Below are 72,089 nucleotides of genomic sequence, written 5' to 3'. Positions count from 1 at the left end.
GAGAGGATTCATCATTAAATCTGTTTGTTAATAAATACAAAACTAATGTTTTTCATCCTCACTTTTATAGAGTATTAATATAATTAATATAGAGTATTAATAAGATTAACAGAAAAGCACTGCTTTAATTTTCCAGAGTTAAACCTTTAATAACTTGATAAATGAAAAATATCAGCCTTCACTGAGAGATGTTGGCTCTTACAGCCATAACAGAAATACTTTACTTTTTTACTGCTAATAAGAGATAAGCAACAGTAACTGCTTTACATATAAAACAACAACAACAACAAAAATACACGGCAGCTTTTAGTTTCAAATATTTCCTGTGCAAAGAAACTGCTCACTGTCCCCAGAGTCACAGTTAGAGAGAAGTAGACTAGATATTATTTTGAGCTGATAATAAATCCACAGTATCCACTGGCTCTGTCCTTTCTGTGACCACTCAATGATAATACAAGGTCTCATCTTAGAGACCTTTTATTAATAGAATAACAATAATACCATGATTCCAATAATTTCTCTTCTTGGGTTAATAATTAACTCTGTCCATGTGACTGTTGAGTGCAACACCACAGGCACCAAGCACCAGAGAAATACAAAGACGAGAACGATTAATATTTAACAGACATATAAAACATTTTCAGTAAAGACTCAGAGTAAAGGTGGAGGTAAAAACTAATTTTATAATTAAAACAGGTCCCCAAATATTTCACTTTGAAACAAAGTGGGGGAATGACTGATTAACTTAACCTTGCATTTAGGGTGGAAATGCTGCAGTACTGTGATAGTAAATATGTTTTTAGTTCCAAAATGTCTTCTTTTAAAATGACTGTGTGAAAGGAAAAAAACGTGTCATGTTGATTTATTTGTCTTCTTTTACTCTATTGTGAAAAGCACAATCAAGAATAACCACCACAAAGTCAACATCTACCACAGCCACAGGTAGGACATAGAGTACATTTAAATATCAATCCAGATCACTTCTTTTTTTCGCACCACTTCTTAAAATGATCTTAAACTTGTTTTGTGGATTTATGCAGTAAAACCGCAGCAAAATACTTTCACCTCCACCACTGTGAACTCACCGTCTAAGTCAGGTAACTGATGTGTTTTGTGTGACAATTGTTGATAGCACATTTAAATAGCCTGTTAGCATCAGCCTTACAGTTAGTGCCACCTCTGTAGTCAAAACATGTGAAGATGTTTTGAAAGCAGAGGTCATGAGACAGGATCACAGGTAAGAATGTTATCTATGCATCAAAAATTCAAACATTATATACATCATAAACATTTGCTAAAATGTGCTTCACTGAAGCAACAGTTGAGCCATTAATGTTGCATTTTTTTTTCATAAGTTTGTAACTTCCAGCAAGTAAGAGCCTGTTTGTGCAAAAGCAGAGGAACTCAATAGAGTGACAACAGTTTTTTCTTTGTATGACATTAATTCTAATTCTTTTTATTTAAGTAATTCTGTCCTCAGAGTTAGCATCACTTTTCCAGTTAGACGCACAGTGAACACACAGTCAGACACTGAAGTTACATTAACTTGATTTCTATTATAATTACGACTGTCTTCTGTCTGGTCTCTACTGCTATTTTGTTTCTCTGAGGTACGGGGATTTCTAACACAGAAAAAATAAAGAAACCAACATTTTTTTTAATCAAAGTAAAGCCTACATGATTTCTCTTATCTGTATAACAAAAGTTGTAATCACTGTTTGCATTAAATTCTCTTAGCTTAATAATTGTTCATGTGACTGTCAACCAAGAAAACTAAAAGTACAGTTCTGAGTGTGACACTGAAAATAACCACCAGAGGGACACAAAGACAAGAACTATTCAGCATCTCCAGACATTTGCACTCATATTATGTCTGCACTAAATTTACAACAATACACAAAATATTACAATTTGGAACAAAGCGGTGGATCGACTGATTAATTAACTATACTGCTGGAAAAGAAATAGTTAGTTATTAATGTGATAATACTTTTGATTATTGGTTCAAAATGACTTGATAACTCAATCACAAGTCAAGTCTATTAAAAAAGTCTTTAACTTTTTTTATGTATTTTTGCAGCAGAATCAAGTCTCATGACACCCAGGGCTTCCATTTCTACCAGTACTACGGATGTATCATCAGGTAACTAAATTACTGCAGTTTTATGAATTGTAGCGTTATTTAATCAGAAACTATGGGGGTTCTTTATTAATGCAATCCTCCTCAAAGCAAAGACATGGAGTTTTGGTGTAATATACTGTTTAAAAAAAAACAACTTTTATTCTTAACATTCTAGAAGGAGTCTCAAGAAAGACAAACACAAAATTGTCATTTACCTTGACCACAGGTATGACAAACTTTTCATATTAACACTGATCATCACACATCACTTCTTAAATCTTAGATCTTAAATATTTCTGGTGCTTTTACAGCAGAATCGAGTCTCAGCAGTTTCAGTGCTTCCACTTCTACCACTTCTGTCATCTCGCCATCAGGTAATTAAATTACTGATTTATTATTTGTGACAATAGTTAATAATAAATCAGAGCAGACATTAATCTCCTTTTCAGTTAGAGATGAGATGTGTTTGTGGTTTCATAAACAGGAATGAGGACACTGACTGTTGTGCTGGTCGTTGTTGGTTCTGGTCTAACTGTGGGTGCCATCTTATTGGTACTGGCACTTTTCAGATCTAAAAGAAGAACTGGTGAGATCTCAATCAGTTAATATGTGAAAGTGTGCAGATGTATATGAGAGTTAGAGTGTAATATTAACATTTCACACTCAGTGGATTAATACCGACTACAGTGTCTTCTTCTTAAAAGCAGTTTTGTAGTCAGATTTGTTGTTAGAGGCTCTTCTGTTTCACAGACGTCTCACTGAATCAGAGCTTGTCAGTTTGTAATTAACGGCTGTAAAGCTGATCTGACCCCAGCAGACTAATTGTCACTTCTTTATTGCTGTTATTCCAGAAGGATATTCTCTAAAGAGGTAAGAAACCTGTTTTCAGCGAACCTGAGTAGTAAGTAAGCATTTTTTTTGTTATCACTTGTATAGGCAGAAGTTAAACTTACTGACTTTAGATTTTCTTATTCTGCAACTAAACAGAATTATTGGAAGAGTTGTGGATTAAATGCCTTGCTCAGGGGCAGTGGGGCACTTCAGGGCAGAAAGTCCATTCACTTTCCTGTATCAAAAAACAGTCTTTAAAGTACTAACCAAACAGAGTAATATGATGGATCTATGGAGAATATTCAGCATTTATATGACTTTTGTTTAATTTTTAAATTAATTTTCCTTTTTTATGTTTAGGACAAGAACCAGCATCCAAGGTATTGAATTCATTTAGTTGCAGCATCAATGTGTTGTTGAGTTGTACAATACCCAGGACAGCATTTATACACTTGTTAACTGAGCTTTATTATTTACCTCCTGCTGCAGATGACTTTGTGTGCATGACAAATATTGACCCTGGAAGAATGGTAAATAAACTAAAATGTTTGTCAAATTCTACACTAATATAACTAAAACATTTAAAAATTGAAATACAAGAGGTTTAAAGGTAGGTTAACTTTAATGTATTATTAATGGATTTTCTCATTTAATGTCCTGTTTCCTGCTGCATAAAGTTACCTGAAGGTGATGATGGAGCCTACAGTGTGATCACTTCAATACCTGATGCCAGCTGTGCTACCGGTGAGCTGTTTTTATTTATTTATTTATTTATTTATTCATTTATTTATATTTTCCTTTTTGTTTTACACCTACTTAAACACTGTAGTGCAGGGTGGAAGACAAATTTCAATACTGTAATTATATTATTGTATGACAGCTGTGGGAACATCTTTTATGTGGGGGCAGGGGGTTTTGAAGGGATGACGTGTGAAAACTGGGGGTACCTCAACAGCAATATGAAAACAGATATTTATATAAATGTTGTAAATTGTACATTGTTATGGATGTTTGATGAAACGTGTTTGAAAAGTAGTTCAATATGGCAGCACCTTATCTGCAAAGACCTTGTAACGTAACACATAACTACACAGTTTTTAATTATATTTGTGGACATCCACCATCCACCAGGGGGTGCTGCAGGAGCCTCAGTGTCCCTAATCCCTGCAGTCCCTACAGCTATATAGAGAATGTACAATAGATTCCTCAGTTTGTCTGCAGGTTTAGTTGTTTAGTTGCTGTGTTTCTTTCAAAGTATTACAAAGTGAATACTGTATCATATAAAGAGTTGCACCAATGAAAAAGCAAATCTTTCAGTAACATTGTTGCTTTTATCTGTTGCATGAAAAACACCAACAAAAGATCCCAATGTTTCAGGTCCTCTTAAAGAAAAAAAATAGTGAAATGACAGGAACATGTGGTGCATGCCCTTCGGTACATGGGGAAGTACACCAGGTCATATTTGTGCAGGAATAGAAGAAAACTGTATTACTTCAGTTTTTCTTGCACTTTGTATCTGTCTAAAAACAGCAGTTTTAGGTTGTGATTCTCTTAATTGCAGGTGCTGAGAAACTGAATAAACAAGAAAGGAGAGAGCAAGATGTAAGTGAGACAAAGTTTCAGTAATTAAGATGTTTGTTATTTGGCTTTGAAGATGTTATAGATGTAAATGACTCTTACAGTTGTGTTCTTTCTTTTCTAGTTTGATATTTATCATCCATACGCCACCATCTCTGAGAAACCAGCTGCACCAGTCTCACAGGACATGACCTACAGCATGCTGCAGGCACATTGATGATGCTTATTATTTTATTTTCAGTAATGGAACCAAATACTCACTGTCACTCTGTCAGTACTGGAAATGTTTTTTGTCCCTTGAACAAACTGTATTCTGCAGAAGCTGCAAGTTAAGATTGTTAAGATTGTAACCGTGTTTTTGTTCTAATCAATGTTAATTCTAATTGGATATTTTTCTGTATTGTAAGACAATAAACACACTGACATACTTATATCACAAACACGTGATACTGTATCACATGTGGATGGGATAAACACAACCCAGAGGGACTAAAAGAGAAGTAATGCACATTATGTCATCGCATATTCAATTGATGCTGAGCCTGAGGTCACTTAATCAAAATAGACTGGTAATGGCGCTGCAATGTTTACTTCAATTCAATCCAGTTTTATTTATATAGCACAAAAGCACAACCCCAGTTGCCTCAATGTTATCACTGTTACGTCAGAGCATGAGGGTCCTGGAATCCAAACCACCAGCCAGCTGGGCTTTTCTGTGTGGAGTTTGCAAGTTCTCACTGTGCTGGGTCGGTTCTCTTCAGGCTTCCTTCCATACTTCAAAGACATGCGTGGTGTTAGGTTAACTGGGGGATCAAAAATGGCCACAGTGCATAAAGAATTTCTTGTCTTTATGTGTTAGGACCCCATTACATCTGCCTTTCATATATATATATATAAGACACTGTAGTCACTATATTTCTGCCTGGTTAATGTCAAATCGCTATCTGTGTTTGGCTCAAAATTTTTGCACAGCATTTTTCCTGAAACTATTTTTTTTGCATATAGTGTATCCAAGTAATGACCCTTTTCTACTTTTGTATTTTATTCTTTTAAATATTTGTTAGACACTGGCAGGAGGCTGCTTTTGTATCTGGGTTAAGAACAGTAGAGGTTGTTTCTTTTGTTTTTGTTGCTTTTGCTTTGACCAGAGCTGAGGGCCTAAAGTGGCCGTGGCTGGGCAGTAACGGTGGAGGGTTTCTCTTCAGTGGTTTGTGGTTGTCAGTGCAGCCCTGGTTTGAACTGCACTGTATTAACAGTGTGTGTAAAACTGAGATGTACATTCGAGGTAGAGTAATTCCCTGGACCTCTGCTTACAGGAAAACCACAATACTGAACTGGGATTCAAACGTGTGTGAATATTTTTTAAATTATTATTAGTAAAATAACTTCTTATGGTCTTAATCAAGTATAACTGTGTGTTATTTGTACTGGTTTGAAATAAATATTCTCTCGGTTAAATTCCCATGATGGCGTCGCTGATATTAAAACTCTTGAGCTCTTTACTGCCACATGTTGCCACACAGACATCTGGGAAACTAAGCCCATGGCAACAGAAATGACACACATGTACTCATGCTTGGCTTTATTTCACTTCCTTTCTTGTTCTTTGGTCTAAATAAAACTCATAAGTAGTTTCAAAGGGCTGTTCATGTTCATTTGCTCCGCTTGTGTAAAAGTGTTCATTGTTGCTGTGGTTTTCCTGTGAAGTCCTTTAAACTGGAACTTCAACCTTTACGAAGTCAGACTTTCAAATGTGTTCTGCACAGTCACAGTAATCCGCTTCATCATGGCTGGACACCTTCTGTTTGTCATCCTCATGTGTAAGTTAAACCTCCTGTAGCTTTATGATTCAAGAGGTTCACACTGTTGGCTTTACATTTTTCATGGCTGGTGATTTTATGTTGTGCGTTCTTCTAACCACTTTTGTGTCTTTTGGTGCTTCCTTGTTTATATTTTTAACTGATAAACTAACGTGTGGAATCAAAAACTAAAACTTCCTCAGCAGGACGATTCCCTGTGATCTTGAAAAGACAGTTTGTTGTATTAATGAGTCATACATGCCTCCAGTACGTTGTTGACAGACTTTCTTTCCAACAGCTTTCGTTCATGAAATTCAAGCACAAGGTGAGTCCCTGATGTTCCACTTTTCACAAAGATTTTCTTTGACTGCATATTTGTTTTTTATTAAAACCAAAAATTACTTATTAGATAAAACATTTCTTTACCTCTGATTTTTCAGCTCTTCTTCCACCAACACTGACAGTGAACACAGCAGTGATCTCAGAGACAGACTCGGTCACATTACACTGTCAGGCACCAACATCTGTTTCAGTTCATCAGTGTTTTTTCTACACTGTGAGCAAAAATACTTCCAAAGCCTTCTCATGCCTGCAGAATTTCACTGAAACAGAACTGCTGTTAATGTCACATCAGAGTTCACCTGCTGAAGTTAAAGTGAGATGTTTTTACACTGGAGACCTTAATTCAACGTCTGCTGACAGTGAACCATCCTCCATCACCATACAAAGTGAGAGACTGCTCCTCCTGTGACTGGATAAGTTATCATACAGTGTGTTAGACATATTTATCTTTAAAAGCTTCATGTTTTCTTTGACAAAACTTTTTTAGGAGTGTTGTTCTTACATATTTTCTTACAACACCAAAGACAGCACACAGGAATCTCAACATGACCAGTTACAGTTAATTACAAAATCTGTTGCAGTTCAGCTTTTATGAACACCAGTATTGTTATTGTTGCGCTGGTAAAACATACAATATTCTTGTATATTAATGGGACTCCATTAATCTTCATGTAGGTCAAACACCACAGATGAGTGTGCAGCATTTTAATGGGGAACATGTTCGGTTTGTTTGCTCTCTGCCTGGATCTGTGAAAAATGGTACAAGATGTAATCTGTACTTTGGAGAAGCAAGTCGTTCAGTCCTCACAGTACCTGTCTGGAAGAATAGAAGGACAAAAAACAAGCCGAGGTTCTGCCAGTTTTATGTCTCAATTGATGATTTTTTGAGACATCTACATTTTGTTCAACAAAAAGATGCCAGCTGTGATTACACTTTGAAAAGGGAACCCAGGTCTTTGTCTCCTCGCAGTGATCGATACAACTTAACAGGTAAGTCGAAGATAAACAGACTTTATAGCACAGATGCTACTTTAATTAATTAAAATGATGAAAATGACTAAAATAAAAGTATACAAAGTATTTTTCTCTAAAAATGTTTTTTAGTTGTTACTCGCAAGATTTTCATTTCATTTCACTGGCCACGACCTTAGATGTGAAAAAGAATAGATCCAGATTAGTCTCTTGGAACGTAGGAAGAGTTGAGCTTTGATGATATTGTCAGTATATTAACATGCTTACAGTAGAAGTGGGTGGCACAGTGGGTAGTTTTTACACTGGATACTCTTCCTGACACATCCTCAAAGGGATTTGTACAGTAGCTTGCAAACTTTTCCACATTTTGTCACATTACAGCCACAAACATGAATCAATTTTATTGGAATTCCACGTGAAAGACCAATACAAAGTGGTGTACACGTGAGAAGTGGAACGAAAATCATACATGATTCCAAACATTTTTTACAAATAAATAACTGCAAAGTGGGGTGTGTGTAATTATTCAGCCCCCTTTGGTCTGAGTGCAGTCAGTTGCACATAGACATTGCCTGATGAGTGCTAATGACTAAATAGAGTGCACCTGTGTGTAATCTAGTGTCAGTACTAATACAGCTGCTCTGTGACAGCCTCAGAGGTTGTCTAAGAGAATATTGGGAGCAACAACACCATGAAGTCCAAAGAGCACACCAGACAGGTCAGGGGTAAAGTTATTGAGAAATTTAAAGCAGACTTAGGCTACAAAAAGATTTCCCAAGCCTTGAACATCCCACGGAGCACTGTTCAAGCGATCATTCAGAAATGGAAGGAGTATGGCACAACTGTAAACCTACCAAGACAAGGCCGTCCACCTAAACTCACAGGCCGAACAAGGAGAGCGCTGATCAGAAATGCAGCCAAGAGGCCCATGGTGACTCTGGACGAGCTGCAGGGATCTACAGCTCAGGTGGGGGAATCTGTCCATAGGACAACTATTAGTCGTGCACTGCACAAAGTTGGCCTTTATGGAAGAGTGGCAAGAAGAAAGCCATTGTTAACAGAAAACCATAAGAAGTCCCGTTTGCAGTTTGCCACAAGCCATGTGGGGGACACAGCAAACATGTGGAAGAAGGTGCTCTGGTCAGATGAGACCAAAATGGAACTTTTTGGCCAAAATGCAAAACGCTATGTGTAGCGGAAAACTAACACTGCACATCACTCTGAACACACCATCCCCACTGTCAAATATGGTGGTGGCAGCATCATGCTCTGGGGGTGCTTCTCTTCAGCAGGAACAGGGAAGCTGGTCAGAGTTGATGGGAAGATGGATGGAGCCAAATACAGGGCAATCTTGGAAGAAAACCTCTTGGAGTCTGCAAAAGACTTGAGACTGGGGCGGAGGTTCATCTTCCAGCAGGACAACGACCCTGAACATAAAGCCAGGGCAACAATGGAATGGTTTAAAACAAAACATATCCATGTGTTAGAATGGCCCAGTCAAAGTCCAGATCTAAATCCAATCGAGAATCTGTGGCAAGATCTGAAAACTGCTGTTCACAAACGCTGTCCATCTAATCTGACTGAGCTGGAGCTGTTTTGCAAAGAAGAATGGGCAAGAATTTCAGTCTGTAGATGTGCAAAGCTGGTAGAGACATACCCTAAAAGACTGGCAGCTGTAATTGCAGCAAAAGGTGGTTCTACAAAGTATTGACTTGGGGCTGAATAATTACACACACCCCACTTTGCAGTTATTTATTTGTAAAAAATGTTTGGAATCATGTATGATTTTCGTTCCACTTCTCACGTGTACACCACTTTGTATTGGTCTTTCACGTGGAATTCCAATAAAATTGATTCATGTTTGTGGCTGTAATGTGACAAAATGTGGAAAAGTTCAAGGGGGCCAAATACTTTTGCAAGCCACTGTATCTTCTCCTGGGAGAGGAGGGTATCTGGGCATCTATTCGTAGGTGAATGTGTAAACCACTACAATATGCAGCCAGCACTTTCCAGGTTGTTAACATGACATATTCAAATGTCTTTGTGTGTTAACATTCATTGCTGATTCATTCATTTATTGTTGTCATTATTGTTACATTTATTAAGTACTGAATTTAGGCAATTGGAATTTTTCTGTCTACCAAATTACAATACAATACACCTTATGGGGTTAAAAATAACATTTTTGGTGTGGGATGAATTTCTATAACTGGAAACACTTCCTGATGCAACTCTAGTATCTGAGTGTGGGAGTACACACGACCCTGCTCATGATGCTTAGTTTGTTAGGCAAACAAACCCATAAACTTTCAAAATACGCCAACCTTTCAAAGATTTGTTGAAAGGTTACTTTTTAAAAAACTATAATTGTGTTTAAAGAATAAATAAATAAAATAAGGACAGAACTGAAAGATAGCTAAAACATTTTTTTCCACATTTACAGTTGGTCAAATTTTTTTAAACCTAAAATAAATTTGATATTGTATTTAGGTGAACAAAAAAGTTTCATTAGCAGAAGAGTCTACAGTGTACAAGTATGGTTTCACAATTCATGGGGTTGTCCTTCATAAAATCAAGTGAAAGTTATCAGAACAGGACTTAAAGGGAGCAATTTAAACAGAACACATTTTGTTAGCATTTCACATTTCACTAAACATCTCAAGTAAAATTTTGCCTTAATGCCTAAACTTGTTTGCATTCATTATCTCAGGGCCATGAAAATCTACTAATTTAATAACACTACCAGATATTTCAGTATAGACCACAAAATTGTGGTTCACCTGACACTCCCATTGGAACAGATGTGACATTTAATAAAATAGTAAATGTGGTTTCAAAATGTTTGAATCACTTTCGAATTGATTGCATAAATAACAAAACCTTTATTTGTACACAAACCCATTTCCTTTTACTGTAGCTATTCTGGAAAGTGAATCACCAAAGATCGACAAATCATCATCTATCATGACCACAGGTAGGACATGCAGTACACTTAACTAACAACCCAGAGCATCATCACACATCACTTCTTTAAAATATCTTTAACATTTTATTGTCCATTTATGAAGCAGAATCAAGTCTCAGCAAACTCAGTGCTTCAACTTCCACTTCAGTGAACTCAATAACAGGTAAATAAATTACTGCTGTGGTGTTAGTAAAGTAGTAAATATTTTTTCTGTGATAATGTAAATCTGCTCAAATTAAAATGAGACATTTAATTTTTCTGTTATATATTATTTTTCAAACTAAATATTCTGAAGACTGAAACAATGTGTAACAATTCAAATACTTGACATTTCATTCCCTTTACTTGGGTTGAATAATGTAAAGAAAAAAAGAAGCAGGAATTTCTTTACAGAGAATAGTAGCATGTGTGACATTATAGTATTTATTTGATATTTTTCTATCTTAAAGGATTGGGTGCTCTTAATCTAAACCCTACAACTGGTGTGAACACTCCTGTCAAAACAACTCAGTATATAACCTCACGAGACAGTACTACAGGTGAGACCGAGTGCATCAATAATGTGAAGATAAATTGAAATGTCCTTGTTTTATTTATGTCTGATTAAATTCTAAGAATGTTTTTAAAAAAAATCTCAACGCTAACTCTAAAATTCTGATGTTTATCAGGAACAGTAAATATTCACCATGTTCAGCACCTTAAATAAATGGCAGTACTTTGTAACCAGGGCTATAGCTGATGTTGAAATGAAGTTACTAATTTTGCTGGCACTTGGTCACAAACCTTTGGTCTCCAACACTGATGCAAATGACCAGATATGTTTTATCTGTAGATATTTTGTGTGTTTAATATTCTTTATTATGAATATTCATGATCATAGTTCTTTTTTTAAACTGTAGTTATTTTGGGAAGAGAATCAAGAATGACCAGCGCAAAAATGGCATTTAGTCTGGCCACAGGTAGGAAATACAATACATCGAAATATAATCCAGAACATCATCACACACAACTTCTTTAAAGAAACTCATTTTTTGAAACAGATTCGAGTCCCAGTGCTCCTAGTGCTTCCAGTCCTACCACGTCTGTGAATTCTCCTGCAGGTAACTGCAGGGAAAGTAGAACTGTAAAATATTTTATGCAAATATATTTCTACATTAATGCAAATCTACTCAAAAAAAAAATAAGCTAACACATGAATCAACTATTGCAATATATGTTATTTCAAGCTAACTGTGCAAATACACTGAACCTAACAACCTTAGGCAGCTTTTTGAAATTTTGATCCAAATATATTTTTTCTAAACAGATTCATATAAGACTACAATGACTATTACTACAGTCAAAGGTAAGACAAAGTACAGTTAAACTGTACATATATAAAAAAAAAGAATATTATAAAAGTCATCTGTTTTATCTGTTATTTCAAAAGTAACATTTTTTCACCAGGTCCAACTTTTACTTGGTCTCATACTTCCACCCATGCCACTGCTACCTCAGGTATCTATATTTTTTTTTTAACAAAATGGTAACATACACTATATTATTAAAAGTGAAACTTACCTCATGGCCCATTGTTAGTCAGTGGTGCTGGTTTCAGTCATTATACAGATTTACTGTTTATGAGGTTTGGGAAACCTGCAGTCAGCTGAGAGGTCACATGAATGAGTGATGAAAAGTTTCTCCCACTGAAAACGTTACATCAACATTAACAGAATCAACCTTTTGCGATGATCAAAAGTGCGTTCACATGCATATGAACTGGAGTGCCATCCCATTCTTAATCATTTTAAACCCTGTGGAGTGATTTTTCACACCATAGGGTTTAAAATGAAGTTGGCCCACTGTTTGCAGCCATAACAGCTTTAACTCTTTTAGGAAAGCTTTCCGCAAGGTTTAGGGACGTATTTATAGGAACTTCCATTAGCACATTTTGAGATCAGACACTGCTGCTGGACAAGAAGGCCCGGCCTGGAATCTCCACTTTAATTCATCCCAAAGGTGTTCAGTCAGGTTTAGATCAAGACTCTATTCAGGCCAGTCAAGTCATTCCAAACCAAACTCACCCATCCAAGTCTTTATGGTCATGGTCCTGTTGGAACAGGAAGGGGACATCCACAAACTCACAAATTTAGAAGAATGAAAATTTTCAAAATGTGTCACAGTATGCAGTAGCAGACTGTATGTATTGTGTATAGTGGACCCAAATGCAAACACAAAGGAACGTGGAACAAAACTTGAATTAACAAAAAGTGAGCAGTTTAATATGGCTGATGGAAAAATACAAAGCAAGGCACAAGGCAAACAAAGACAGGAATAAACCATAACCTAAACTGGGAAAACTAAAAATAAACATGAAAAACCCCTAAACATGAAACTTAGCATGGATACAAAGATACCTGGAACATGAGACATGGCACAAAAGCCAACAGATGGCATGACCCTGAACAGAGGAAGACAAAGGACTTAAATATACGGAAGGATAACGAAAGGATGGGGAACAGGTGGGAACACAGCTGGGACAAACCAGACCTAACGAGACAAGGGGAAGCAAAACTAGACAAACTGCACACAGGACAGGAGGAGTATTTGCTGACCCAAATTTCTGATTTTATGTTACCTGCTACTTTGCTGTCATTCCCAGTTGTTTCCATTTTGTTATAATACCACTAATTTAGTAGCGAGGAGATTTCTTGTCTAGATTAGGGGCATCCTATGAATGTACTCTTGTTGCAATTTAACACCATATAAATAAAACTTTTGGTGATATAGTGTATTATAATATTTATCATATATTTATATCCTAAAGGATCAGTTATTGCTTATCCTAAACTGCTATTAGTGTGACCTCTGCTTTAAAAAGAACTGAAAGAAAAATGACATTTAAAAGATGTTATCACATGAGTTTCACAACTTCTCAATGTTTCTGTTTCATTTTAGTGGGTCAGGCACGCCAGCCTGACAGTAGAGTAAACTCCTCTTCAAAAATATTACAATCAGGTAGGTAAACGACAATGTCTTCAACTCTTTCACTTTGTACATGGCAGTTATTAATAGAATTAATAAAAAAAAATGTATTAATGTCTCACAGTTTTTTTAGACAGTTTGGCTGGACCCACTGTGTCTACTTTTAATTGTTTTGGTTTTGAGTTAGAAGTGAAACTCTTGTTTGGCTTTCAAAGCAGAAGCATCAATATGGAAGTTGGCAGTAGCTGTGACTGGATTGGGAGTAACCATGGGTGTCATCTTACTGGTGCTGGGGCTTCTCACATTCAAAAGAAGAAGTGGTGAGGGCACACATGAAAGCATACAACTTTTTATGTTTATGTTTTTTAGAGATAGAATCTGCCTCTCAACCAAAAATAAGATAATATTACCTTTGAAAGTTTAACCAAAATATGCATTTTAAAAAATTCTCTTTTGAATGATCAGAAAACAGATAAAACGCCCTTGGTACCAATGATTATTTCACTTAATCTATGCCATGAACAAGCAAATGAAAAATTTGCTCTGAAAAAAATCAATGTGGCTATCTCCTGTACTTATAGTACAAAATTATGAGGGCTCACAGGGATTCACCCCCACTTTGAGAACCTGGAACTCATGAAATTTTTGCAATATAGTGATACATTTTTCATAGCTGCATTAAATCTATAATAATAATTGTACATTAAAAAGATCATCTTATTCTGAAGAAGAAAAAAGTTCAAGAAGAAAAAGTTCATCATGCCTACTTTATACGCGTGTAAAAAATGATATCAGTTTCATAGTTGTAGATGAACCTGTGACTTTAAAGCTAATCAGATGCTGATCAGACATTTCTTTGCCACTACCTTTTCAGAAACATGTTCTCAAAGCAGGTAAGGAATATTTTCTCAGCAAACCTTAATAAGTTGTTTTCTTGTCATCATTCAGACAACCAGAAGTTGGACTTATTTACTTCAGACCTTTTCTTATTTAGCCAGTGAACAGAATCACTGGCGCAGTGGTGAATCAAATGGCTTGCTTGAGGGCAGGACGCCTAATAAATATGTCTCATAATATTTTTTTCTAATTCTCTACAACAGACACAGTTTTTTTCTTCTGTAATGTATTGTATACAGCTTTTTCAAAAATATTTAAACATTTTCTTTATTTATGTATAGGACAAAGGCAACATCACCAGGTATTGTATACATTTAGCTGTCAGGCAGCATTACAAAACTATCAATCCATGTATTATGGTTTTTATTTTGTTGAGTTTTTCTTTTGTTACAGGTGATTTTATATCAATGACTAAAATGAACCAGGGAAGAATGGTAAACAAAATGTTTCAGTCAAATAAAAATACACTTAATTAAAACAATCAATTTAAATACCCAGGATATAAAGATGATTTTTTCCTGTTGTGTTAAGTTACCTGCAGGTAATGATGGAGGCTCCAGTGTGATCACTTCAGTACCTGATGACAACTGTCTTACTAGTAAGCTGTGTTTTGTCTAGCATCTACTAATAAGATGGTGAAATTGTTGTACATGGTAGGGCTGTTCGATATAACGATATATATTGGATGACGATATAAAAACGTCTATCATTGCATATTACACTATCGTTTGTTTCGTGGTGTCGCAAAATAAACTGCTTACAGCAATATTTTTTCATTGTTTTGATGGTCACTGTAGAATTTCTCTCTTTCTCTTATAATTAATATAACCACACTACGGACGGTCAAGCGACTGTTTTTATGCGTTTACGTTAGCAACAACGACGGTAAAACCATTGCGTGGTTCTGTCGTCCGCTTGTTTATTTTCCACATAAAACTTTCACAATAAAACTCAAGATCCTGTAGAGATTTTTCAAAATAAACTGAATCAGGTGAAATAGTCTGCAGAGTGTTTACGAACGAGAAGCTAAAACGAGCCGTCAGGTGCTAAAAATATCAAGCTTAGAACAGGCTTTCCCCCGCAGCACGCAGTGTAATAAATACTCACAAAGAATTGCGGTCGTTTCAACTTATGTAACACTCGACTCCAGGTACCCCCAGCTGAAAACACTTCACGCAAGTCGAGTTGCCTGAGATTCACAGAATTTACAGAAAATGTAAAATTTTTGTGATTTATATCCTTTTTGGGACGATAAATATCTTATATCGCGATATGAGATTTTGGTCATATCGCACAGCCCTAGTACATGGAGTACAAATTATTTATGTGTAGCATTAGTTGTTTCTGAAAGTAACACAATAACGTGATGACTGTTTTAACAGTAATATTGTTAATATGCTCAAATCTTTATTTCATATCTATAGCATATTTACTGCTGACTAACTTTCAGTAACATAGTTGATTTTTTCCAGTGTATGACAAGAGAGCTTTGGATTTGATAACATTTTACTACCTTGTGATAAGGAAAGCTACTTGACCACTAAAGAGCCTTTAAAATGTCCAAATTTAGAAGAACACTATGACATATACAGTTACAAGACAAACTTTGTGAACCCACTGGACTATATGTTGTCTTGCACTTGTGTGTATGTGTGTGTGTTTGTATGTGTGTGTGTGTTTTAATCCTGACTGAAAGCAATAATTTTTCCATGTCGTTCTCTTTCAGGAGAGAAACTAAACTTGGGACAGACAAAAAATGAAGATGTAAGTTAGACCTGGTGTAGTAATAAATATGTCCGCTTCTCATCTTAATCAATGCTAATGACTAAAAAGGACATTACTCTTTCTCTTCTAGTCTGACATTTACCATGTGTACGCCACCATCTCTGAAGAAACAGATCTACCAGATTCACAGGACACGATATACAGCATGCTGAATGCACACTGAAAGACAATGAAACATGTTTGGTGACGTTGTTAGTAAAATGTCTAAAATGATCTAAATCATGTCAAAGTGAGGAAAGTGTGACAGGTAATAGATGCAATCTTGCAAAAAATCTTGAGCTTGAATTGTTGTAGTTTTTTTTTCTATTTAAAGATAACTGACATGATGATGATTTCAGTTTTGTAATTTTAATAAGTGCTCTTAGATATTTATTGTTTTGTTTTCAGTAATTGTAATTTGGAAGATGACAGTCAAAACACCTGAGTCATTTCCAAGCTTATAACAATGTATACTTTTGAGTATACATTGTTCTAAGCAGTTTCCACTTTACCATTGTGCACTCTTCCTTTTGTGCAATAAAAATAAAGTTAGTGTGCATATCTTCACCCGTGAAATGTTGTGGACTGCTCCCCTATGTTCTTGTAAAGGCTTTACTTTATAAGAACTGATTTTAGTTTAGTTCTGTTGCATTTCTCAGAAAACCTGTGCTTTGAATGCCTAAAATGTATCCAGACATCTTCCATTTTAACCATGTACAAGAGCCATGTAAGAAATGGAAAACCATATTCAGTGAAACAAGCAAATAAATAAATAAATTATAGAGTTGCTATTTTATTTTGTTTCTTAATGTTTAACATAACTTTCTGTAACTGGATACTGTATGTGACTTACACATTTACACATGTATCACAACACTTGCCACTGTATTATGTATGGGGGTTTACATATAACCAATGTTCCAAGGCAATCGGGTAATGCACATCTCTTTTCATGCTCATGTGAGCGGCCTGAAGTTCCTCTTTCAAAACATCTGTCACAGCCAGAAAGATTTTTAGAGAGGAATCTCTATCTTTACTGAGGGCTATGAAATACATCTCCCCTTAATCTTATCTGTACCCTGTCTGTTATTGTACAACTTAATAAAGCTGTTTAGTACTGAGAGTACTGAGAATTTATCCATATAATACAACTCCAGTATATAAATTTGTGTAGATGATGCTCTACTACTCTGAGTTGTGACAATAACATTAGCAGTTAGTCTTTTGTTACGTGCTGTGACTGCACACAGGCTTATAAAAATAGGCAACATGCAACATGCAATTGACCCTCAGCCCACCAACCAGCTGCAGTTTTTAGGTCAGCACACAAGACCATTTTAGGCCAAAGAATATGATGGTGAAAACATACAGGAAGAATAATGTACCGTAGCTGGTTGCTGTGCTGCACAGCTGCTACAGTTTGCCTAGTAGTAGTAACATAATCATGTGACATAAAACATTTATTGATGATGATGATACTTTGTATCCACACAGGTAACAGAAGTAAAACAACAGGGAGAAGATTTGAAATTTACATTCAGCAAATAGAGATGTATGTTTTTGGTTCTAGGTTTCATTTGTATGAAATATCACTGTGAGATGTATTAGGAATAAGTAGATTTTCATTTTCCATTTCTGGTTCCTGGTTATTACACATAAACTAACACAGGTGCTCCAGGTAATAAGCCACAGTATTTGTCGCGTGTTCTTTTTCTCTAGGATAAAGAAAGCACACACACACACACGCATGCACGCACGCACACACACACACACACACACACACACTCACACACACACACACACTCACACACACTCACACGCACACACACGCACACACACACACACACACACACACACTCACACGCACACACACACACACACACACACACACTCACACGCACACACACACACACACACACACACACACACACACACACACACACACACACTTCCCTGACCTGTTACCCAGTTTCATGCACCTAAAGTAGCATCTATCTATGAGAACTACTATCTATGGCCTCGCTCTGTTTACGCCCACATTCCTTTCACTAAGTCTGCACAAACAATTCTCAATCATGTGAATCTTTTCTACTTATTTTATTCTGAGGGCTCAGTAGCCCAATTTAACTATATTATTTTCAGTGCTCAGAATTTCAATTAACTGTGAAAATTATCTAAAATGTGTTACAGACCCCATACCATTTGCCAGCACAAGTCTTGTAAACTTTTCTAGTCCTCGCACATTAAACATCCATCCATCCATCGTCTTCCGCTTATCCGGGGCCGGGTCGCGGATAACGACATTAAACATATTTAAATTGTTTTGGTGGGTAAACTTACCATTTTCTTCTCAAATTATTGTTATAATATTACTAATTGTTTTTTTTTTCTCATAGGCTGATGTTTGTTTCCACATTATTATCAGCAGTTTCTGGGTGTATGCATATAACCAGAAGAAGGACAATGTGGGCATGCACAGCACATTTCATGCTCACGCGAGCGGCCTGAAGTTCCTTTTTCACAACATCTTTTGAGGCCAGTGAGACTTTCAGACACAGAGCCCACTGGTGTATTTATAAACTGTGGTATCTGAATCAGTCGCATGATTTGTGAAATTATAAATAATATAAATGAAAATATAGTCTAAAATTTGAACTCTGGAATAACTGTGTTACAATATATACAATTTCTTGATTGTATATATTGTCTAATGCTACATAGTAGCATTAGGAATTAAGACCCCTACTGTACTATCATGTTTGTGCACTGCACCTTGATTGACCTTCATTTGAGGAACAGCTAAAGCAACAGAAATGATACTGTAGCATACTAATCTAGTCATCTTAACTTATCTCCCCTTGTGGTGGCTGATATTAATAACACACACATAAGTACTTTTAATAAGCTGCTCTTTATATGTGTAGCTTTGTGGCCTCAATATGTGATGAAGTACTTTTCTGTCTCTTTTGGTTTTCCTGTGACGAACTGCTACAAAATGATTCATCCTGCAGATTTTGCAATATTTAATGTGATCTCTCAACATTCGTGTAAGTTCACACTTGAAAGATATATTTTGCTAAAGTTATTTCAGACTTAATAGATTTATTTATGTTCTTGACATATATTTTCAGCAGTGTCCTTCCATGTAATTAAAGTACAAGGTTAGTCTCTGATCTACTGTCTTTATTGCTGAGTCGTGCCGTCACTGTATGTTATTCCATGATTAGTCTATGATTGGATCGGGTAATGTATAACTGCTTAAATGGGGAAAAAAAAGGGTAAAAAAAAAGACACAGGTATATTATATGACAAAACATCTAAGCATTCACTATAACATGTCTTGGTCTGAAACTGGCTATGAAACAGCAGTGATCACAGAATTTGTTTTGTAGAATTTTTGCCTGCTGATCTCACATCAGAGTTCATCTGTCAAACTGTCATGGTCTGGGTGAGTGAGATGTTTTTTAATAGAGCTGGGGCTCTGTCTCTGTCTGCATTTGAGGCCTCTCCGCTGGTCTGGCCTCTCGGCCGTAACACAAAGTAGAAGTGAGACTTAGCCTTCTTACACTTATTGACAAAAAGACATTTCTATATTGTATTTTATTTGCCTTAAAATCACCTAAAATGACAAAAAAGAGTATTGTTAACATTGCAGGTCATGTAGAATATAAGTGATAAATTAGGACTTTTGTGAATGTCAATATGATTTCAAATACTAATACAGAATCTTAGTTTCCTTGATTGCAGACTGATGCTAAATGCTTAATGTAAGTTCTGTGGACATTAATGAGGTGCAAGAAACTGGCAGAGGTGCTGCCAGTTTCTTGTCAAAATTAATGATTTTTTGAGATGTTTAACAAAAGGATGCTCAACTTTGTCTCATCGTAGTGTAAGATACAACTTGAAAGGTAAGTAGGCCAAAATAACTATGTATGAATAACTTTGATATTTAAAAATGCAAGATTAATATTGTATTAGTTATAAACATGTGATACCTTAAATAATTATATAATTTTTGTATGCTTTTGCACAATGACTATTACAAACTCTCCTATCCATGCATGTGCATTTTATGCTAAATTAATTACCAACACTAACTAACAAACTAACAAACTAACAAAATACATTTAATTTCTATATATTTTTCCATATTTTTTTCACTGTAAAAATGTGATCAAATAAATAAATAAAAACAATACAAATTAATCACTACTGAATGTTTAAAAAGTGTTATGATAATCACAAAGAAATATTTGAATCTCTCTATATAAAGAATTTCTCTTGAGGTTTTTAGCACTAACTTTATTTCCGTTCATTTCAGTTAAGTGTTTCTTGAGTATTTCAAAATGAACAAGAAAGTAAGAGTTCAGCGACATTAGCAGTAATGTCAGGAATTTTGTAGGTACAGCATTTGATCATTAAAAAAAGTATCACACCAAATAAAATGATATTTATATCATATATTAACAGTCACAAAACAACAATATAGGTGTAGACTTTCTTAATAAAGCTGTTTCTGACAGCCTACATTTTTTTTGTAATATCCTCAGAGATGGTTAAGGTCAAGTTTATTTATATAGCACATTATCAACAGTCCATACTGCACAAGGCGCTTAACAATGTAAAATGCCATTAAAATAAATAAAATGCACATTGGTGATGCAGTAAAATATAAAATAAATAAAAAATAAATAAAAATAAGTCAATAAAAACAGCTAAAACAACAACAACAACAACTAAGGCTGTTAAAACCAAAATGTTTAGGTCAATGTGTGTTAAAAGCCAGGCCTTAAAAAATTGTCTTTAGTAACGATTTAAAATGTTCGAGCATTTGTGCAGATCTAATATTAAGGGGAAGACTATTCCAGAGTCTAGGACCTGCCGTAGAGAAGGCTCTGTCGCTATGAGATTTAAGTTTACACTGTGGAATAGTTAAGGTTAGTTTTGACCTGGACCTCATGGTTCTTTCTGGAGCATAAATAAACAGGCACTCAGATAGGTAAGAAGGGGCTCGGTCTTTAAGTGATTTAAAAACAAAAAGTAAAATTTGAAATTGGATCCTGTAAGGAAAAGGAAGCCAGTGCAGTGAGGCCAAAACTGGGGTAATAAGCGCCTTCCGTTTTGTGCCAGTTAGCAGACTAGCAGCTGCATTTTGGACCAACTGGAGATGATAAAGAGAGGCCTGGTCCAAACCAAGTACAGACAGTTGCAGTAGTATAGTCTGCAAGTAATGAACAGATGAATAACACATTCAAAGACTTTAGCTGGGGAAGTGTTAAGACATTTCCCTCATGTCTTAATGCTTAAATAACTCCTACTATCCACACACAGATGGTGTTCTGGGGGATTTCCCTTCAGATGTGAACCAGACAGCAGATTCAAATGTTAATTTATTTACGACCACAATTATTATCTTTTACGTTAGATGTTGTAAAAAGAGCATCAGGAATGTTCAACATGAAATCTGTATGTATCATGACCACAGGTATGACACACAAAACAGCTAAACAGGAACTCATTATTCATTGCTCATCAGTTGTTCTCACAAAGAACTTCCATTTTAACTGTTTTGTACATTTTATTCAGAAGAATGGAATCTCAGCAGATGCAGCGTTTACACTCACACCACTCCCAGGAACATTATATTAGGTAGAACAATTGTTAATCAGAAATAGACTGATTTGTATATGAATGTTTTTAGTGTTGTTCCTTCTACACATTTATTTACCTGAATATATAGAATTAAGAAAAAAAAGAAGAAAAAGACTTTACACATTAACCTAAAATATTATGAAAAAACATGTACAGGACAGAGTGAGAAAAACGTATGTCTTACTGTGGCCAGTTAGTGTGATTCACTTCTGATCCTGTGGTTTCCCTGAAAGCAACTTCTGAAAATGTCCCTTATTTCAGGCAAAAGTAAAAGCAGTTAGTAGTAGTCTGTTCTGTTCACATGGTTTCATCATGGCTGAACTCCTGCTGCTGTTGGTGGCCTTTGCATGTAAGTTAAACTTTTTCTCATATCAGCTGGTACTTGATGTACGACATTCAGCTGATTTATCAGTTAGGTATCACTGTTAGCATGTTGCATTTTTACATGAGGATAATAACACTAGACAGGAAATTTCGTACATTGTTGCTTCTGTGTTGTATTTTTAACTATCAGTAACAAAGTACGGGATCAGTCTCTAAGCTTTTATTTTTCTATGGGCTTTTTACTTTGACATTATTTAGTAAATGTTCTTAAGTCAAACTTTTTGTCATGTCTAATTTTTATTGTTTCCTATTACTTAAAATCTATTCAGTTATTATGTCAGTTATGATTTAATTTTACAGCTGTATCGTCACTTTTTTCTCATATTGCCGTTCTTCACCAGATTGTTTTCATGAAATTAAAGCACAAGGTCAGTCTCTAAGTTTCATGTTTTGTTTTTTGTCACCAATGTGTTGGCTATTTATTAGACTATTTCTTTGCAGTTTCTCTACAAAAATCTTATCACCTTATGATTTCTGACATTGGGAACTAACTATTAGAAATAAAAATCTGTGCATATGAAATTTCAGGCATTCTTCCACCTGAACTGACTGTGACTCCACCTGTGGTCACAGAGACAGACTCAGTCACACTGAACTCCTGTTTCTGTGCCTCAGTGTTATTTCCTCATTTCAAGAAAGAAAACTGCCAAAAGTTATTCTGTTACACTTGAAGTGACATGTTATTGCTTTTTTTATTTTCAGAAGTCCCCATTCAGTAACATATCATCAATCACCATACAAAGTTACCCATTAAAACACTGATTTTGATTTTGCACATTTGACTTTTAATTTATTATTTTATTGTTTTTTTCTGTCATCAGTGTGTCAACTATATACTGACTATTCTTGAACATTATATTTTTCTGTTAATGTTGATTTGACATATGGAATTATTATCTATTTAATATAACTTATATTTAGTACCTCTAAATTTCAGCCATTCCTGTGATCACAGAGACAGACTCAGTCACAGTGAACTGTCAGACTCCATCATCTTTTAATGTGACTCAGTGTTTTTCATACGTTATAAGAAGAAGCAAATATACATCCGTCTCCTGTGAGCAGAATGTAACAGGAACTGAAGTCCTATCTTGGGCAGCATAGTTTACTGCTGAGGTGGTAGTTACATGTTTGTACATGTCACAGCAATAAAGGAGGACAATATCAGTGTCCTCACAGTAACATATTTTCTATCAACATAGAAAGTAAGTGACATACTCCTCTTTTTTTTCTTTTTTTTCTTTTTTTTACATTATGTGCATATAGCCACACCAAGAGGAAAGTTGAGGTAGTAGTTGATTGTAGTTTATTGCTTTTTGACTTTAAAGATTTGACTGTTTTTTGTAAATGCATTAGTTCTGACTACTTGTAGATCTCACACATCTGCAAGCACTTTGACCTCTCCTCCTACTATGAAAGTCACAATAGGACATAGTCCTGCAGATAAGAATTTTAAAAATGAAATGGTTTTAAGTGTTTGAACAAGTACATTTTTTTAGGCTTGACTTCTAAAGACTTCAGCTCTAAATAAATTATTTCTCCTGCTGTCCCACTGGAGGCAGCTCCCTTTCTCCTTCTTTTCCTGGTATAACTGTCACAGCTGCCAGTAATCTGACCACTGCTAACACGACTCTTACAGATCCAGCAACCAGTGATGAAATAACAGATTTAATTTTCTTATTTTGAATAAAGTAAAAAAATGTTTTTGCACTTACAGGATATTGTTTAATAGGTTAGTCAGCATCTGCCACAATCTTTGGTCTTTGAACCAACGTTTTGAGTTTTTGGACTGTAATTTAATGTTTTCTGTCTTACTCTTACTTTGTTTTAGTTTGTTTATTTGACATCCCCGGTGTTTTCCATCCTGTTAGATGTTCCCATGTTTAGTCACTTCTTGTTGTATTTTGTTAGTTTGTTGTCTCATGTGCACTGTTTAGTTTTGCTTCCCTTGTCTCATTTACCATGATTAGTTTAAGCTATGTGTGTTTTCCCCAGCTGTTTTCCCTTCCCTTGTTATCTCAGTATATTAAAAGCCTCAGTTTACCTTATTTCCTCATTGTTAATGTTTTGTTACTGTTGATTGCTGCGTGTTTGAATGCCTGTATGTTTTAACCCTTTTATGGACATTATTTTCTTATTTTTATGAATAAAGGTTCACCTTTTGTTTTTTGTTTTTTAACTCAAATTTAAGAGTCCACCTTCACACCAACTTATGACACCTTCATAAAATCATAAAGATATCAGTGCACTGTAAAAAACTAAAAACAGAATTGAACTAATGTAGAGCTTTTCTTACACCATGCCCACAATAAGTTTTTTATTACTGTTTTAACATTTTAAACTTAAAATGTGAATTGAACTCCTTTCTTAAAGCTGCAAAAATGATATGGACAATCAGAGCATTCGTAATGGTGGATGTCCTCTTGCTTACACAACCTCTTGTGCTTAATCAAAGGAAGACTGGTAAGAAAAATCTCAGCTGCAGTTACTTTACTTCTCAATTTATTACAATTAACTTTCAGATAACATTTTTAGTAATAAAAGATATCTCTGATTTCCTGTGGGTTATGAAAGTATTACTCTTGTTGTTTTCTTTTTTTTAATCTACAGAAATGTGATTCCAAGACATAAGTAATATTATTTTTCAAGCTGGTCATCTTCCTTAAGAACCAGTCTACAGCTTCTTTTCCATTATTGCTTTCAATTATGTTCATTCTGGCCACCACAGTCCTCTCATATCAACTCTTACATACTGTTCAAATTTCAAGCCTTCACAGTAATGGTCCAGGTCATTTTTGACCCGTGCCCACTGAAATGGAAGCTCAGGTGCTTTTATTGGATGAAGCGTTTAAGACTTTTAGCTCCTTAACACATGTCACCCTGTTTTTAAAGGGACCAAAAGTACAATTGACTCAAAGGCTATTTCATGGGCAAGTGTGAGCTATTCCTTTGCTGTATCATTATCAGTTAAGCAGATAAAAGGCCTCGAGTTGATTTGAGGGGTCGTGCTTGCATTTGGAAGATTTTGCTATGAACAGGCAACATGCAGTCAAAGAGGGTTCACCGCAAGAATAGAAAGGCTTGATTAGACTTTTCTAAAAACATCTAAAAAAAAAAAGTCCAGCACAGTTCTGGAAAAACATTCTTTGGACAGATGAAACCAAGATCAACTTCTACCAGAATGATGGCAAGAAAAAAGTATGGAGAAGACGTGAATCAGCTCCTGATCCAAAGCATACTACATCATCTATAAAACACGGCGGAGGCAGTGGGATGGCTTGGGCGTGCATGGCTGCCAGTGGAACTGAGACACTAGTGTTTATTGATGATGTGAAACAGGAAAGAAGCAGCCGAATGAATTTTGAGGCGTTCAGAGATATACTGTCTTCACAAATCCACCTAAATGCAGTCAAACTGATTGGGCCCCATTTCATAATACAGATGGACAATGAACCAAAATACACAGCCAAACCAACCGAGGGGTTTATTAACGTGGCATATTGTGCTGTGCAGACCACTCAGCCAGAGTAAATGGCTTATGTTTGTAAAGGTTATGGTTATGTTGGTCTGGGCACTGTAGTTTGTGCACTGTCATTCTTCACTGCTATTGGTACAAACAGCGGAGAAAAATGAAGAATGTGCGTCAGAGGACACCATATTTATAGCCTGTGTGAGTGCTCCATGGAGATTGTGCTTTGTTTTACCTATAATGATTTAGAGAAATTATAGGTTTATGTAAACCAATTATCCCATGTCTATTTTTAGGTGTATAATGGAGAAATATTTGGAGAACATAAAAATTTGTACTTTCTTCTTTCTTTGGAAGGAAGAAACCTTTTACAAAACCAGGATGGCTATAGTGACACCTACAGTACTGCCATCTATTACTGCAACATTGGTGAGCTGCTTCTTTATTTACAAATTCTGCTGAAATATAAATTTAGCAGACTGTCAGGGCTCTGTGTGCAAGCAAGCAGGGATGAGGACCCAAGCGCAGGACTTGTGGAGACAAAATTGCAACTCAAAACCACAGCTTTATTGCTGGCAAAGAACAAAAACCAAACCGTGAAAACACTAACTAGAACACACAGGCAAAATCTGAGGGTGAGCAGATATTAACGACACGACACTGACACAGAGAAACAGGGGGCTTAAATACACTGAAGCATAATCAGGGAATGGGAAACAGGAGGGAAACACAGCTGGAAGAGATGAGGGCTAACAAGACAGAGGGAAGCAAAACAGAATACACTCACATGAGACATGGACCTTCACAATAAAACAGGAAACAAGAAACGAAGACACAGGCTGTATCCCAATTCAGGGTCTGCAGCCTTGAAGGCTGCATTTTAAGGCCGATTACATCACAGCGACGCACCGAGGGCTGTCCCAATTCAAAGGCTGCTCGAAATGCGGCCCTCAAATGCGTCCTTGATTTCCCTGAATTTTAAGGACGTGGCGGTGTAGACTTCGTGGCCCAACATATCCCACAATTCATAGCGCGGCAGTAGGCGTGGATAATTTTGCCGCAGACGGCAGAAGTGGAGCTGCCGAAGAATAAACTGTTAAAAGTAAGTACTGAATAATATATCACTTGAACGTGAGTCAAGTTGCAGTTCTGACTTTTTCCAGAGTTCCGGTTGAGTGAACGCTGGCGCGACTTGTTGCTGCTACTCACCGGTATCTTTTTATCTTTTATTTATATATTCTTTGATACATCTTAGCAAATTTTAAACCTTGTCTTCTACTGATACTACTGGCGATCCAGCGAATTTTGCAAGTGCCTGAGTTTTTTTTGGGTCTAGTTCATTTGCCTGTTTGTTTTGGCCGTTGTCTCCCTCGGATCCGTACACCTGACTGTTTGGCCTACCTGACTGTGCATGATGTGGCCTGGCAGGTTCTGCGTCTTGCTCGTGTGGGTCTGGATTTTTATGTCATTGGTCTACCGACCTAGTGCTGGATTTCACCAATACTCAGCTGACGAGCTTCTCCGTCTCCGCTTTCACCTGGCTTCTCCACCACCGGCTGCGCTTCATCTCTACACAGACATCGCCTTCCTCCCTCGCCGAAAGTACATTCACCGAGGCTCTCGTCGGAATTTTCACCATGACGACTCTAAGCCAATACAGTCCCTCTGGTCCACTTCTCGTCGTCATCCACGGAACTCCGACAGAGCTGCTGACCACAGTGTTTTAGCCAGCCTGCCCAGGTCGGCTAACACCTCTGACCAGTCTGACAACACCGATGTCAACTTCGGCCTCCTTAACATCCGCTCGCTTACGAGCAAGGGTCATCTAATTCAGGATCTACTCACACATCGTAAGTTTGACGTTTTCTGTTTGACCGAGACGTGGCAACAGCCCAATGACTTTTCGCCGCTCAACTACTCCACCCCCCCGGGGTTTGTTTACACCTGCCAACCTCGTAAGTCCGGCCGTGGTGGAGGTCTCGCGGTAATCTCTCGCGAGAACTGGAAAGTCACGCCGTTGTCTGTACCTGTCTACAGTTCCTTTGAATCCATTGTCTGTCAACTGTCAGGACCTGTTCCAACTGTCATAACTGTTATTTACCGCCCTCCAAAGTCTAATTCTGTCTTCATAAGTGACTTTGTTGATCTGCTGACTCACATAGCTACTGTTTCCCCTAATATAATACTCCTGGGAGACTTTAATATTCATATGGATAACAGTAATCATCCTCTCACCAAAGACTGCTCATCCTGCCTTGATAGTTTTGGCTTTAAACAACACATAAACTTTCCTACTCATACTAAGGGCCATACTTTGGACCTAGTTTGTTGCTCTGGACTTACTCCTTTTAACTGCAAAGCTGATGAACTGCTAATTTCTGACCACTTGCTTCTTTCTTTCAATGTCAAAATGACCTTTTCTATAACCAAGAACCTTCGTACCATTTCTTTTCGGAATATTAAGAAAATCAATCCTGATACTCTTTCTTTTGTTTTCTCTAGTCATTTGCATTTTCATAACCTGCTCACCCAAGAGGACTTAGTTTCCTATTATAACTCTAGTCTCAATAGTATTCTAAACTCTGTTGCCCCACTCAAAACCAAATCTGTATCATTCTCTCAGTCAGCACCCTGGTTTACAGCTGAACTCAGGCTCCTGAAAGCAAAAGGATGACGATTTGAACGCCTTTACAAGAAAACTGGTCTGAATATCCACAAGGAAATGTTTAATAATCATATTATGTATTATAAGGAGTGTATTAATCAAACAAAATCTGCTTACTACTCCACCATTATCTGTTCAAAAGATGACTCAACCAAGATACTGTTTTCACTGTTCAACTCTTCTTTCAGGTCACCAGATTTTTTACCTGCTCACCTTTACTCGTCTTCCTTCTGTGATTCTTTAATGTTATTTTTCATCGAGAAAATTCACAAAATACACCAAGACCTGGTTTCCGATGTTCCATTTAGCTCTTCCTGTGTAATTCCTCTCCCATCACACTGTTTTTCTGCTTTCCAGCTCCCTTCGGTTACTGATATTTCAGATTTCATCTGTAAGTCAAAACCTTCTACTTGTCAGCTAGACCCCATTCCTACAGTTTTGGTTAAGGCATGTCTACCTTCTTTGCTTCCCCTCATATCTTCTATCATCTGCTCTTCACTTACCACTGGAACTGTTCCTGCTTCCCTCAAAATTGCCGCCATCACCCCAATATTAAAAAAAAACTGGTCTAGATCCCAATAATTTTGAGAATTTTCGGCCTATTTCCAATATACCATTCCTTTCAAAAATTCTTGAGAAAATAGTTGCCACACAACTCCACTCACATTTAACTAATAATAATCTGTATGAACAGTTCCAGTCTGGTTTTCGCCCTTCCCATAGCACTGAAACAGCACTTATAAAAATAACCAATGATCTTCTTATGGCAGCTGACTCCGGTTTACTTTCCATTCTTATTCTCCTCGATCTGAGCGCTGCCTTCGACACTATTTCTCACTCCATTCTTCTCAGTAGGCTAGCCTCCATCGGTCTCTCCCATACTCCACTAGCCTGGTTTAAATCATACCTGTCTGATGGCACTCAGTTCATTCAACTCAAATCCTTTACTTCTCAGCCCTTTTCTCTGACCACTGGCGTGCCACAGGGATCTGTCCTGGGGCCCCTTCTTTTCATTATCTACCTTCTACCGCTTGGACACATTCTCCGTAAATACAATATCCATTTTCACTGTTATGCCGATGACACCCAGCTTTATCTGTCCACTAAACCTGATTCTGCTCTTCCCCCATCCTTCCTCACCCTCTGCTTAGCTGAACTAAATTCATGGTTCTCTTCTAATTTTCTTAAACTCAATAGTAATAAATCCGAGCTCCTCTTGGTAGGCACTAAATCAACATTATCCAGAACCAACAGTTTCTCTATTATTATCAATAACTCGCCGGTCTCCGTTTCTTCCTCTGTGAAAAGTTTGGGTGTCATCCTCGACAGTATCTTTCAATTCACACATTAATAATGTCACTCGGTCTGCATATTTTCAATTGCGCAACATTAATCGTCTCCGTCCTTTTCTCACCTCACATGCCACTGCCATTCTTGTCCATAGTCTTGTTACTTCCCGGATTGATTATTGTAATTCACTTCTTTTTGGTCTTACTCAAAAATCCATCCACAAGCTTCAACGCATCCAGAATTCTGCTGCCCGTATCATCACCAGGACCCCTTCTATCCACCACATCACTCCTTATGTGACATTAGCGATGTTTGTACTTTCAGCGTTTACTTGGGTTTTAAAGCCTTTCAAATATACACCGTTCAAAGTCAAAAGTCAAAGTCAACTTTATTTGTCAATTCTGCCATATGTACAGGACATACAGAGAATAGAAATTCCGTTACTCTCAAACCCTAGAAGAAGTAGCAATGAACATTTAAATATAAGAGAGAGATTAAAAATGCAAGTAAAATAATTAAAAAGTAAAATTTGAATAAATACAGTACAAGCTATACAATATACAATATACAATATTCAGGTAACGGTAACGGTAGATGACATTCAGTGTAGACCAGGCAGGGTAGTGCAAATAGGCAAATAGTGCAAATGGAGATTTGGTAATGTACGGTAGGAGGTAGTGTAACAGAACAAAGTCTTATGAGGTAATGGCAGTCCAATGCTCCACAGGTGGCTAATAACTGGTGCAGGCCAGTGAGTGAGTCAGAGAGTGTCCCAGATAGCAAGGAAACATTGAAACAATGTTGAGTCAATATCAGGCGATGTCATTGAACCAACGTTGAGATCTGACGTTGACCCAACGTCACTCTTGCACCCATTTTTAACGTTGAAACAACGTCAGGTTTTGATGTTGAATCAATGTTGAAACCTGACATTGATTCGACGTTATATTTTCTAACACTGTTGACATTGAAACAATGTCAGATTCTGATATTGAAACACTGTTGAGATATGGTATTGATTTTCCACCTCTTTCGCACAGTTGCTTTTTATTGAAAAAAAAACAAAAGGTCAATAGACATGTATCATTTGCAAAATACTTTATTAAAAGACAAAGTTTCCTATTTACATTTCTATGTTTCACGTCACTTTTTATTATTTACTCCGGGATGGGGATGGATGATGTGCGTCCTGCGTGCCACCCGTACGATCTGGAGCATATCTGAGCCATTTCTGGACTGCTTGAGCAAAGACCAACTCAGACATAGAGTTCGCCCCTACCTGCTGCGCCAGGCCATCTAGGACAAAAAATAGACACACACACAAAAAAAGGGAATTAGAGCACATGAATAAGCTCTTGTTAATTGTCTTCAGCAGGGAGAAAGTATGTAAACTCCTAGGCTGATAAACATGAAAGTCACCAGGCGGAAATCAGCAAACTGCCGCATTTGATTCCCAAAGAGCTATAAGCTGAAAATGTGATATGTCTTAGCATGGTGTGCCGTGTATCCTTTAAAAAAAAAAGAAAACATGGGTCCTCGGGCTGTACAAAGTGTACAACCCGAGGACAAAACAAGCCGAAGACCAAAGACTCCATCTCCAGATTAACCGGACATGAAAGTTTTGTTATTAAGAAAGACAAAGTAATATAGCAAAAAACAGACATAGGAAATGTGAAACGCACCCAGCACATCAATTGATCCCTTTATTGTTCACTTTAGGCTCATAAAACTACAATAAATGTTAAAACTTACCAAATATGCATCTGCACAGCGCTGTCTCTTTAAATGCCCTTTTTTGCTTTGTCTGGTCCTTGGTATTTTTTCCCCTGCCCAGTTGAGTACAGAGGCCAGCTCCTTTGTAATGGCATAAACCATTACACGGCGGACTCGCACCTCCAGTGTGGTCCAGCAGCACCAATCAACGCAAAGCGTCTCACCTATAGACACATTTTATGAGATGGAATTAGCGTGTCTCATGTCTTAAATGTGTATGCAAGTGCCTGTGTGTTTACTTCATGTAATTGATGATAGAAACATGTCATTTGGTTTTCCCTAAAGCCTGATTTTCAAGTCATACAAAGAATAAACCAAAGTATTGGCAGTACAATGTATTTCTATTCCCTTTTGTTGGATATTCATTTGTTAGTTCTTGTAACTGCTAAAAGTGTTTACTAGTTTTTGCCTGTCACATATATTTGTTATACCATGTAAACTGTGAAATTCCAAGATTTTCAAACTTGCCTTGTAATAGTGGCCTCACAGAGTCTCTGGAATCTACACAAAAAAAAAATCACAACAAGATGACATTCAGGAGTATAAACTGGTGTTTTGAAGATAAGAGTACAATGACATTGTGATGCAGCTTTAAAGCTTTTTTAAAAGCATACCATCTATAGGGAAGACATCAGACTCTGCATGCTGGGGAGATCGCAAAGCTGTGTCGGTTTGTGCCGGAGTGGCGAAAGGTGCCGGAAGCTGGGTGGGGCATTATGATGGTTGCTATCAGTGGGCTGGGGGGCAGACTGCGGAGTGATGAGGGCTGTTTAGAAAAAGATAATTTTTTAAGTATTTAAGAATACAGACAACTTGTCAAAAAAGTTTCCTTGTGTCAGACACAGATATGTACACAGACACTAGACAGTATTTTATTACCTGGTATTTTCACTCGAGGGGCCTGGGGAAACCGTTTTTTTGTAGGCTGCTCATCCTCTGAGTCCGTATATGTGTACAGGGGATTTGGTCTAAAGAAAATAAATTAAAAACGGTCTTAAGTAATTGTAAATATGCTTTTGGCATATTGTTTCCTAAAGTTAGTTTGATTTCTAACAACACACACAGGAAACAGAGACGTGCAAGAAGGTACAGTATACAATGAATTTTTGAAGTGCACAAGTGTACACGGCTTTGCATTTTTAAAAAGTTTACAAACTTCCACTTTTTGGACTATATTATGTGGTGATATTGCAGTATGCAAGCACCACAGATATGTATAAAAGACAAGATCATAAATTCTTAACAATCAAAGATATGTTTGTGAATAAAAAGGTTTTACTTGTGCTTTCTTTTAAGACTGGTCTGGGTTTCTTCTTCGGACTGAAGGTCAGACGTATCACAGCGTTCACGTGGATATCTCTGAAGACTGCGTTCTGCTTCGTGAAATGTGCCTGGAAATACAAACACAATGTACGGCCAGACATACATTACGTGTGGACAAAAGGTGCAAACGCATAGAAAAATCAGCGGTTTCAAAAATACGCTGGTACGTGTGGACGTAGCCTTATTCATTATTCAAGGCACAAACGGAAAGTCATGTACGCGTGCAACTTAAAGTTAGGTGAGCGTGCAACGTACAGTCACGTGGGCATGCCGCGTGAGCTTTCAAACTGAGTCTAAAGTTTTCGTGTGCGAATTGAAGCGAGTGCTCTCCAATCATCAAAAGTAACAAAGTCATTGAACACGTTTATACAGTTAACTTTACGTTTATCAATCATATATCACAGATTTAGAATTTTTTGTAGTACTAAGCAACTACAGAGCGAAAGTCTGGGTCAAGCGCCGAGGCGACGGCAAGAACAAAGGAAACCTCGAAGCGTTAAAGCTAGCTTTGTAAGGGAATATAACGAAGAAATTATGAAACGAAAATGTTTTCTTTGTTGATATACTTTGTTCGCAGTGCAATTTATTTGTTGCCGGATTGTAAGAAGTAGACACAATTTAAATAACAGTAAAAAAAACTTGTTAATGTACAACATTAACGAGTTTTTTTTAATGTTATTCAAATGCAAACATGGAAATACCGAGTAGGAAAAAAAAATCATTCATTCTTACCTTATACTAATCATGGTGCAGGCCAGTGCAGTGCATGAACTGATGCCTTCTCCGGTCAATTCCGCTGAGAGTAAATCAAATGTCCCGCTCTACTGTAGAAGACAATACCTGGGGGGATGTACCAATGTGAGAGGGGTGCTGTGGAATAGTCCAAGTGATCGCTGCTTTAATTTCCCGGTCAACTATACATAAATTGCACGTAGACACGATTTTTTAAAGCTGGTGAACTAGACCAAGTCATTGATAACAAATGAACAATAAATCTACTTTCTCTGGTACTTTATACCCGATCAGTTGCAATGCAATTTAATGCTCAACTACAAATCGATGGTTTTTGATGGTGACCGGAGCCGAATGATCGTCAACTATAAATAGACGTTTTCTCGACGTTGTTGTTGTCACCTGGTCGACTATAAATAGATCAAATATCAATGACAAAAAAACAACGGTGAATCAACATCGTTACAACGTCTCTATAGTAAGACCGTCGGTTTACCACAGTATTTCAATGTTGTTACAACATTGGCATTTCAACCCCGACCATATACGACGGTTCGGATGAAAAATCAACATAGATTCAATGTCGTCTTGCTATCTGGGGTGTGTGTGTGTGTGTGACAGAGTTCAGTGAGACCGTGGAGGAGAGAGGGGAGAGGGGGCAGAATCGGGAGGGAGTTAAGCTTCCTGACAGCCTGATGGATGAAGCTGTCCTTCAGTCTGCTGGTCCTGGCTTGGAGACTCCTCAGTCGCCTCCCTGACGGCAGCAGCTTGAAGAAGCTTTGCATTGGGTGCGTGGGATCAGCCGCTATGCAAAGGGCTTTTTTAGTGAGACGGGTGCTGTAAATGTCCTGGAGGGAGGGGAGAGAGACACCAATGATCCTCTCTGCAGCTCTCACTATGCGTTGGAGGGTTCTGTGACAGGACGCATTGCAGGCTCCAAACCACACAGTGATGCAGCTCGACAGGATGCTCTCTATGGTGCCTCTGTAGAAAGTGTACATGATGGGGGCTGGTGCTCCTGCTCTTCTTAGTTTGCGGAGAAAGAAGAGACGCTGCTAGGGCTGTGCGATATGACAAAAATCTCATATCCCGATATTAAGAAATCTATCGTCGATATAACGATATAAATTGCAAAAATGTAACATTTCCTGTAAATTCTGTGAATCTCGGGCATCTCGACTTGCGTGAAGTGTTTCCAGCTGGGCGTCGTGTACCTGGAGTCGAGTGTTTTAGCTGATGCATGGAACTATACATTTTTAGACATAAGTTGTAACGGCCACTGTTTTCTTTGTAAGTATTTATTACACAGCATGCTGCGGAGAAAAGTCTGTTCTAACGTTTGAGTCTAAGGTTTATTTTTTAGCACCTGGCGGCTCTTTTTTGCTTCTCATCCGTAAATACTCTGCATCTTTCACGTGACTCGTTTTATTTTGAAAAGCCTCAACAGGATCTTGAGCTTTATTGTGAAAGGTTTATGTGGAAAATAAACAAACGGACACGCCGTGGTTTTACCGTCGTTGTTGCTAACGAAAACGCATAAAAAACAAGCGCTTGTCCGTCCGTAGTGTGGTTATATTAAATATAAGAGAAAGAGAGAACTTTAAGAAATTAATATAGCCACTACAGTGACCATCAAAATGATGAAAAAATATTGCCATAAACAGTTTATTTTGCGACACCACGAAACAAACGATAGCGTAAAATGAAACGATAGACGTTTTTCTATCGTCATCCGATATATATCGTTATATCGAACAGCCCTAGACGCTGCTGTGATTTCTTGGCCAGTGCTGTGGTGTTGTGCGTCCAGGAGAGATCCTCTGTGATGTGCACACCCAAGAACTTAGTGCTGCTCACTCTCTCCACAGACGCTCCGTCAATGGTCAGAGGAGCATGTTGGGTGTGCATTCTCCTGAAGTCCACAACAATCTCCTTCGTCTTCTCCACATTCAGAGAGAGATTGTTGTCAACACACCACGTGGCCAGGCGTCTCACCTCACTTCTGTAGTCGGTCTCATCCCTGTTGCTAATGAGACCCACCACCGTTGTGTCGTCCGCAAACTTGATGAAGAGGTTGGAGCTGTATGATGGAGTGCAGTCATGGGTCAGCAGAGTGAAGAGGAGGGGGCTCAGCACACATCCCTGCGGGGCCCCCGTGTTTAAAATGATGGTGCTGGATGTATTACTGCCGACCCGTACTGCTTGAGGTCTTCCGGTGAGGAAATCCAACAGCCAGTTGCACAGAGAGGTGTTAAGCCCCAACTGGACCAGTTTTTGAGTGAGCTGTTGGGGGATTATAGTGTTGAATGCTGAACTGAAATCAATGAACAGCATTCGAACATATGAGTCTTTTTTGTCCAGGTGTGTGAGTGCTGAGTGGAGAGCAGTGGAGATAGCATCATCGGTTGAGCGGTTGGGCCGATACGCAAACTGGAAGGGATCCAGGGAGGGGGGCAGGACAGTCTTGATGTGTTGCATGACTAGTCGTTCGAAGCACTTCATCAGGATGGGAGTGAGTGCAACCGGACGGTAGTCATTAAAGCAGGAGGGAGATGACTTTTTTGGAACTGGAATGATTGTGGTGGCTTTAAAACATGTGGGGACGACAGCCTGGATAAGTGATATATTGAAGATGTCTGTGAAGACATCAGTGAGTTCCACCGCACAGTCTCTCAGTACACGACCAGGAATGTTGTCAGGACCCGGAGCTTTACGTGCATTGATCCTGCTGAGGGATCTCCTCACGCTGTCCGGGGACAGAGTCAACACCTGGTCGCCAGGAGGGGGTGGGGTCTTCTGTGCAGTGGTGCTGTTTTGGACTTCAAAGCGAGCAAAGAAAGTGTTCAGCTCGTTCAGCAGGGGGGTAGTGCTATCACAGGTCTGTGGTGGGGGCTTGTAATCTGTGATGGTCTGAATGCCCCGCCACAGGCTCCGTGAGTCTCTGCTGTCTTTGAAGTGATGAGATATTTTCCTGGAGTACTGTCTCTTAGCCTCTCTGATGCCACGGGAAAGGTTGGCCCTAGCTGTCCTCAGGCTCGCCTCGTCTCCTTCTCTGAAGGCAACATTCCGAGCTTTCAGCAGCCTGTAGACCTCTCCTGTCATCCATGGTTTTTGATTTGCCCGGACAGTTATGGTTTTTGTGACTGTTACATCCTCAATACACTTGTTGATGTAGGCAGTAACAGTCTCTGCGTACTCCTGGAGGTCAGTGGTGTTGTTATAGGTGGCAGCCTGCTTAAACATGTTCCAGTCTGTGATGGTAAAACAGTCCTGTAAAGCCTCTGAAGACCCTTCTGGCCACACTTGTATCTGCTTACGAACCGGTTTGGAGACTTTAACGAGCGGTCTGTAGGCAGGCATTAGCATGACAGTGATATGGTCTGAGGCGCCGAGGTGGGGGAGGGGAAAAGCTTTGTAAGCTCCTCTCCGGGTGGTGTAAACAAAGTCCAGTGTGTTATTTCCCCTTGTTGGAAAGTCTATGTGTTGTTGTATTTTTGGAAACACGCACTTTAAGTCTGCATGATTGAAATCCCCAGCCAGGATGAGAAAAGCATACAGTTCATTCAGTGCCTCGTTCCTGTTGTTAACATTGGAGGAGGGAGGGATGTACACAGCGCACAGTAGAATGGCTGTATATTCCCTCGGTAGATAGAATGGCCGGCACTTAATAACCATAAACTCCAGCACTGGTGAGCAGTGTTTGCAGACCACAACAGCATCGCGACACCAGGCATCATTGATGTAAACACAAAGTCCTCCCCCGCGGGTCTTACCTCCCGCGACGATGACTCTGTCAGCACGGTAGCATGTTAGCTGGTCGAGCTGAATGGCATGGTCCGGGACACTGTCGCTGAGCCATGTTTCCGTGAACACAAAAACACAGCAGTCCTTTACATTCCTATGAGATGAACGTAGCAGTCGGATGTCGTCCAGTTTATTTTCTAGCGAGCGTACGTTGGCCAGAACGATAGAGGCATATATGGCTCAAGATGGCGGCGCGTGCACACGCAGCGGCTTCTCTCTCTCCCAAACAAACTACTTTTTTGTGTTTTTTGTGTTTTTCGTCCTGTAAGTTGCAGTGTCTTTGTAAGTCTTCGTCGCATCTATCTGTGTGCAAGCGAAGATATGCCCGAACATTTCTTCTCGACATCGGCAGAAACAAACTTTTTAAGTTAAACTCTGTGGACACTGAGGAGCTGAAAGATCTGGGTCTGCTCCGAAGGCCTACTCAATCACCGACCCCCACTCCTGCACTTCGCCCACAATGGAAGCGCCTCAAGCGGTGTGAGAGGAAGCAGAAGAGGGGTAAGCGCGGTGGCATCCGAGCTAGGCTAGCGGCTAGCCCACACAAACCCGCCAATAGTCGACCTTAATCTTACAGAGAATGTGATGATTTTATGGATAATTAAAGTCAGTCATATATCCACAAACACAACAAGCTGAAAGTCAGTGAATGCTGCTCGGTTTGCAGTCCTGAATATCACGGCACAAGCAGGATTCACTGCACTGTTAATGTTAGCTATGTTATATTGCTGCCTCTGTTCGGTGGTGTCGAGCCAAACGGACTTTAACGTATGTTTGAACGAGCTGACGGTTCACTCGTTAAGCTGAAAGAAAGATGCTTTAATCCAGGGGCGATTCTAGGATCAGAGCTTTGGGGGTGCTGAGCACCCAGAGAGCTGCCCAGCCAGGCAAGATAAACTTTACACGTCATGATGAGACTTCTTCCCTGTCTCTGTCAGTCCCTGCATCCTTAAATGTCTCCAGTTGTCCCGAGTTCCCTCTGACTGTCTCCTTGGTGCATTTAAACCCCTGTTCCTCCCTGTCCTCGTTGTCTGTTGTCTTCATCTCCGTTATCAGTCATCATAATTTTACCATCTCTGTGCAAGTCTGCAAATTTCTTTATTAAATCATAAGATTCTTAAATTCATCAAGTCTCTCTGTGCCTGGGTCCTCGTCACAAAACATGACATCACCGTTTTGTACATTTTAACACAACCCCCACATTTGTGAAAGAAAAGCAAAACACTTTTTTGAAAAGTCTGTAACAAAACCATCAAATCTGATACAGGTTATTTAAATAGTGAGTAAGAAGTAAACTGAGTGCATGTTTTGGACAGAGATTCACTTTTAATGTGTATGTATAATATAATACAGATACATAAAAAACACTCCCAAAACAGAATAAATTATTACAAAATATTAATAAAAAACTATAAAAATGGAGGCAACTTTGCCTGTGGTAGAATGTATACAATGTATGAAAAAATATTTACTGCAGATACTAATTTAACTAATTTAATAATACTAATTTTGTGTTGTAAGATTTATGAGTTTCATGCTTTCATAGTGGTACTTGGGAGAGCTTAACATTTTTCTCAGGTGGTACACACTGTAAAAAGTCTGAGAAACACTGATAAGTGTATGTGTGATTAAAATTAAGGAACTGACCTCCCAGCCCATTGTTCCTTCAGTGGGCTGGTTTCAGTCATTATGCAAATGTACTGTTTATAAGATTGGGGAAACCTGCAGTCAGCTGAGACTGAAGAAGTCACTTGGATGAGTGACGAAACGTTTCTCCCACAAAACGCTACGTCCAGATGAACAGAATCAACTTTTGGAGAAGTGTATGTGTGCTTTTGGAAAACATTTAAAGCTGCAGTACAGAATCTTTGAAACAAGCTAGCTTAAAACAGTTTTAGAATATAAACAGAGCACTCTGCTTCTCTTTACAGCTCCTCACTCCATCAGGGCTCTGTTTGGCACTTTCTGATAGTGTGCAAATGTGATGTACGTACTGTGGCAGTCATACAGACAGCTGGACGGTCCAAAAGTTGGCCTACTGGCTGAGGTTTTAGTAGAGTTGTGGCTGAACCACATAAAAATATATCATTAATTTTAATCTCCCCAATCAATGATAATGTTATGTTGGAATGTTGTTAAAGAGGGTCAAAAATGTTTCAACCCAGTTTGTTTTGCAGATTCTGTATAGCAGCTTTAATATAGGGAGGACACAACTTCCAGATTGTATGAGTAAAATCAGTTTTTTTTCCCTTTGTCAGTTTAATAGTTCTGTTTTGCCTGTCACTGTTCCCTGTCTGTTTTCTTACCTGGTTCTTCCTGACCTTGCACTTTCTCCTCACGTTCCCCTCTTTCCTCTCTCCCTCTTTGGACTGACAATCATACACAAATAGATTGTATTCAATTAGATGAAAAAATTACATTTATATGAAAAAATACTATTAAGATCACTAACAAAAAATTCCTCTCTTAGTGTACTTTCAACCAAAAGGCAAATAACCAAACCGCATGTACATCTAATAAAAGATATAAATACTGAAACACTGATCCAACAATATCCTTTATTGATGGATCATTTGTTCTTACACTTTTACCTGAATGTGGCTCCTTTATTTGAAAAAACTTCCTTATATCCATTATGAACCTGGCTGTCTCTCTGTACACAAACACACACACACACACACACACACACACACACACACACACACACACACACACACACAACAAGAGTTATAAGGTTAATGGGCATCCAGTCAGTTAGCAGTTAGTACCTTGGGTTTAATATCGGCATATGCACATATGACAAAATAACCAGCTTCTCTCATTCCTTTTCAAACAGGACAGTGGTAACAACAGCAGGCTACAAAGGACAATGTTAAGTTTTAGATTTTAAATAGGCTGTATACATTTCAATGGGAGCAACAGGACGGTCAAATGTCGCTGAATTTACTACAGAGCAGGACGGATTGTAGGGTAACAAACATCATTGGAAAACACGTTTTCAACACTGCAGGTTACCTGGGTGTAATGTTTTTCAGCTAAAAAGAAACATGACTCCTATCTAACTCCATAAAGAGTAACTGAAGGTTAAATGCTGCTAATATGTCCTGTTTTAATCCAGGTACTCCACCTCCGCTCCGCTGCGTCTCAGCTACCATCGCTCTGGCAGCCAGAGCAGGGGAGAGCTGGAACAAACCATTTTGGGAGGGGGGAGGGGTTATCTATACTTTTGTTGTTAAAATGTTCCGTCTCAACCAAGTACTGTATGCTTTTTATATTTTTAGTAGTGTGTCACACAAACAGCAAATATTGTCAGAAAAATTAAGAAATCTTTGGGGGTGCTTTGATTCATTTTGGGGGTGCTGAAGCACCCCCAAAAATGGGCTAAAATCGCCCCTGCTTTAATCACAGGAGTCACACATGTGTCCACTGTACCATCTGGGAACTCTTCTTGTTTAGCACTCGTAATAACACAAACACTAAATCCTCCTTCTCTTGTGCTGTTTTGTAGCAGTGTATACACCTGAGACTGTCACCTGTCTGTCTGTCCTGCACTCTCTCTTTTTCTTTCTCTCTGATTGTGTAATAAAAGTATGAACATGTATTTATAAGTTACACTTGTGTTTGAATCCTGCAGCTTATCACACATTTGAATTCCATGTGTGACAACTGCAAATGTCCAGAGTGAGGACAGACTGAGGGAGCCACTGCTGCACATCATCTGTGAGGCTTTGCACCCCTGATGATCCACCAGGACAAACTCAGCCGTGTGTGAGGAAGAGGAGGAGGAAGAGCCAGCAGCAGCTGACAGATGGCGAGAATAGACAGACTGTTCCCTGTTTGTGAAGGACTGCTAGGAAAGTTTAACATAACTAATTGTCTGTCCTGAATCAGTCTTATTAGGTAATGTTCAAATAATGTTATCATTCCAGTGTTTTCAGTGTGGGAGAAAGTACTCAGGGCCTTCAAGTTACACACTATGAAAGGCAGCAACAAGTTTAATATTCAGAAACCTAAAGTATGTATCAGCAGCAGAATGGAGCTGAAAATAAATGTTTGTTTCAGTTCTATGAAGCTTTGAGTATTTTGGATTAGTAGTACTGCTGTGTTTGTTGCATCGTATTGTTGTAATTGTTTATATGCTTTATATATTCTGAGGTAAGTTGATCTATAGTGTTACATCATATTCTATAAGGATGTTATGTGTTTGTATACTTTCTGCCCAGTTTGACCCATTTAGCAGAAGTCAGCCTGTTTAAGGCTCTGATATCTATTCTGTATGACTTAAAGCAGTTATGACATGGTCTGATTTTCTCACCCAATAAAGGGATATTTAATATATCAGCCTACTCTTCATTCTATCAGAAACAGTTTTCACAGCTCGTACATTTGCTTTTTACACATGTATGTAAGCATTGAGCCAAATTTAGTAATGCCAACATACTGAAGGAACAACATTTGTCTCTTATATATGATACATCTATATATACACTGTCAAAGATACCTGTCTTTGAGTGAAGATTTAAGGTGATAGGACGTATAAACAACTGCAACTTGAATCGCTGTTCTGCGAACAGCGGTACCAGCAAACAACTAGTAACCAGGCCTTACAGTCACAGGAGGTGGCTTCTAGCAACAGCTGTGGAGAAGTGAGGGAGAGAATGAGGAAGGTGAAATTAGCATGGTAAGGAAATAGATGGAAGAAGATAATTAGGGATTCAGGTAAAATGAATGGCTACTTTCACCATGAGCCATTGCTCATAGCTAGAGTGTAGCTTTTAATTATTGTCACTTACAGCACTGCAATCAAGAAATAAAAACAGATATTCTTCCAGTACTTAAGTGATAAAACTGGGAAGCGATGATAGGCAAGAATAAAATGAGCTTTGATTTTGCAGTGACATAAAATGAGAGATTGTGTGTTGTATTGTTTTCTCTTTTCTACTGGAATAAATATACCTTTTTTTTCTTTTAAAGAAAAACTCCCTCTTTCTTTTTTTTGTCACATAGAAACGACGCAACATCACTGGTGACACAAAATGTGCTGCTCATTTGCTTTCACTGCAGTGATATAGTCTATATATATTTGATCATTTAAGCCATTTTATTGTTTTGTTTTCTATTTTAGATAACTCGAAATCTATGGTAAGTCTCAAAAGTTGAAGAATATTTCAAAAACTTCTGTTTCTACTCATAGATGTTCCACCTTGCAGGAATTATTCTGTCCCTTCCACCTAACGTCTGTTTGAAATTATTTACAGGCTGATAGTGACACCTACAGTACCGTCACCTATGACTGCATCTTTGGTGAGCTGAACACAGGCAGGAACTGACCGATTTCATTTTCAAATTCTACTGAAACTAAAAACAACACTACAGGTAAAAATGTTTTATATGCGACATGGAAAATAAGTTGTTTTGACGTGTCATATATGAAATACTTTACATTTTGCATAATGATGGAAAACAAATATTTTTAACTGAAATCAGTTAATTTGTGCCTCTCTGTTTATTTTCTATAGTATGATGGCTGTACATCACGCCCTCATCCAGCTGTTCCAGGCCTGGGAAATTTATTGCTAAACTTTCTTTCTTTTGTTTTAATATTGATGTTTTGGACTAGAAACTGATTTGTCAAGCTCAGCATGTGTAGGTTGTAACACATGTGAGTGTTTATCCCTCAAACTAGGGCCCATCTTGCTGTATTTAAGATTTACAAAGTAAAAAGAAATATTTTCAAAGTTGACATTGAGGAGCAAAGATCCTTTGCTTTTTATAAACATTTGTAAACTTTTGTGATGTATTAAACATCTTATTATTATGTTGTGATTAAAAAAATCTTTCTTACCTAATTAAGGTACATAATAATAATCAAATATATTTAATTCTACACACAGTGACATTTTCTACAGTGCAACAAAATAATAACGTTTAAGATAAATCAGCACTTTCAGGGCTGATTAATTAATGTACATTAAAAAAATCACAGTCCTTGTTTTCTGTTGGAATTATTTTGCCCCTTTGTTTATGTCAATTTATGCAAATGACTCAACTGCAGGGCTCACTGGAGAAAGGTCACATGATTTAATGAAAAATAGTAGATGGTGTTAGTCTAATTTGGTTGTATGGGGTCTACATTGACCTTCTGTGTTGTAAGTTATAATGATTGCACAGCCATTAAGAATCAAATCAGCTTCTAAACTTTTTTCTGCTTTTTCTCCCTCTGCTTGCTTCTTACTGTCTTTGAGGCTCGGGACCAGCACTCCTGCTGTTGGACAGAAAGACTTCAACTCAGTGGTAAGTATTTTGGTTTTCCAATATATTAGCAGTTGTCAGTGACATTCAGGCTGAACTTTAATCATACTTTAGATCAGCCTGTTTTACTTATTGTTTTATTTGTGCTTTGGGGAAGTTGTTTCTTTACTGATCTTTTCCTGTCTTCTGTTATTAGACTTGAGATATGACTGCACTTTGCTGTTGCTGGTGACTCCAGTTAATTCTACAAGACATGCTGTGTAAGTAAACAAACAACAACAGTTTGGTTTGCATTTCTTGGAAGATCACATCCCCCAAACTTAGTTTAGAGGGTCTACACTGTATATAGTGAAGTCTATAGTTTTCTAACAGCAAAATTTGTTTTGTGCCCAAATCATTTTTCAAGTTATTGGCCATGTTTGCATAGCCCTTTTTAAAATGATGCTTTCATGACATTATTGTGTGTCAGGTGGTGGTCAGGGCTATCCACACTGACAAGTGGAACATTGAATGTCACCTCTCCGGTGGGGAGGGAGCCTGAGATTGTCTAAATTCGAGTCTGTTCTATACAAAATGCAGAAAAAATGTTTTAAGAAAGCAATTAAGTTTGTGTTCCAAAAAATATGATTGTTTGCTTGCAGGACACCAGGAGAGATGAGTCCTCCGTCACAGATGGTGTGGTCAGAGAAGATGGTCGCCTGCAGGTTCAAGCTCATTGCATCTCCAACCCACATCCACTGCCACTGTACTTAAGGGAAGTTAAAGACTTTCTTCTGCACCTACATTTGGATCACCTCGATCTATGATAGTCATTCAGGCAGTAATGCCTGGACTGGAAACAAGCCATCCTTAAAATAATACAACATTCCAGCTCCTGTGTTGGAATGAAAAACAAATGTGTTGTTTAAATTAGAGACTGCACTTGTGACAGAACAACAAATATTTTATTTTGATAATATAAGTAATGTAAGTACAAAACAAACTTGTGGTAGGCCTAAACTTATTTTCTTAATAATTAAATCTGAGACTTTGTTTCATTGTAAGATTATAACAGTGATGGAAGTATAATTGTTTGTTGTTCAAGAGAACAGTGTCCAGTATGTTGGCTGTTGTACTTTGTTAAATTTGAAAATAAAAGTTGGGCTGATTTTAACATCATTACAAAAAGTGTTGTTAATTATTTTTTAATCATATTCAGGTTGTTGTTCTCAGATTTACTTTCCTGGATGATTGAGAATGCATCAAGACATTTTTATCCGTTATGCTTCGTTAACTACTTTTATGTATAATGATTGTCATGGTTTTATAATTGATACATGCCAGGTCCTTTCTCTTTTCCCTCCCATCTCTATTTTATTTTATTTTATTTTATTTTATTTTATTTTATTTTATTTTTTTGTCAAGCACCTTGGTATACCCTTGGTTTTTTAGTGTGCTTTATAAATAAAGTTTATTATTATTATTATTGTTGTTGCAAAAAACAACATCAAACTGAATATTTTTTGGTTACAAACTTATACATATACACACCGAAAGCATTGTGTTTTCGCACAAATTTCTTCCTCAAAAAAAAAAAAAAAAAGTGAAAAAAATTAAGCAATGATCAAGCAATGATTAGCAGCTTTTGATGTTTCTAAACAAGGAAAGGAAAAAAAACTGCGATTTTGACTTCTGCCAGTTCTCATGAGAACGCAGCAACATGGATAATGTCATGGTTTGATCCAGAAGTAGAAGCTGTATCACGACTGCGTTCGTACATATTTCAGGATGTCAGTGGGCAGTTTGAGCGCTTGTTGGCAGAGTTAGGACCACATCTCAGGAGGAAGAGAAATAATTTTGATTGACCCGGAGCAGCATCTAGCTGTGAGTCTAGTCTGTGAGGTAAAACCATATTATTTGAGTACTTCTGTATCATTGTATATTCAGTTCTGGTACACGTTTTGCACTGGTGTGATCTGATTAGTTAGATCTGTTCTCATACTGTTCTGACTTTTATCTGGGTCCACTTGCTCAACTTACACTTACTACAACTGACTTTAAGCATGAATATAAAAACAGGCAACAGTAGACTTAGACTATGTGTGAACTTGATATTAAGTCAGCAGCTAAAAACAGGTGTCTTTTCAGGTTTTTTATTTTAACATGGTATTTTTAACAGTATGACTGTTGCATAGTTTATTGCTCTCACTAGTGATGGGATTTCTGGCTCTTTTTAGAGAACCGGCTCTTTCGGCTCGGCTCACTAAAAAGAGCCGGCTCTTTCGGCTCCAAACCGGCTCTTCAGGTTGTTTTGTTGCTTTAATTAATTTATTATTAACAATAATATAAAATTATGCACAAAAGGAATTACTAATGTTAAAAAAACCAAGTGGCTTTATTTATATATGTTTATATATAAATATATACAGTGGCCCCTGGAGACAAAACACGTACAAACTCCAAAACACATTTCTAGCGTTAACTGAACTTCAAAACAGAGCTACCTAGATCACTTAAATTACACAATTGAAAGCATATGTGTATTGTTTGTGTATTTATAGACAAGCACTCATATATATTCAAATAATTTAAAAAAAATGTTCATTTACCTGTTACTACCACACACCAAATCCGGTCGTTGGTACTTGCTGGCTTGTGTAGCCTCTAGGTAACAAAAGCTCAACACTGCGCCTAGCATCCTGGAGCACTTCTGTTGTCTTTTGTACGTGTTTTGGAGTTTTTATGTGCTTCTAAGTTTTTATGTGTTTTGGAGTTTTTGCGTGCTTCTCAGTTTTTACGTGTTTTGGAGTTTGTACATGCTTCAGGGTTTGTACGTGTTTTGGAGTTTTTACGTGCTTCTCAGTTTTTACGTGTTTTGGAGTTTGTACATGCTTCAGGGTTTGTACGTGTTTTGAAGTTTGTACGTGCTGCTTTGTCTCTAGGGGCCACCGTAAATATACTTTTATTTATTCACTCCACATAAAACCAACTAGTCACAGTTCAACTTTTAACTATTTAAATTTTCAGCTTTTTCCTTTTAAACAAATTTAAAATGAAACAACACAAAACACTGCAAACCACAACACAATTAAATATAAATGCATGAATAAACCTTCTGAATCCTTTATCATCCGCAACTGAAAATAGTTGTGGATGATTACTATACCTTTCTAATGTGACGTTGTTGTCCCTGGCTCTCTCTCTCTCCCTCCCGCTCTGTTCCTGTGCTACTGTGAGTGTAACTACCGCCCCTCCCCCCTCTACCCAGCGCAAAGCACAAGGCTCGCGTGCGGAGTGAAGCGGAAAAAAAGTGCGAGAGAGAGGGTGAGAGAAAGACACCCCCCCCCCCCCCCCCCCCCCCCCCCACGGCTCGCGATAAGGAGCCGGCTCGCGTCGTTCATGTCAAAGATCCGGCTCTAAGAGCCATTTCTTTCGCGACCGACACATCAGTAGCTCTCACCAAAAATGGCACTCAGGATTCTCGTGATGATCAGTATCTTAAAGTTGATTGTCCAAACACCAAACAGTGGGACATTTATGATTATCAACACTGTTGATATTGTTCTACTGCTAAAACATGTAACATTTCGGCTGATGACTGATGGCACTCCACTGATCTTCATGTAGGTCAAAAACAATAGATGAATGTTCAGTATTTTTATGGGGAATATGTTCTCATCACTTGCTCTCTGCCTGGATCTGTGAAAGACGATACAAAATGTAATCTGTACTTTGGAGCAAGTCGTCCGGTCCTAAATCAAACTGTCTCGAAGAAAAGCATCAGAAAAACCAAACCAAGGTTCTGCAAGTTTTATGTTTCAGTTGCTGATTTTTTGAGACATCTACTTCTTGTCAACAAAAGGATGCCAGCTGTGATTACACTTTGGAAAGTGAACACAACTCTTTGTCACCTTGTAGTAATCCATACAACATGAAAGGTAAGTCAGGTTTGCCATTTAGATATGTTTTATGCTATAGAAGTTGATATTAGAGGTGATTTTTGATGATAGTGATGTGATATTTTAATATGAAATCTTGATATTATATGAATCGCTTTCTAAATGTTGTGAGGTAAAATCCAATATTCCAAACTTGCCTTTGCCATTTTTGTTGTGTACACTCTGTCTCGGTGTGATGATGCACCATATGTTCTCTTACAGTGAAAACAGTGCTCCCTTGTGGTGACAACTAAAATACTGTCTCTCTGTTAAACCACAGTAACCATAATGCAGTTCAACACACTCTAAAATATGAGTACACACGATGAATATCTTAACAAATCTCACCCTCTTTTGCCTTAAAACTGTCACACAATAACACTTTTCATTCTACGGGCTTCTCACAGGAACAGTTAAGAGCAGTGTTGGGCAAGTTACTAAGAAAAAGTAATCACTTATAGTTACTAGTTACTTCATCAAAAAAGTAACTGAGTTACAATATCGCAAAAGTAACGAGGGAAGTCAAAGAACCAGATGCCATCAAACCCAGAGTTCACCCTCAAAATGGATTTTTGCTTCGCTAGCAGTTTTTTAAATGATCATGAAGTGCTTGGGCAAAGTAACTATTGCGTTACTTTAAAAATGTTTAACCCCATGTCCAGGGTATAATTGGCAATTTTTGACTACTTTTAAAACAAGTCATTTTGTAGATGGTGATAAATTTCACTGAGCAAACTAAAGTTTTTACCCCTGTGTAGTCTGAAAAAAATTTAGCAGTCTATACAATAATTTATGCAGTTTTTTCTTAATAAATACCCAAAAAATGCCAGCCTCAAGCTGCTGCTACAGTATAGGTTAATCGTCAGAATAAAAATGAACAAAAATGAGCAACTGTCAAGAACTGGAGCATTTACTCTTGCAAGGGAGCAAAAGCATCAAATACAAGCTATCATGCAAGTGCTTGAAGGGGAAGTCCCCTGTGAGTTCTTTATCAATCTCACCCTCTTTTGCATTAAAACTGTCACACAATAACACTTTTCATTCTACAGGCTTCTCACAGGAGCAGTTATGAGTGTGTGTGTACTTTAATGGGCGTACTTCCAGGCACTAAGTGTACTTAGTGTGTCCTTGACTATCATACAGCTCATACTAATTAGAACACTGCATTTTTTTTCCATCATTAATGTATAAGGAAATGCCAAATATCAATACATTCAAAATATCAAGAAAATGTACCAGATATTTCAGTTAAGTTTTTAAATACTTTGTGTGGAAATGACTGTAAAAAGCAAAACAAAAACCAAACAAAATAAATAAACAAACAAAAGCCCCACACGTTAATTAACTGACATTAAGTCAGTGTTTGCCATCACCACAGGTAGAGCATACACTATCAATCTTCAGCATCATTACATATCTGTTCTTTGAAATATCTTTAATGTATTTTGTGCATTTGTCCAGTAAAATCAAGTCTCAGTAGTCCCAATGCTTTCAGTCCTACCACTTCTGTGATGTCAACAGCAGGTAATTGAATTATTACTATTATTATTACTACCTATCTGAAAGCTAAGCGATGGAACTTTAACATTTAATTGCAAAGTAAATGTGCTGAATGTCAAAACAGTCCAAATACATGAGGTGTTTGATGCAAATTGTTTGCTTCAGTGCTTTGTTTAATCCACAACTATGTAACACTCAGTCACCATGCAAGACCGAGCATTTTATCAAATTTGTGACTGGTCTAGCTATTATATAATAATGTGCTGCGTGGTGGCTACACAGCTATGGTTAGCATAACCATAGCTGGAGGATGAACACTAACTTTTTTCTACTCGATAAAAGTTAACGTGAGGGTTCCTGAAGGTTAGGGACAAATGCAATCGCATGGCAGGATGCTGTTAACGGACAAAACTTCAGTGAGGAGAACAACTGAAATATAAGGATAGTCATTAACATACTGCTGCATAGGCTGGGCTGTAGTTACACCATAAGGTTTTAAAACTGAGATTTAAAATGAATAGTGATGATAAAAACCGAGAGAGGCTGGCAGTGATGAATGACTTTTTTAGGGGGTTGTTCAGATTAAATAGAACAAAATACAAAGCATTAAAACATGTTAAAAACACAACAGCTTTAATAAATGCAGAGTAGTTTGGACCCTGAAGCAGGGTACATCACGTCATCACCTAAAGACTGGATTTCCCACCTGCTGTGAATGTTTTAATGCAATACAGTTGTTATTATTATCACTTCTCACATCCTGTTCATGACAGTTAAAATAAATAACATTCATATAAGAAATAAAATTGTCTTGTGTAAACTGTATGTAGTGTTAAATAGGCCTATACTACTTTATTGTCAGTCATAAGGGTGCTACTTCGAGAGCCATATATTTTATGAGGTGGTACTCATTGTGAAAAGTTTGAGAACCACTGCAATAGTCCTTGTCCAGTTCTTTCTCAGCATTGATCCATGTTTCAGAAATGCCAATAATTCCGAATGGTTTTTTCAAGTGATTTATATATTGTCATGGTCCTGGGTCATTTTGACCCAGCGTTTTTAGTTTTCTTGTATTTTTGTATTTTGTTCTTTATTTATTCTATGGTTCCTAGGTTGTTCAGTTTAGTTTATTAGAATTCCCCTCATGTCTTTACCCCCTGTGTCCCCCTCCACGTATCTGTGAGTCCCCATGCCTTGTGTCTGTGGTCTGCCCGTGTTCTCTCCTCCCCTCCAGTCTGCGCCTCTGTGTACTTCCTGTTTTACTTTGACAGTCTCCTGTCAGTATGCATCATATTGTGGCTGTATCCCAATTCAGGGTCTACAGCCTTAAAGGCTGCATTTTAAGGCCGATTACGTCACAGCGGCGCGCCGAAGGCTGTCCCAATTCAAAGGCTGCTCGAAATGCGGCCCTGAAATGCGGCCTTCATTTCCCTGAATTTTAAGGCTGTGGCGATGTAGACTTCGTGGCCCAACATATCCCACAATTCATAGCGCGGCAGTCACTGTGGATAATTTTGCTGCAGACGGCAGAAGCGTAGCAGCCGAAGAGTAAACTGTTAAACGTAAGTACTGAATATTATGTCACTTATTTATGTGCAAATGTTTAATAATGAGGAACATTAAAACATTACTGTTGGCCACATGTCGGCAAAGTTATGTGACATTAGTGATGTTTGTACTGTCAGCGTTTACTTGGTTTTAAAGCCTTTAAAATATAATAATACAATAGTCAACCTTAATCTTACAGAAAATGTGATGATTTTATGGATAATTAAAGTCAGTCATATATCCACAAACACAACAAGCTGAAAGTCAGTGATGCTGCTCGGTATGCAGTCCTGAATATCACGGCACAAGCAGGATTCACTGCACTGTTAATGTTAGCTATGTTATATTGCTGCCTCTGTTTGGTGGTGTCGAGCCAAACGGACTTTAACGTGTGTTTGAACGAGCTGACGGTTCACTCGTTAAGCTGAAAGAAAGATGCTTTAATCACAGGAGTCACACATGTGTCCACTGTAGCATCTGGGAACTCTTCTTGTTTAGCACTCGTAATAACACAAACACTAAATCCTCCTTCTCTTGTGCTGTTTTGTAGCAGTGTATACACCTGAGACTGTCACCTGTCTGTCTGTCCTGCACTCTCTCTTTTTCTTTCTCTCTGATTGTGTAATAAAAGTATGAACATGTATTTATAAGTTACACTTGTGTTTGAATCCTGCAGCTTATCACACATTTGAATTCCATGTGTGACAACTGCAAGTGTCCAGAGTGAGGACAGACTGAGGGAGCCACTGCTGCACATCATCTGTGAGGCTTTGCACCCCTGATGATCCACCAGGACAAACTCAGCCGTGTGTGAGGAAGAGGAGGAGGAAGAGCCAGCAGCAGCTGACAGATGGAGAGAATAGACAGACTGTTCCCTGTTTGTGAAGGACTGCTAGGAAAGTTTAACATAACTAATTGTCTGTCCTGAATCAGTCTTATTAGGTAATGTTCAAATAATGTTATCATTCCAGTGTTTTCAGTGTGGGAGAAAGTACTCAGGGCCTTCAAGTTACACACTATGAAAGGCAGCAACAAGTTTAATATTCAGAAACCTAAAGTATGTATCAGCAGCAGAATGGAGCTAAAAATAATGTTTGTTTCAGTTCTATGAAGCTTTGAGTATTTTGGATTAGTAGTACTGCTGTGTTTGTTGCATCGTATTGGTGTAATTGTTTATATGCTTTATATATTCTGAGGTAAGTTGATCTATAGTGTTACATCATATTCTATAAGGATGTTATGTGTTTGTATACTTTCTGCCCAGTTTGACCCATTTAGCAGAAGTCAGCCTGTTTAAGGCTCTGATATCTATTCTGTATGACTTAAAGCAGTTATGACATGGTCTGATTTTCTCACCCAATAAAGGAATATTTAATATATCAGTCTACTCTTCATTCTATCAGAAACAGTTTTCACAGCTCGTACATTTGCTTTTTACACATATATGTAAGCATTGAGCCAAATTTAGGAATGCCAACTTATTAAACGGACAATATTTGTCTCTTATATATTGTAACGAGCTCAGGAAAGGAGGAGACAGAGGTTTCGTTCGGTCTTGCTTCCCGCCGGGTTGGCCAGGGAGCACAGCCGTTTATTAGGACGAAGAACACTGCCGCAAGCTAACTGCTCCGCGGCAAAAGCACAGCCACAACAACAACAACACACAGGGCGCCCTCTGACCCCGGAAGGACACACCGTCACAGCAAGAGGGCGTCACCTGTCACCATGGTAACATAACATTTAACCATCGTTACACTGCCCCCCCAGCAGTAAGTTCCTCGTCCCCGAGGGAACAACACAGTCTCTGAGGCAGGGGGGTAGTCTACGTTCCCTCCTTGACCTCCTGAGCCCCTGGGGGGTACACAGAGCTTTGGGGCTTTGAGGTGGAGAGCCCGAGGGAGGGGAACGCAGCTCCGGCCGGGGGTCCCTCTGTGCAGGGTCATGGGGGCTCTGTACACGTCCCTCAGGGAAGGAGGGGAGGGACTGTCCTCTATAGGGGGCCATCCGGTCCCTGTGCAGCGCCACTTTCCTCCCTCTAGGAGGCAACTGCACCCTGTAAACAACTTCCCCCACTCGCTCCAGCTGCTATCCAGTTTAGGGCACCGTCCTTTCTTTCTCTTTGGACTGTAGACCCACACCAGCTCCCCAGCACCGAAGTGCCTCCCCTTCGTGGTGATGTCATAATTCCTCTTTTGGCGCAGGCCTGCCTTCGCCAGCTGCTCCCGGGCGTAGGAATGTGCAGAATCCAGCCGGTCCTGCAGCTTCCTTGCGTAGTTCCGGCCTGGTGGCGCCTCTGGCGCGTCCGGGGGCTTCCCAAAAGCCAACTCAGCAGGAGTTCTCAGCTCTCTCCCTAACATGAGCAGGGCAGGCGTACATTGGGTGGAGTCTTGCACTGCCGACCTGTAGGCCATGAGGATAAGGGGAAGATGGTAGTCCCAGTCCTGTTGGTGTTCTGAGGTAAGGATGGCTAGCTGCTGGGCCAGCGTCCTGTTAAACCTTTCCACCAGTCCATCGCTTTGGGGGTGAAGTGGGGTGGTGCGGGTCTTCTTAATCCCAAGGCGTTCGCACATGGCAGCAAATACCTTGGACTCAAAGTTACGCCCCTGGTCACTGTGGAGGGTCTCTGCTGTTCCAAAGCGGCTGAACATCCCCTCTACTAATGCATCAGCGACAGTCTCAGCCTCCTGATCTGGGATGGCATATGCTTCCGGCCACTTGGTAAAATAGTCCATGGCCACAAGGACATAGCGGTTTCCTCTGTCTGTAAGAGGAAATGGGCCCATGACGTCCACAGCTACTCGCTCCATTGGAGCTCCTGCCGGTTGCTGCTGAAGCTGAGCCCGGGACTGGTCCTGTGGCCCTTTGTGCGAGGAACATGCATCACAGCTGCGGCAAAAGTCTTCCACATCCCTCCGCTGCTGACCCCAGTAGTAACCCTGGCGCAGGCGGCGTAGGGTCTTGGAGAACCCAAAGTGGCCGGAGCCAGTGCTCCCATGGCAGGCTTCCAGCACAGCTGACCTCAGCGACCTTGGCACCACAACCTGCCACCTCTCCTCCCCTGTGGCGGGATCCTTCCAGGCACGCTCCAACACCCCCTCCTTCAGCCTGAGAGCATCAAACTTGGTCCACAGCCCCCTGGTACAGGTGGAAAACCCAGTGACCTCATCCCAAAGTGGTCGCTCCTCCCTCTCCAGCCACTGCAGGACTGGCATCAGGTCAGTGTCTTGTTCCTGTCGTGCCCTCCACTCCGCTGCATCCACCACCAGAAGAGCCCTGCAGGCGAGCTGTGTTACTCCGTCCATTGTTGTGAGTTCCCGCTCTGTCTCCTCTCGCTTCTCACAGTAACGGCAGCCAGCTGCAGCACATGGGCGGCGAAAGAGGGCGTCTGCGTTAGAATGGTGCGTCCCTGCTCTGTGCTCCACAGTGAAATTGAAGTCCTAGGAAGCTTTTGAGCTGTTTCTGGTCCGCTGGTGTGGGCCACTCCCCAGCCAACATTTATATGTGGGGCCCATATGGTTTGGAAATGGGCTGAAAAATGGGCCCCATATAGGATTGTCCGCGGGTTCCGTAATGGCCCCATATTAAATGCCCATATAGGTGTTATATTGGTAAAATCTGGGATCTAAATGGGCCCCAACTGGGCAAAGTACACAGAAACCCACCCGGGCCCCATCTTTCAAGTTTTTGTGGGTACCACAAAGGCTAAAAAGTGGGTTTTAAGTGGGATTGTCCGCGGGTTCCATAATGGCCCCATTTTATAAGCCCATATAGGTGTTATATTGGTAAAATCTGGGAACTAAATGGGCCCCAACTGGGCAAAGTACACAGAAACCCACCCGGGCCCCATCTTTCAAGTTTTTGTGGGTACCATGTGGTTACCACATAGGCTAAAAAGTGGGTTTTAAGTGGGATTGTCCGCGGGTTCCATAATGGCCCCATTTTAAAAGCCCATCTCGGTGTTATATTGGTAAAATCTGGGACCTACACGGGCCCCAACTGGGCAAAGTACACAGAAACCCACCTGGGCCCCATCTTTCAAGTTTTTGTGGGTACCATGTGGGTACCACAAAGGCTAAAAAGTGGGTTTTAAGTGGGATTGTCCGCGGGTTCCATAATGGCCCCATTTTAAAAGCCCATCTCGGTGTTATATTGGTAAAATCTGGGAACTAAATGGGCCCCAACTGGGCAAAGTACACAGTAACCCACCTGGGCCCCATCTTTCAAGTTTTTGTGGGTACCATGTGGGTACCACAAAGGCTAAAAAGTGGGTTTTAAGTGGGATTGTCCGCGGGTTCCATAATGGCCCCATTTTAAAAGCCCATCTCGGTGTTATATTGGTAAAATCTGGGAACTAAATGGGCCCCAACTAGGCAAAGTACACAGAAACCCACCCGGGCCCCACCTTTCAAGTTCTTAGTGGGTACAACATGAGGAAAACATGAGCTAAAAAGTTGGAATGGCATTATCAGTGGGTTCTGTAGTTGCATCTTACTTCTAGTTTGAATTGGCTAATTTCTGGCACTGAGTGGGCCCCATGTAGTAAAACACTCACAAAATCAATTTTTCAGACAGCTAATACGGGTTCTGTGACACAAAGACACCAAATGTATTAAAGCTGACCACAAACAAAAACTAGTTTGTAAATAAAACCATTTCAAAAATCACGAGGGTACACAAAACAACATTTTTCACATTTATTTTTTCCAACAACTGTGATTTTACGTAACTGTATTCCAAAGTGCGTAAACTTTTAAAAAACTAGAAATGTCAAACTACATCAAAATTCCTTAGATATTTGGAACTGTTGCAACAGTGAGAAAAAGTCAGATGGAAGACTCAAAAGCTTATCTTGAATCAGCAGGGTTTCTTTTTTTGTTTTTTTACAGAGCCGTAAGTCTATTTTGTACCCTTGCAGCCCTCGGTCCTCCTCTGTCTTTAGCTCCAGTGAACCACTTGGAGAGAGCCTTCTCTGCTTCTTGCAAGTTGACTTTTGATGTTAAATAATTCTTCAGTGCCTCTGCAAATGAAGAAGAAAAATGGGCAAGCCAAAGTAAAGTTAATCTTAGCTTACTTAATTTGGTGATGATTTGCAAAGAACAATGTTTATTTCACTTTATTGCCTCAAAATATATATACAAATTGCATGATAACCAATCTCAGTTACACTTTCAAACACTTTATTAAAAAAGTTTAGTTTTCTAAAGTTCAAATGTCTCAAGTGAAACTAACTTACCATACACAACATTAAAAAGACGTAAATCTCTGAACTTTTTTTTCCCATGTCGGCCAAGCATGTTGTACTCCACAGCCAGCTCAGGTCATATGAGGAATTTCATCATCCTTCTTGTGGCATCGTCTACACTTGTTCCCCCTGTATCTGCTACCATGGCAACCTGAGGGGAACATACAAAAAGGACAGATTAGATACTGGCATCTGGTTAGGATGCCTCCCTGGTGAGGTGTTTTGGGCATGTCCCACCAGGAAGAGACCCAGAACACCCAGGACATGCTGGAGGGACAATGTTTTTCGGCTGGCCTGGGACTGCCTTGGGCCAAGTGCCTGGAGAGAGCGAAGTCTGGGCCTCTCTACTTAGTACCGGATTGGGTTGAGGGGCAGCAGCCTAAGCTTAAGATAATGGACCGGAATGGAGGATAAATGGACGCTTTACATATTACTTAATGTTCACTGTGTGGTGATAAAAAAAATATGGTAGTAAACACAAGCTAAACTAAAAAAATTAATTGCGGTTCCTTAACCCTTTATCCCCAATAATGTTACGCAGGATAACCGGAATTATATATTGTTTTAGCTGTAAAAGTGTCATAAAATCAGCTGTGACTGTGTGTGCTTTTGTCCCTTTTTTCAGTATTACTACTACTTTACACATCTGGTACGTTTTTTTCCTCTACTGTATACTATATGAATGTAATCAAGGATTAATAACAGAAAAAAAAAATTTGAAATTTTGCCATTTTTACTGAAGGCAATCAAAATGTACATGAATAAAATATTTAAATTAGTCAATTCAAATTAATAACTCTAAAACACTGAACAAAATCAAGTATTTGACCCTGTGGTTTATTTTTGGACATCTCTTTTCTTCTAAAAGTCCAGGCGTGTTGGGCCCCTGGTAGAGCTCAGGTTTGACGAGACAGGTTTGGAAAAACCTGTCGCTGGCGACTTTTTGGGGGCTGAGGGTTAAAATAAATATGAATTGGCCAAAATTTGTATAAACTATCATAGCAGAACAAAAGTAAAAAAAAACTTTATCTGTTATCAGAATCAAATATTTGATTAGAATAAAAGATTTAACTTTCTGGAAGATTTCTCGTTACATCTGTCACAAAAGTAACAACATCTCAGAAAAGAAACATGATAGCAACAGAAAAATATGATAGCAGTGTGATGTGATGGTCCCTGGCCAGATTTATACACATATTATAAGCCCTGTGACACAAAAACCACTGAACTCTGACACGCACAGACTGTTTTCCTTCTTGGTAATGAAGAAAAATGCTGGTCTGGTATGTAAAAGGGAATTTATTCTTCCAGGACCTGAAGCTCCGTAATGCAGCCCTCCAACAGCCAAACCTATCTGTTGTCTGATTGTCTTGATGCATGCTCAATCATCCAGGTAAGTAAATCTCCAAAAGTTGATTCTGTTCATCTGGACGTAGCACTTTCAGCATTTTCTCCCACTGAAAACGCTACGTCCAGATGAACAGAATCAACTTCTGGAGATGTTCTCTGATTGGATTGTTTAATTGGTGATTGACATGAAATTGACCAATCAGCTGAAAGGAAGAAAAATAGGGTCAAAATTTGGATGTGTAAGTATAAATCCACACACAGCCAGGAAAGCCGAGCGCAGAGTTGTTTGTAGCACCAATTCAGCCAGAGTGGAGCCAGATGGATTTTCCATCCATCCACACTGTAAAGTCTATAGACCAGCAAGTGATAAATTAACAGTGTTGTTGGTATTTTCTAAAACAGTTGTATGCAATAGGAATTGCTGTTTATAGTCCTCCTGTATATCTGCATGTTGCCTCCCAATTAAAACCTGTGATAATGGAGATTCAAATTCATGTCATACTTACACCAACAGTTATCAAGTATCCGGAACGACCTTTACTGATGTGCTTAAAGGAAAATTGTTATTTCCATGTATTTTCCTGTTCTGCCTTCAATTTTGAGGACTTCCCCCCACATTTCTAGTTGTGACAGTGCACTACAACAAAAAAATCTGCTGTGATTTACATTTGTTGAATGAGCAATTTTGTAAAATAGTCTATTTTTGTATGCACAGTTTACAAATCTGTCCTGTACAGCATGGACTAATTGCATGCTAAAAAGTTGTTGCTTAAAAATAAAACAATACATTTTTAATTAATAACATCAGCAGAAAGCCTTGTTATTAATTAGATGTACAATTTCTATAGAATACAAAACAACTCAGTTCATTTTTGATCATATCAATACCAGCATATTACACAACTAGTGATGGATTTCCGGCTCTTTTTAGAGAACCGGCTCTTTCGGCTCGGCTCACAAAAAAGAGCCGGCTCTTTGGGCTCCCAACCGGCTCTTCAGGTTGTTTTGTTGCTTTAATTAATTTATTATAACCAACAATATAAAATTATGCACAAAAGGAATTACTAATGTAAAAAAAGAAACGTGGTTGTATTTATATATGTTTATATATAAATATATACGGTGGCTCCTTGAGACAAAACACGTACAAACCCTAAAACACATTTCTAGCGTTAACTGAACTTCCAAAACAGAGCTACCTAGATCACTTAAATTACACAATTGAAAGCATATGTGTATTGTTTGTGTATTTATACACAAGCACTCAAATATATTCAAATAATTCCAAAAACTGTTCATTTACCTGTTACTACCACACACCAAATCCGGTCGTTGGTACTTCCTGGCTTGTGTAGCCACTAGGTAACAAAAGCTCAACACTGTGCCTAGCATCCTGGAGCACTTCTGTTGTGTTTTGTAAGTGCTTCGGAGTTTGTACGTGCTATGGAGTTTTTACGTGTTTTGGAATTTTTTTACATGTTTTGGGGTTTGTACGTGCTTTGTCTCTAGCGGGCACCGTAAATATACTTTTATTTATTCTCTCCACATAAAATGTAATAAATAAATCATATAATACAAAAAACAACTATTTACATTTCAACTTTTAACTATTTAAATTTTCAGCTTTTTCCTTTTAAACAAATTTAAAGTGAAACAACTGCAAACCACAACACAAATATAAAGTAAAATATGAAAACAAAAAGAAGATGCACATTCTCTGTCATATGGGCCTGCATGAATAAACTTTCTGAATCCTTTATCATCCGCAATTGAAAATAGTTGTGGATGATTACTATACCTTTCTAACGTGACATTGTTGTCCCTGGCTCTCTTTCTCTCTCTCTCCCTCCCGCTCTGTTCCTGTGCTACTGCTAGTGTAACTACCGCCCCTCCCCCCTCTTCCCAGCGCAAAGCACAAGGCTCGCGTGCGGAGTGAAGCGGAAAAAAGTGCGAGAGAGAGGGTGAGAGAAAGAAAAAAAAAAAACACGCTCGCGTTGTTCACTTCAAAGAGTCGGCTCTAAGAGCTGTTTCGTTTCGACCAACACATCACCAACAACTATGATGAAAAACGCTCATCTGCTTCCATCACGATCAGCTGATTAACATTGAGCTGCTGCAGTCAACACCATCAAACTAACTTAGTGTTTAATGTTATGTTATTTAATGCTTTTATTTTTAAATCTTTACCAGAGCTTAAAGACTGTAGGTGTTCACACCTGGTGTTAGAAAACCGAGCTCACAGCAATATTTTTTTTTTTTATAACAGGAAATTTAAATTTTTATTGGTTACCGTGTTTATTACCACTTTTATCAGTAATGTACTTCCTATAAAATATAGATTTGATAAGTTACGGGTTTATTGAAATCAGCTAGTGAACACATCGATCACTTTATTGAACTACATGCCTTGCACTCTTGTGAGCTCTGGTTACTAGCAGCAGGTGTGAATATTTGTAGTCCAAAACGCAGATAAAGATTAGAATAACAAGGCAATGCAAAATCAGTTTAATGCAGTTTGCAGTAGCAGCTCAGATGTATGGGCTCAAAATGTGGTCATAAATATTTTGTACTTGTAAATCAGTTTTGTATGTGTAAAAAGAATTTGTGTGTGCGTAAAAAAGATTTGTATGTGTAAAAAAGATTTGTGTGTGTGTAAAAAAGATTTGTATGTGTAAAAAAGATTTGTGTGTGCGTAAAAAAGATTTGTATGTGTAAAAAAGATTTGTGTGTGCGTAAAAAAGATTTGTATGTGTAAAAAAGACTTGTGTGTGCGTAAAAAAGATTTGTATGTGCGTAAAAAAGATTTGTGTGTGTGTAAAAAAGATTTGTATGTGTAAAAAAGATTTGTGTGTGGACTTAGCCAAAAAACCCCTGCAAGTTACAAGTACGGATTTTTGACCCTATTTTTCTTCCTTTCATCTGATTGGTCAATGTCATGTCAATCACAAATGTAACAATCCAATCAGAGAACAGATGGGTTTGGCTGTCGGAGGGGCACTTTTTTGAACTGCAGGTCCTTGAAGGGTGATACAGTTTGAAGCTGGAGGATCTCTATATAAATATCCGATAGCAGCTAGGTCGCTAACTTTCAGTAGCTGTTGAAAGGATAAAGTTGTGGTATGTCAGTGGTTAGAAATACCATCATTACTTTAGGATTAGTTTAACACAAAGTCAGGGCTGACCCGGGACCATTGCTGTGAGTCACAGTGCGCAGCATAAAAGCCCTTTCACATCGGATGCAGGATGTGCTGCTAATGCTAACTAAAAGCAAAGGATCCAGAATTTCTTGCGCCGGCTGCTGGGCTCTGTGGGTTTTTGCAGCAGCTCTACCTGTACTAGATGCACTTGCTCCTTGTCGTTTCTATCTCTGACTTTATGTCCTCTACAAGAGTTTCGGGGTTTTTTGCTAGTTCTTCAAATGTTCAATAAAAACATGTATCCTAATTCATCACGAAGAAAGCTTTGTAATGGAGACTGTCATTTCCAAAACACTGCCCGCCCCCCCGCGGTCCGCAGCGCTTTTGAAAAGGCTGTGGAAGTCCCTGTATTAAGCACGTAGACCTGTGACACAAAAATCACCAAACTCAGACCACAGACTGTTTTCCTTCGTGGTGATGAAGGAAAACGCTGGGTTGGCATGTAAAAGGGCATTTATTCCCTTCAAAGACCTGCAGTTCAAAAAAAAGTGCCCCTCCGACAGCCAAACCCATCTGTTCTCTGATTGGATTGTTACATTTGTGATTGACATGACATTGACCAATCAGATGAAAGGAAGAAAAATAGGGTCAAAAATCCGTACTTGTAACTTGCAGGGGTTTTTTGGCTAAGTCCACACACAAATCTTTTTTACACATACAAATCTTTTTTACACACACACAAATCTTTTTTACGCACACACAAATCTTTTTTACACATACAAATCTTTTTTACGCACACACAAATCTTTTTTACACATACAAATCTTTTTTACGCACACACAAATCTTTTTTACACATACAAATCTTTTTTACACATACAAATCTTTTTTACGCACACACAAATTCTTTTTACACATACAAAACTGATTTACAAGTACAAAATATTTATGACCACATTTTGAGCCCATAAGATGGAAATCAGCCAATTGTGAGGAGAGCAGAGGACCAAAACTGTCAGAGTTGTGGGACAAGTGAAGAGAACACTGTTGGCATTATTGTTAGCATAAAAGATGGAAATTTAAATAAATGTTAAATTAAATTTTAAAATTGATCATTGCCTCCTGTGCATATATATATATATATATATATATATATATATATATATATATAGTGAATACCAGTAAAAAAAAATGAAGTAATGCACCCCTTTCAAGGATGCACCAAAGACCATCACTTTTCAAAAATAATAATAATAAGTAATACAAATAATATGAAAGTTACTTACATGTTAAAGATGGTGCTTGTGATCTTGAAGAATCTAAACGTGATAAGGAAATGAAAGAAAGTGCATGAGAAAAAAAAATACAAACATTTTCGTTTTTTCCCAGGATAATTCAATATAAAAGATTCTCTTACTAATGCACAAAATGAACAGTGTAATTAAAAGTTTGAAAGGCACTGCATGTGGTTATATGGTAAACTGACTAATTCAAGCAGCAAACACTAGCAGTGCAAAAATGTATCTAACTAGCTGACAGACTTTAAAGTCACAGGAAGATATATCAAAATGGTGACTTATGCCAGAACAAATGTCTTGACAGACATAATTCCTAAATTCCTTTAAGTAAAAAATTGATGACATAGTAATAAGTGGTCCCTAGTGGTTTTCAAATTATTACATGGCTTGTTAATTTTTTATTAAATTATTAAGAAGCCAGATGACTTCAAAACATTTACAAATTACTATAAAGCACTATCCAAACTTCAAAACAAGTGGCAAAATCTCCAAATTAAAAGTACTCGCAAACTATACAAATTTGATTATACTTAAAAATATCCAAAAACTAATTTAGTGGATTTTTTACCTGCTCAAGAATACATTAAACATGCACTATTTAATTGAAAAGAACAAAATTTTTGTACTTTTAGAAAGAATTATTAAATATTTGGGGATACTAGCCATAAAGAGGGTCTCGTACATTTACGGGCATCTAATTTCCTGGATTTAATGGTTTAAAAGTTTAATAGGTCTTTGAACTTGATAATAAAATTGAGTCCATTATTAACAAAAAGAATTAAAAAAGAGCAAAAAAAAATGCTTAATATATAATAATTGTTTTAAACTTAAGCTTTGTAAGTGTAGCAGATTTCATTATGTCTGTAATTTTTTATTTAGCCCCACAGTAGTAAAAGCCATAAATGGGAGTTAGATTTATTACTAGTATTTTTACACAGTATTCAGCTATAGTAACATGTTCTGCATTTTCCTACTTCACCATCTGATCTGAACAGCTGCACTCTCTTAATTAATTAATAACCTAACATTTCTCAGTAACCAATAACTAGATGGAACAGCACAGTATCTAAGAGATCAGACAGTGTTTGAGCTAAAGAAGCTGTGTGTTTCTTTTGGCGGCTTTTTGCACACTGATCCACCACCGTTTTCCTATAGTACAATGCATATCTGGTAACATTACCGTAAACGTGACCAGTAGGTTCACATTCAGATCAGAAAACTGTTTCAGCTGCAGGCATCTACTCCTGTAATTTAAACAATCACCTCATACACCTCATGTTTTACACCCCTATAAGGTGAGCTTGCTACACTGCACATGAATATTACGTGACATGGTATGACTAGCTCATGTTCAAACATTTAAGATACTGTTCAGCCATTTTGTTTACTGGGTAGTGCATAATGGCCAAGTTAGCTGAGCGGGAATCCACTAAAGCCAAAAAAATAATATATATATTTTTTAATTAATTACAAAGACCTTATAGGAAAACCTAAGAAACAGTTGCAGAAGCACAGAAAAAAAAAACTGCCGTGTATGTTATAATATGTAAATTCAAAAACTGTATAGAGAGAATGGCGCAATGAAAACAGAATAAGATAAGATAAATTTTTTCGAGTAGAATATAGGCAGTAAGAGTTTTGTAATTAACTTTAAATTATGTTTGCCAAAGACAATGCAGTAAATTAACCCAGTTCTACCTGCTAGCTAAGGATGTTATGCTTCTCCCCCTTATACCGTTTAGGACGACTATAGAAAGTTACTAAAATAACCATTGATGAAAACGTAGAAAACTTTAAGTATTTACCTTTGTCATAGTTTTCGATTCTTTGGTATCCTTTCGTCCTCCACATTTTCAAACACCAGGCAGAGAAAACGCGCAACTGACGAAAGACCGCGAAGACTAGACTAGGCGGTGCAATCTGCTCCTCCCTCTTTTTAAACGAGCCAATAGGAGCTGCTCACATTAAAAACAACTTTATTTAAAAAGTCATTTTACACCTGATACAAAAATTTTCATTCAAGTCAAACAATGCACAAGTTTAAAAGAACAATTTTATTTATTTAAGCATAGGGATGGTTAATATGTTTAAAAAATTAATACATAATATTTATCAAATAATTGTCACCCAAATCAACATCATAATAAAAATATAATTAATAAAATATATAATAATGATAAGAAGAATAATAACAGTTTACCTAAAAGCTCTTCTAACATTAGACTGCTTTTGAAAAGTTTCAATAGTGTCAATACACCATAAGGACAAAGGAGTTTCACAGTTGAAGTGTGACTGCTTTAAAGACCCCATTCCCTCTCCTTTCCACTAGTTCAAAGAAAATATAAATTATTTCTGGTTATATAATTTGAGATCACAAGTTTGAAGAGTAACATTTTAACAGATCGGTAATATACTTCAGGAGCTTTACTGGATCTGATTAACCAAAACTTCCAACTTCCATGTAGCTAACTGTCTTTTCTCTAATACAGTAGAGTGTCTCTGATCTACTAAAAATCCTCAATTGCATGTTTGCTCAAGTAAATAGTCTTAATTGTTTGAACAACCAGTAGTCCTTAATTTGCAAATGCCAAATGTGGATTTTGTCTGTGTAATTCACTTTTATCTTAGGTTTTTTAGTTGTATTTTTTGCTTTTCTTTTTTTCTACTCTTGTGTCCGTTTTAATAACTTATTATTGCTGCTGTGACAAGTGAATTTACCTAAGAAGAATCATGAAGTCCTTATTTTATCTTATCTGAGCCTCACCATGCAGAGCGCTGAAAGTTCAAATTAAGTACTTAAAATGAAATCTAAAATTAAAAAGTAACCAGTTTCAAACCAGTTATTTGGAATAGTGTGCAGAGTGTTTTGAGTAACATTGAATGTTCAAAAACATCAAAGTTCTTATAGTCTCACTTGACAGCTGGGTTGTAGTGTCTGATAACACATAACATCTTGAGGTCTCAACGTGGACTTTAAGTACATTCGTTAGCCAAGGCTAAATACTGAGAGGGTCAAAAATGAAGGGTAAAGAACATCTGACTGTACGTAAGGATAGCAAAAGTGATAGACTGAGGTTGTGCCAAATATGTTAAAATTAGGGTGATTCGTTAGAGAATGGTACCCCATGGGTGCCGTCTGCAGGTTATAAAAGAAAGTTATGTTCATACTTTCTTTTGAGATTCTTTTTACAATTTGACTTTCAGAACTCCCTGGGTTGTGTGCAATCTGTGATGGGCTTGTTTGGAATAAATCCTCCTTTATTCAAATAACACTTTCTCAGGCTCTTCACAGAAGAAGAATCCTCACATAAGCATGTGCTACCATTTTGAACCAATGTACACATTTACCATCACTGACCCAACTAGGACCTACATTGGATGCCCACCCATATGGATTTAATGTTAGAAACCCATGTGGGTCCCATATATACTAAACAATCTTGAGCCCATGTAAAATATATGCCCATATTAACTTAACATAACCCATTTGGGGCCCACATAGACATGTTTTCAGGGTCTGACTTGCATTTGCCCATGTGTGACACATATAGTTTGACCAGGTGGGCCCCACCTATGTCATCAGTACCAAAAAATATATACTGATTACCTAACTTTGCCCCACCTGGGGCACACAGCAAATGCTTTTCTTTAAATGACTGTGTTTGCCCATGTCTAACCCAGGTGAAAAACCCAAGTGGGTCCTACGTGTGTTTCCCATTTTGAACCAAGTGAAGTGTTTCCCATGTTTGACCCAGCCAGGACCTACTATATGTTTCCACTTGGTTTTGCCCATATGGCTTTCATGTGAGAAACCCAAGTGGGTCCCATATATACTAAACAATCTTGAGCCCACGTAAAATATATGCCCATATTAACTTAACATAACCCATATGGGGCCCACATAGACATGTTTTCAGGGTCTGACTTGCATTTGCCCATGTGTGACACATATAGTTTGACCAGGTGGGCCCCACCTATGTCATCAGTACCAAAAAATATATACTGATTACCTAACTTTGCCCCACCTGGGGCACACAGCAAATGCTTTTCTTTAAATGACTGTGTTTGCCCATGTCTAACCCAGGTGAAAAACCCAAGTGGGTCCTACGTGTGTTTCCCATTTTGAACCAAGTGAAGTGTTTCCCATGTTTGACCCAGCCAGGACCTACTATATGTTTCCACTTGGTTTTGCCCATATGGCTTTCATGTGAGAAACCCAAGTGGGTCCCATATATACTAAACAATCTTGAGCCCACGTAAAATATATGCCCATATTAACTTAACATAACCCATATGGGGCCCACATAGACATGTTTTCAGGGTCTGACTTGCATTTGCCCATGTGTGACACATATAGTTTGACCAGGTGGGCCCCACCTATGTCATCAGTACCAAAAAATATATACTGATTACCTAACTTTGCCCCACCTGGGGCACACAGCAAATGCTTTTCTTTAAATGACTGTGTTTGCCCATGTCTAACCCAGGTGAAAAACCCAAGTGGGTCCTACGTGTGTTTCCCATTTTGAACCAAGTGAAGTGTTTCCCATGTTTGACCCAGCCAGGACCTACTATATGTTTCCACTTGGTTTTGCCCATATGGCTTTCATGTGAGAAACCCAAGTGGGTCCCATATATACTAAACAATCTTGAGCCCACGTAAAATATATGCCCATATTAACTTAACATAACCCATATGGGGCCCACATAGACATGTTTTCAGGGTCTGACTTGCATTTGCCCATGTGCGACCCATATAGTTTGACCAGGTGGGCCCCACCTGTGTCATCAGTGCTAAAAAATATATTGACTATCTCACCTTTGCCCCACCTGGGGCCCACATAGACATGTTTTCAGGGTCTGACTTGCATTTGCCCATGTGTGACCCATATAGTTTGACCAGGTGGGCCCCACCTGTGTCATCAGTGCTAAAAAATATATTGACTACCTCACCTTTGCCCCACCTGGGGCCCACATAGACATGTTTTCAGGGTCTGACTTGCATTTGCCCATGTGTGACCCATATAGTTTGACCAGGTGGGCCCCACCTGTGTTTTCAGTGCTAAAAAATATATTGATTACCTCACTTTGCCCCACCTGGGGCCCACATAGACATGTTTTCAGGGTCTGACTTGCATTTGCCCATGTGTGACCCGTATAGTTTGACCAGGTGGGCCCCACCTGTGTCATCAATACTAAAACATATATTGATTACCATGTGGAGGTAAGCATCAACGACACAGTGCTCTCAGTTCTCACTCCTTCTTTATTCGTCTCCAACATCAACTGGACATATCGCGCCACAAAACAGAGGAACACACTTCCTCAACACTGGGTGTGAGTGGAGCCCTCTAGTGGTCCACCACACATGCCCCCCCCCGAACACCCAGCAGAACTAGTCCAGGACCCGGGGCTTAAGCAAACGGCCGGAACGGCTGAACCGGGGGGGTGGGGAACTGACAGAGGGCAACCCAGCCCGGAAGCGAGGCTGGCACTGGCGGTCAGAAAAAGCTGCAGGCGACTCGGACTCCGTTGATTGCGCGTCGCTCCTAGGGGAAAAAACAGAATCCATCAGCCCGGTGGCAGGTGGGCGGCCGCGGCGAGGGGCCTGGGCCGGGACCACCTGATCCTCTTGTATAACATGTGCAGGCTTAAGTCTGTCAACAGAGACAACCTCCTGCCGACCGCCAAAGTCCAAAATGAAATGTTTGCTGCCTGGTTTAAGAACCCTGTATGGCCCGTCATATGGTGGACGCAGCGGAGTCCTATGGGCATCGTGCCTGACGAAAACGAAACGAGCAGAGTCCAACGAACTCGGAACAAAAGTGTCAGGCAGGCAGTGGTGCACAGGACCGGGAACAGGAAATGAGTCTCTCGGGGGGCGAAAAGGCAACAAAGAGGCATCAAAACATGGGGGAGGGCTCTCAGGCAAGAATTCCCCGGGGACCCGGAGGGGCTGGCCGAGGACCAGTTCAGCCGGGGAAACCCCGAGGTCTTCTTTAACCGCGCTACGCAATCCCAGCAAAACCCACGGAAGACGGTCGACCCAGTCGCCACCTGTTAAGGAAGCCCGGAGCGCGGCCTTAAGAGACCGGTGAAACCGTTCGCACATCCCGTTAGCTTGCGGGTGGTATGCTGTGGTGCGGTGGACCTTGACCCCCAGGCCGTCAGCCATAGCAGACCAAAGCTCAGAAACAAACTGGGGGCCCCTGTCTGAGGTAACGTCAGCAGGGGGACCGAAACGGGAAACCCACGTCGACAAAAATGCTCTGGCCACCGTCGCCGCTGTCGTGGACGCCAGGGGTACCGCCTCCGGCCACCTGGTCGTGCGGTCCACCACAGTCAAAAGGTGCGTGAAACCCTGTGACTGCGGCAAGGGACCAACCAGGTCCACATGAACGTGATCGAAACGCCTACCGGGGATACGGAAAGCTTCGAGGGGTGCCTGCGTGTGCCGGTGGATTTTCGAGCGTTGGCATGGGATACAAACCGCCGCCCATTCTTTCACAGTCTTGCGAAGGCCCGGCCAAACGAACCTGGCGCTGACCAGCTTGACCGAGGCCCGGACGCCGGGATGAGAGAGGGCATGCACCGAGTCAAAAACACGACGACGCCACGAAAGGGGAACCACCGGGCGGGGGCGGCCGGTGGAAACGTCGCAAAGAAGGCGCGGACCGCCGTCCCACACCGGGGTGTCCTCCAGCACGAGGCCCGTTTTCGTTGACTAAAGGGCCAGGATGTCCGGGTCAGCACGTTGCTCGGCGGCCATAGCAGCGTAGTCGACGCCGACATACACCGGAGAAACCAACACACGTGACAGACAGTCAGCGACGTGATTGGACTTACCAGCCACGTGCTGAATGTCTGTGGTAAACTCCGAAATGGCCGCCAACTGGCGCTGCTGGCGTGCGCTCCATGGGTCAGAGACCTTGGACATCGCAAACGTTAAAGGTTTGTGGTCAACGTATGCAGTAAAGTTGCGACCCTCGAGGAAAAAATGAAAATGTCGTGTCGCGAGGTGCAGGGCCAGCAACTCCCTGTCAAAAACACTGTACTTGCGTTCGGCATCCCGTAGCGTACGACTGAAAAAGGCGAGCGGTTGCCAGAGACCTGAAACCCGCTGTTCCAACACCCCACCCACTGCCACGTCGGACGCGTCGGTGGTCAACGCGATCTCCGCCGACGGAAGCGGGTGTGCCAGCAGGGCGGCGTCAGCCAGCGCAGACTTGGCTGCGGAAAACGCATGGAGGCGTTCTGGCAGCCAGTCAACCGGATCTTTGGCTGTCTTACCTTTTAAGGCAGCATAGAGTGGCTGTAACAGGTGGGCAGCTCTGGGGAGAAAGCGGTTGTAAAAATTTATCATCCCCAAGAACTCCTGCAACGCTTTAACCGACGTGGGGCGCGGAAAAGCTGAAACGGCCTGGACTCTGTCGGGCAACGGAACCACACCTTCAGCGGAAATGCGGTGCCCGAGGAAATCCAGAACAGGCAACCCAAACTGGCACTTGGAAGGGTTGATGATCAGGCCGTGCGCTGCCAAACGCTGGAAAACCTGGCGCAGATGGGACTCGTGCTGGCTCGCCGAGCAGCTGGCCACCAATATATCGTCCAGATAAACAAAAACGAACGGCAGCCCACGCAAAACTGAGTCCATCAGCCGCTGAAAGGTCTGGGCGGCACCTTTCAGGCCAAACGGCATGCGCAAAAACTCGAACAAGCCGAACAGGGTAATGACAGCGGTCTTAGGAACGTCTTCGGCGCGCACGGGAACTTGGTGATACCCCCGCACCAAGTCAATTTTAGAAAAAATCGACGTTCCGGCGAGATTGGCAGAAAAATCCTGAATGTGGGGGATGGGGTAACGGTCATTCTCCGTGGCATTATTTAAACGGCGGAAATCTCCGCACGGCCGCCACCGACCGTCCGATTTGGGCACCATGTGAAGCGGAGAGGCCCATGCACTGTTCGAACGCTGTACAATGCCAAGGCGCTCCATGGCAGCAAACTCTTCCCGAGCGACGGACAGTTTCGCAGGGTCGAGGCGACGCGCGCGCGCGAACACCGGGGGCCCGACCGTGGGAATATAATGCTCAACCCCATGCTTCGTTACCGTGCCAGAGAAATCAGGGACAGACAGCGATGGAAACTCTGAAAGCAAACGCTGAAAAGCATCCCCGGAGGTCACTACATTAGCCCGAATTACGGGTTCGGCGGCCCGAGTAAAACACGGTAGGGAAGAAAACGAGAGAGCATCAATTAAACATCTGTTAGCAACATCGACAAGCAGTCCATGAGCGCACAGAAAATCAGCACCTAAAATAGGTACAGAGCTAGCGGCAACAACAAAGTTCCACTGGAAATCCCGGCCGTGAAAACAAACAGTCACCAACCTTTCCCCAAACGTTTTGATGGGAGAGCCATTAGCTGCCATGAGCTGCGGCCCACAGTTCGCTGCTAGTCCGTCGGCAGCGGTAGGGGGAAGGAGGCTCTTCTGGGAGCCGGAGTCCACGAGAAAACGTCTCCCGGAGCGCGAGTCCTCTATGAAGAGCAGCCTTTCTGTGTCGCCAGCGGTCGCGGCTGCTATGGCGCGCTGGCGGGTCCGTTTCCCTGGGCCGTGAAAGCGCAAGGCGGCAGGCAGCGACGCGCTCTGTCGCCAAAACGCTGATGGTAGAAACAGATGTTCTTTCCGCGGTGCCGGCGTGTAGCAATCCCTGCCGTCAGCAAGGGGGCGGATGCTCCGGGGGAGGCAGGTGGAGCAGTGGAAGGCGCCGCCGGCGAGTCCGTAGCCAGGGCGTGAACGTTGAAAGTGCGGCTAGCCAGGAGAATGCGATCCGCTTCTTCAGCCAGGGAGCGATAATCCTTCGCCGGCAGAAGTGGGGAGTTTGCGAGGACAGCTCTCACGGCGGCCGGTAGCTGGCGGAGGAAGAGGTGGGCGAAGAGGAATCCCCCGTCATCCGGCCCGAGCAACGATAGCATGTTCTCCATGAGCTCGAGCGCGGTACCGCCACCCAAGCCTGACAAGTTGAGGAGCTTTTCGGCTCGTTCAGCGTCGGAGAGGGCATAGCGCCGAAGAAGCAGCTCTTTAAGGGCGGCGTATTTCCCTTGGGCGGGTGGGTCCCGGAGGAGCGCCATCGCGCGACGGGTGGCCAGCGGGTCGAGCGAGGCCACCACATGGTGATACTTCGTGTCGTCAGACGAGATGCCGCGAAGGGCGAACTGAGCCTCCACGTGTACGAACCACGACGGGGGGTCATGGAGCCAAAAGTCCGGCAGTTTCAGCGCCACAGCGAACGTAGCTGCAACAGGAGGCGGAGGTCCGGCGGCCGCTGATGCCTCCATAGCGGAGTCTGCGTTATCTGCGGCCCGTTGCATGCTCGAGTCAGGGGTCACCAATGTGGAGGTAAGCATCAACGACACAGTGCTCTCAGTTCTCACTCCTTCTTTATTCGTCTCCAACATCAACTGGACATATCGCGCCACAAAACAGAGGAACACACTTCCTCAACACTGGGTGTGAGTGGAGCCCTCTAGTGGTCCACCACAACCTCACTTTGCCCCACCTGGGGCACACAACAAAAGCCTATCCTTAAATGACTGTGTTTGCCCATGTCTATCCCAGGTGGAAAACCCAAGTGGGTCCTACATGTGTTTCCCATTTTGGACCAAGTTAAGTGTTTCCCATGTTTGACCCAGCTAGGACCTACTAAAAGTGCCCACTTGGGATTGCCCATATGGGTTTAATGTGAAGAACCCAAGTAGGCCCCATACAAAAAGCCCAGTTTGAGCCCATGCCCACATGGAACCCATCCAGCCCGAGCAAAAACCAGGTGGGGCCCATATATACATGTTGGCTGGGTCAGTAATGGTGTGAATTTTTTCCTCCAAAGTGCTGATGCCCTCATGACCCAGCTTGTGGCCCAGAAACTCCACCTCCCTCCTCATGAAGTGGCACTTGTCGGGGTGCTGTTTCAGGCCTGCAGCCGCCACCCTCCCCAACACTTGTCTCAGGGCATCCAGGGCAGCATCAAAGGAGCTCCCGTGTACTAGAAGGTCATCCAGGTAGACCAGACACCGTTGCCGTGGGACACCAGCCAGCACACTGTCCATCAGCCTCTCAAAGGTAGCAGGAGCTACCAAAGACCAAAGCTCAGGACTTTGAACTGCCATAGTCCTCTGTTGGTGCAGAAGGCTGTCTTCGGTCTGGACTCAGGGGACAGTGGCACCTGCCAGTAGCCACTCCGCAGGTCCAGGGTGGAGAACCAGGAGGATCCGGCTACTAAATCGAGAGACTCGTCAATCCTGGGAAGGGGGTAAGAGTCCTTTTTCGTCACTTTGTTGAGTGGTTTGTAGTCCACACAGAAACGCATCCTTGGGTTGTTTTTCTTAGGCACCATCACCACAGCGGAGGCCCACGGGCTATCAGATAGCTCTATGATGCCCGCCTTCATCATTTCACACAACTCTCTGTCAGCAGCCTCCTGATGAGCCAGGGGCAGGCGGCGGGGGCGCACTTTAATAGG

At 39.8% G+C, this 72,089-nt stretch overlaps 1 long non-coding RNA gene across 1 annotated transcript; it reads right to left on the bottom strand.

Annotated features, from left to right (window-relative positions):
* Nucleotides 1-30,787: 30,787 nt before the first annotated feature.
* Nucleotides 30,788-32,230, bottom strand: LOC135932949 (uncharacterized). The gene is made up of 4 exons (XR_010573666.1): nt 32,082-32,230; nt 31,936-31,968; nt 31,447-31,631; nt 30,788-30,990 (listed from the first exon to the last, which is right to left on the bottom strand). It is a non-coding gene; the product is annotated as an uncharacterized LOC135932949 (long non-coding RNA).
* Between the last annotated feature and the right edge of the window lie 39,859 nt (nt 32,231-72,089).

The sequence above is a fragment of the Pelmatolapia mariae genome, linkage group LG5 (assembly GCF_036321145.2).
Source record: "Pelmatolapia mariae isolate MD_Pm_ZW linkage group LG5, Pm_UMD_F_2, whole genome shotgun sequence".
NCBI classification, from domain to species: Eukaryota; Metazoa; Chordata; class Actinopteri; order Cichliformes; family Cichlidae; genus Pelmatolapia; species Pelmatolapia mariae.
Note: the sequence above shows the minus strand (reverse complement) of the source record. Positions and strands in the feature narration are given on the sequence as shown.